The sequence below is a fragment of the Panthera leo genome, chromosome C2, assembly GCF_018350215.1.
Source record: "Panthera leo isolate Ple1 chromosome C2, P.leo_Ple1_pat1.1, whole genome shotgun sequence".
In the NCBI taxonomy this organism is placed as follows: Eukaryota; Metazoa; Chordata; class Mammalia; order Carnivora; family Felidae; genus Panthera; species Panthera leo.
This window is the reverse complement of record NC_056687.1, coordinates 85,160,016-85,232,104: the sequence shown is the minus strand read 5'-3', so window position 1 is coordinate 85,232,104 and position 72,089 is coordinate 85,160,016. Positions and strand designations below refer to the sequence as shown.

The following is a 72,089-nucleotide window of genomic DNA, read 5'->3' as shown; positions in this document are numbered from 1 at the left end:
CTTTTCTAAGCAGCATGAATAAGCATGATGGGGACTTATACTTAAAACTGATTTATGCCACTTGTTGCCAGAAAGAAGGAGTCAATTCTGAAAATTTTCATGTGGCTCAGCAGATGGGGTATTGAGCCAAATCAGAACCAGGTTGGCTGGTTTTGTTTTCGTTTTCTTCAATGCACAATGGCCCTTTGGAAACCTGGTTATAGGGGAAAATGATGCTTCTTGTATCGGAATAATTGCAAACTAGACATGCAAAGTGCTCATCTGCTGGGTGGGTGTTTGGATTACTTCAGCCCTGCTATTGTTTGAGAGGAAACAAGTGGTTTGCTTTCTTTGTTCCTTGACTTCATAAACTTTCTCCTCTACATTCTCCTGTTTAGGGGAGAGGGAAAGCAAAGAGCATCTTACAACCCCCCCCCCCCGACTTATCACGGCTATTTATTATCATTATTATTATTATTTATTTTCTTTTTTCCTCTCTCTCCCTCCACGAATTCCATTTCTTAAATTGGCAGCGCGGGTCCAAGCCTGTAGTCCCAAATCGGATATCTCTGCAGCTGATAACAAGCAAAAGAGAAGCCAGGCAACAGCCATATTAAAGAAGAAAACAATCAACTCTGAGGTAGATATTTTACTTTGTCCGGGCTAATCACAGTTGGAGATGATTATGCTTTTGATCTGTTAACCATGTTTTACTACGGTAGTAGAGAAGTAGGGGGAGGGGAAAGGGGTGGGGAAACAAGATTGGATTTGTTGTTTTCTTTTGCCCTAGGAAAGGTAAAGAGAGACTCTAGTTGTCCACAGTGGGAGCGAAAAAGTTGGGGGGATCGCCACGGTCTTTGAATTAACGATGTTTCTACATCACAACCGACCCGCGCTTTGGCGCAGCCGGAGAATCTGTAAGACCGACTCAGAGACTTTTCTTCCTTATTTACTGCTTACCTCGCTCATCTTCCCCCACCACAAGGGACCAGGAAACTGGAGTCAGGCATACTTAAGAGCGTGGGTTTGCTACCCACATTTCAAGGGCTTGTTGTGTCAACTTGCTACAACTTTGGAGAAGTTGGAATCCGGCAGCGCCTTCCACCCTTGAGTAAAATACCGGCTGCAGCCACTAAGTTAGCTCAACCCGTTGGTGTGCACTTTCGCCTTTTCCAAGAAAGTATTCCTTTCTCGTGGTGTTGCTAATATTAGTTCTGGGCTCAGCTGGAAATATCCTCATACTTTCTGTATTTTTATTTCATATGGATTGCTTTATTTTAGGCGTGTATTGGTTTTTATTTATTTCTTTTCTTAAAATCCTCATTTTAGGGTAAAGGACAATTATTATGCCAGTTCCCAATTCTAAGCGAGGCATTTCCCCCCCTAATTAATGCAGAGACTCTAAAAGAATTTCCCCCGGCCTGGCCAGCCATTGTAATGCATATACGGATTATTCACGTGGTAATGAGCACATTCGCCAGTTCTTGCTCACACATACGAATAAAAGAAACTTTGAATAAAGATCCAAATGATCTTGCTGGGGGGTGGGGAGGATATTCTCGGAATTTGAGCCAATCAACTATATGGAGTGTATATATTTGAAAAATTAGAGATATATTAGAAATATGTATTGCATTCGGAGTAATTGCACTGCACCAGGCTCCCTTAAAAAAAAAAAAATTAAAGTAAATAAATAAATAAAAGAACCCACAGGATCAGACTAAAAAAAGCAACAACTTTTTGGCCAAATGCTCAGGTTCAAATATTTTGCAAGAGGGAAGAGAGCAATTTCAGGAAGTTGAACTAGTTTTGAGTGATTGTCACTTTCTGCCTAAAACAAGAGAACTCCCATTTTCCCTCCTATTCCTCCATATCCCCTAACTAACTGAAAGCCAAATTATTTTCTTCTTAAATACATTCTTTTTATAAACTGCATTTGAGGAAAGTGGTATATATTTCATCATTTATTTGATTGGATTAAAAGATTCCCCAAGATGTGTACTTTCATGACTAGATTAATAGTGAACATACAGTATTTTAATTATAATGTGATTTCCAAGAAGGGGATAAACCCATAAACTTTCCCAGAGATGGTTATCTCTCAGTGCTGAAGTTAGTTGTTGAATGTTCAGTTTCTTCCTTGGGATATTATTCTATTCACTAAAACCATTCAATTTCCAGTCAAAGGGGGTGAATTTAATGTTTTGTTAAACTTATACGTGGAATGGAAATGTGTAGAGGGATGAGATTATAGTTTGTTCCCTCTGCAATTTTTTTTCTCTCCCCGTGCTCCCCGCCCCCACTTTAAATAAAGAGCGTTAAAATATTTTGCTGAGCTGTAGTAGATTAGCAAGGTTTCTTGCCAATGCTGGGAAGCTGGTATTACAGACGGTCCCAGGGGAAAATGGCTCACATTAACCACTAAATGAATATTTGACAAGGGCTCATTCGGAGGTATTATTACTATAAACGTGTCCCTACTGGACTTTTCCAGGGTCAAAGAGCAACGCTTCAATTAATTATTTAGTCTGCTAGTAGATTTGGTTGTAATAGCTGTACTTATTTCTAGAACCGACACATTCTTAGAGTAGGAAATCTCAGGAGAATCTTCTCCATCAGCCATGCCTTGGATTGAAATACACACAGAGCCCTGGCATTCTGAAGCTGACTTTGTCATAAAACCTTTTCCTGGGCTGAGAGTTGGGGGGGGATTATAGTTTCTTTTTCTATTTCATTTGCTGGTTTTGATTTAAAAGAAAGAAACAAGAACATAGTAAGTTATCTTAGATTATACATCACGTCTGGCAAGGTCTTTTAGGGCCTTGCAGTTTAGGGAGAGAGGGGAGGGAAATTATTTATAACCTTTGCCTTTTCTAAGTGGAGATGTCACAGGATTTCAGAGACTCAGGCAGGTTCTGAATTTAGAAAGGGCACACACTGCTGTTTGCCAATAAAATTCGGGTTTTAAAATGGAAGTCTCCATAGGCTGAGTACGCGGAGTTCTAGTACACTCAGTAAATTGGGGTAAGAGATAGTCCCTCCTTCCCTCCCCACCTATTGGCTTGAACACCTCCAGGTGTAGTGGGGTGAGGGGGGACCTGGTGAGTGTTCCATTTCTGCTCTGTCATAAGTTCCTCCGTGGCCCTGGGTAAAATGGTAAGGGAATGATTTTGAGAGTAAGATTCCTTGACAATAATATAAGGTGAATGAATAAGAGATAAGCTGCAAGGGGTGGGGGAACGGGATGCAGTAATTACAAACCCAATTCATTCAGCTTTTCAGAACTTTTGTTGTGGGAGCTCCATTGACGGGTTTTGAGTCGCCAGTTTTCTCACATTAAAAAGAACTGATCAGCGCCTCAGGGGGACAAGAAATACCGCTTAACTGCATAGTGATTGGGTCTTCATTTAGAACCCTTACAAGAAGAAAATTAAACAGTGCCTTTGTGTGCACAGGTTTACTTTTCAACTGCTAACAGTTTATAGCTAACTGCTTTGGGATTGAAGTTTGACTGTGGTTTGGTCGTCTGCTAGTTGGCACTGCTTATTTATTTATTTATTGTAATGAAAGAGTTTTTTATATCCTCTTCCCTTTATTTCTGGTTCTTGGAGAATTTTGTAAAACAGGTCCTCATATTTTGATTCATGGAAGGAGTTTCCTTTGCCATGAGCTTTAGCAGAGACTTGAATTAACACTTCTCCAACACTTTCCACACACACCCCCCCCCCCCATTATTGCCTTAAAATAATTTGCATCTCACTCCGTTTTTTATGCTGCCTTTTCCTGCTTTCAGAGTAAAGACTGCCTTGGACAGCCACAAGTGAGATTGAGGATGAGGGTTGATTTATTTCTTTCCTTTGCTTTTTTTTTTTTTTTTTTTTTTTTTTTTTTTTTTGACTGAAGTTGGAAGATGGTTGGTGTATTTCTTTAGGGACCTCGTCTATGAGGTAGATCCCATAAAGACAGAAGAAGGGGGAGAAACACTTGAACTTTACTGTGAAAGTGTGCATAAAATTCAAAGGGACACAGCCTCTGGAGTTTTAGAGTAAGCAGCTGTGGAAGGAGCTTTCCAAAGACAGAGAAATTGCCCAAACCAGAGAATTAGTTTGGTGTCTTTCATAGTTATTTTCTATTAAAAACTTCCTGGGAAACCTGCCTCTGATATCACCCAGGGAGACTTGTAACCACTCTTCCTTCTCATAATGCTGTCCAGTTTTACAATTCTTGTTTTCAGTGGTTCTATTTTGCTTCTGTAGCTTTTAGGAAATAATGGACTTGACTTTCTTTTTTTAACCTATGAGACATCTCTGGGAGAATGGATTTCTAAGACAAGGCCAAGATTTCCCATGGCAGAGAACTCTTTCTGCATGCAGGTCTAGATGGATTTTATTTTATATTTTGGTGTAATAGTGATATTTCTGTTTCCTTGAGTGGTGTATTCAGTTTCTCTTCAAAAGCAAACAGAACGTCCTCTCATTTCAGGACGCAAAGATATTTGCTGCTTCTGGGCTTTTGGACTTGAGATGCTTGCTCTACTTTGCAAAGAAGTGTCAGGTGATTTAAAACCTTCAAGGAGTCGTTCATTTCATTACCCTCGTCTATCTGCACTCACAGAAAGAAGTGTGCGCTGTTAGTAAAGATTTCGGCGCTTTGAACTATCTTCTGCCTTCCTCTCTGGGCTTTGGTGCGGGGCGCGCCGCAGGGCCGGGAGCGCTCGGGCCTCCCACCCGCCTGCCCTGGGGAGCCCGCCGCAGCCCGCGCCGGAGCGGCTGCGCGGGCAGATGGAAGCTGAGGCGGGCCAGCGCCGACCGGGGACCTGACGTCACCGTGGCCCTAGCCGAGGCTCCCATGGGGCTCCCTGGGAAGGTGCTGCGTAGGGCTCAAGTTTTCTCCGACCGGACCCTGCCAAAACGGCCCGATTCCCTCTCTTAGCTCTGGACGGTCGCGCGTCGCCCAAGTCTGGAATGTCTCCGGAGGTGTTGTGGGCCCTCTCGCTTACTCCGGAGTTCTCTACCTCCCTCACCTCAGCGCTAGCAGGCTCCATGTTGACCCCGTGACCCCAAGGATGGTTCTAGGCCCCAAACCTCCCAAATCAGAGATTGTGTTACTTGAGTCCTGCCTTCCTCTCCCCTCTCCCCCTCAGTCCTTTACTTTTAAAAGGTTGTGTGCCCCTGATTGGTGCCAAAGCTCACCATTAGTAATCAAGCTCTTAGTACTTGCCGATGCCAGAGGCTACGAATTGAAATTGACGTGGCTGTGGGTAACCACAGGAGTGGTTTGGGCTCCCCGGAGCCCCCGAGTATTGGGCCCCTCCAGGATCAGAGTAGATAGGGATGGAGGATACATCCATGTCCTATTTGTAAAATAGGGATAATGCATCTTTACCCGGGAGAAAAGGAGTACAAGGCCACTGACACAAAATGGGATTAATTGATTGCTGTTACTTTTCTTACAGTCCAACGGAGTTAGGTGGTAGGGAAGGCAAGAGGTTCCCATTTTAGACTCTAGAGATCAATCCAGAAATTAGGCCCTCCTCTCTGGCCTTAGCAGGTGAAATTCGCCTTCTTCAGAGGACCCTGCTTCCTTTGCCAGTTCTCTTTTTGGCTTCGGGTTGGCCTAGGAAGTTATCCTGCAAACTTGCCATCCCTGGGCATCTTCTTGAAGGGAGGGATGCCGGCATTCTGGGCAGGAGCCGCCCCCACCCGCAGAAGGCAGAAAAATAATTACTGTATTAAAAGAAGCGGTGAATTCTTCCCAAGGGTTCTTATCGCTGGCGGCCAGGCCAGAAGCGGGACTGCGCCCCCACCCCCACCTCGTGACGTCAGGGTCTGCGGGGCCTCAGGGATGAAATGATTCGTTTGAGTGTTCCAGAAAGGGCAATCCGTACACTTGCAGGGTGAGGCCAGTGGAGCCGGTCTCCATCCCCACCAGTCAGCCCCAGCTTTTGAGACTGACGCTCTTGCCCCCCAGAGTATAAGCAAACACGAATAGCCAGTCTTAGGCACGTAAACAGTCACACAGGCAACACCACCCACCACACCACCGAAGCTCACAGGCAAACCCTTGTGTGTGTGTGTGTGTGTGTGTGTGTGTGTGTGTGTGAGATTTGATTTGCTAACTAGAGTTTGCTGTGAGATCTGAATGAGTTGGGTTTTTGTTGCTGTTTTGTTTTATGCTTGTTTTATTTTGAGACACTGGACAAATCACACCAAAGCCTTTACAAAGTACACTGCAGCTTTATTTTATTTGGCCTTACATGAATTTCAGCAGTGGATTAATAATTGGACTTCCAAAAGTTTTCTGGTTCTGATACTGAGTCAGGTCAGGACAGCTGCTTCTGGCTCGCTATGGCCATGCCACCTCCATTTTCTCTGTCCCCCCACCGCTCCTCCTAACTATTTGTATAGCTGTTTATAACCATTTTAGAATTGAGAAAATATTGCTGAGAGAAGAATGATTTAAACTGTAGACAAGAAGAAAGACATTTGATCCCTGACTCTGTAAAATGGATAAAAATTATTTGTTGGTGGAAAGCACCTGAGCATTTCCAGAAGAAGGTACACTTCCCAAGTTTTCTTTACAAATCAATTTAATTCATTGAATGTCCTTCCAAAGGGAAGGGTCCTAGAAACTAGACCTTGTTTTGATATTGGTCCAGGATCTCACAAACTACTGATTTGCTGAGAATTAGCCGATACTTCACATGCAGTCAATTCAGTATCAACTCACATCCAGGTCGATTTGACTATCACACTTAACAGTTCAAATCTCAGTTATTGCATAACATTACGGTTTGATCAGTCTGAAATAACTAAGTGGCAAACCTGTCTTCTCCTGCTCAAAGTCTGCTTCCCTTTGTTTGTTTCCCCCTTCTTCCCACCTCCAGGGAAAGTATCTTACAATCAAGTTTTCCTTGTGAGAGTTTGTTTACCCCAACTTCTGTGAAACTAGATGAACACTCCTCAGCTTTCTAAACACTCGCTCATCAGCTTTGTGAAATGGTGCAAAAACATCTTGGAATCTAAGATGGCAAAATAAACCTGAGCATATGGGGGGAAGACTTCGTTGTTAGGAAATAGATTTAAATGTTTAGCTCACACTTCAGCCTTGATGCCTCCCTTACTACCCTCTCTCGCTTCTCTCACTGCCTGCCCCTGGCTCTTGGGTACCTCACCTCTATTAGCAAGCTGGTTCACCGGCATAAATTATGAATGCATTTCGAGCCGGCCCTTTTGATAAGATAAATCAGGGCTTTTCTCTTTTGCATGTTTCTGCTTTCATTCCTATTGAAACTTCCTGCGCTGTGCTGCAGGGTCTTTCTACAAACTTACTATCCCCACATAAACTATGGAGGTATGTTTTTAATAGGAAAAATCAGGTAACCTTTTTTTCCACGAAGCCTTACAAGTTGAGGATACAAAATATTTCATGGTTAGTTGTGTGAGCTTCCAAATTAGCTGCATATAAAGTATTTTAAGATTTTTTTTTTTTTTTTTTTTTTTTTTTTTTTGGCTGTCACTGGCTGGCAATACTCATTTTGTGTGTGTGTGTTGGTTTGAAAAGCAGGAAGAAATGTAATGAATTGAGTGCTGTCAGAGATGTCTTCTGTTTGAACAATCTGCGATGGGCTGAATGGCAGGGACTCCCTCATCCAGTGCAGGTGCAGTAGAGCTGGGGAAGGGGGGAGGGGGGCTCCCTCTGTTCAGTCAAAAAGCACCATTCTCCACAATAGACCACACACTGACAGCCAGCGTGACATCAACTCACACTTTCATACTTTTCCCCCCATCCATAGTTCTGAGTTCACAAAGTGGCCATACAGTAGCCTTGGTTAGGTTCCTTTAATGAACATTTTGTGGCTCCTATGACCAACATTGAAATCTGCTTAGCCTGGGAGGAACAAATAGATTTTTAATCATGAGTTCCAAATCAAAATGTAAAGCTATAGGTATTTCAAGTTAGCTGGTCTCCCTACTCTCTCCCAATGCTAATGCCTACAACAGCCCCCAGATGATCTGAAAACTCGGAGTTAAAAGTTCTTCTAAGACTGACTTAGGTTCTGAGACACTGTTTTCTGATGTCCCAAGAGAGACTAACCAGGAAAAGAGAGAAGGCACGGATTTCATGTATTTATTTAAATTTAAAAGGACCTCTAGTATTTTATTATGCTGCGTGAGAGGGTTAATCCTGCAAATGAACGGACATTAATCTTGTGGAGTGGAGTCTGTCCTCTTTGAATTGGTTTTACTGGGGAGAGGGGTGGGAGATAGAGCAGGGAGTTAGGAAAGGCAGCAACTGTTTCAAAACTCTGGACAAAGATGCGACCACCCTTTGGCTGTCCCACCGCTGCAAGGGCTGGACCTTCCGAAGATTTCATTTCACATTTGTTTAAACTCAGGCCTTGGTGCCTCGAGTTTTAAGGGGAATTGTCCAAGGAGGGAACGCTACTAGGGAAACTATTCCAGTCAATCCGTTCTTCCCGCCACCCCCGCCCGGTTCCTACTCCTCTCCGCCCCCACCCGCTTCGCCAACTCACTGTCTGGTATCCGAACATTTAGCAGAAGGAGGGAGGGGCGAGGAAAGGGCTGTGCGGCCAGAACAGATCCCCCGGCGCCGCCGCCGCGCGGGGCGAGAACCCAGCCGCCCGGCCACTGCCCGATTTCCCTCTGTGCCGGGACTGAAGCATCGCGCCGAGGAAAATTGATCCCTGTTGCTTATTTAAAAACAAAACAAAACAACAACAACAACAACATGTAGCCGTACATATTTTTCATCGCGGCAACAACAGCAAAAAATCAACTTTCTAGCTCTCGGAGCAAAATCTTTTTTATCATTCACCTAAACGCTGTTTAGTAGGTTGGGGTGGGAGCAGGCAGACCTCCCAGGGCGGCGGTCACAGCATTTCCCGCACTCCTACCTCGCGCGTGGAGGCAAAGAGTCCGGGGTCCGGCGGGGCGGGGCGCAGGGCAAGGGGATTTGGTGTGCAGGGCGAATAAAGGCCAAGTTCTTTAGAACCTCCACTAACACAGCAAGAGATGGGTCTTACCATCTCTGTAGAGTCCTTCGCTTGTGACCGCAAGGAGTTGTCGGGTGCCCTGCATTAAGTATGCCTGCGGCGCCAACTAAAGTCTGGGCCTAGAAGAAGAGGCATCTCCCTCCCCTCGACCCCACTGCCCGCCGCTACTTGATAGCTGCCGCGTCTTCTGGCAGGTTACACACCCACAATTAATCTTTCTTATTAAAGCCTCCATTCTGTACCCAAGGGGCGACTCAAACCTATTTAGATTTCCTTGGTTGGCTGCACAAATTTAAGTGGGCAAAGAGTTATAAACCTAATAACAGAGGGCGAGAGAGAGTGATTTGAGTAGAGAAGACGCAAGATTGACTAGGGGTGTAAGGACGCTGCGGGCCTTGCCCGCCCCAGACACCTGCCTCGGGGTGCACGCCAGGCTGTGGGAAAGGCAGCGAACCCCAGCGCACCCACCGCATGCAACGTCGGCACACACACCTCCATCCCTACCCTTTTCGCTCACAGGTATACTTGCAATGAGATTGCCTCTTCCGGATTTCTTATAAACCCCTCCCAGCAAGGCAGCATTCTCGCAACATCCCAAACCAGGGAACTTCCGGAGAACCGGGGAAGGTTTGCACTGTTTGGGATTAATTGAGAATAATTAACACTGGAGACCGTTAATCACCACTTTGCTGCTCTCTCCCTCCTTTCGGGTCTGCGGCGACTGCCTCTCGCTCCGGCTGTCGGCGCGGGTGGGTTCGCTGGTGAAAGTGAAGACGTCGCGGTAGCTGTCACCCAGTTCGGCTGTACTTTTTTAAACGCTCGCATATTGTTTGATTACTAATTCGAGTTAATATGATCTTTATGGCAACATAACAGTGGATAATTGGCCTTTTTTTCTGAACAACAATGTAAATCACAATCGCTTTATTATTTAATAACGTCAAACGCTTCGTTGGATTGGCCCCGACCGAGAAGACCTTTTCTTTCTAGACAGTGTTGTGGAGGAAGAACAATGAAGATCTAATTGTGGAGATTTCATAAGTTGGCTCCCGTAAATGAACAGCTTAGATATGGAAGTTCCAGCAGATGTGGGCACTATTCGCCGTAGAAACTCTACCCCCACCCCCCATACACACAGCCCAAACACTCTATTGGAGGTTTTTTTTTTTTGTGGTGATGGTGGTCCTCAGATCCTAGCAACCACCTAAATCTTCCAGTAGCAATTAGAGCTTTTTATCGGGCTTGCTCTTCAGCCCTTTATATTGCCGATTTAGCATTAAGGCATTGAGTCCACTCACCAAATTAGCGCAACTCCCAAAGAGCCACAACTACTAAGGCTCCCTTTCGGTCACTTTGGTTGTTGGACATCTAGAGTACCTGCCCGAGGCTTTCTTTAAAGTCTTTTTTTGTTCTTATTTGATTTTTAAAACGGATTCACCAATGCAGTGTCTTGGAATATGTTTCAGGCAGAGTTTTGCAAGGGACACGAGCCATTATTTTGCAAATGCCTGGAAGAGCGGACGAAACCTACAGACCCCTCAAATGCAGACGGCAACGCTCGGAAGGAATGGGTCCCCGCTGCTCCAATGAAAGATTAATCACATTTGCCCCCAAAGCCTCCATTCTAACGGTCTCTATCACAGCTTTTGCCGTCGCTGGAGGACCGCTGTCTCTGGGGTCTTAAGACTTCGGAGTCTTTTGCAACTGGAGAGCCCCCATCACTCGGAATTCGGGTCAAAGAGAGAAACTCCGAGTCTACAGCAGGTTTTGTTTTTGCGTTTGTCCGCCTCTCCATTTTATTCAACTTCCACTGCCTGTCGGGAGGCAGAACAATTCGCTCCCCCCCCCACCCGTCCCCGCCTCGCTTCTAAGATAAACAGGAGGTGCGAAATGCTTCGCCTGCACACGCGCCCTCGGGGCCCCTCTCCCCTCACCACCACCCCCACCCTCCCCACCCCCGCCCCGCGCGCACGGTGCAGCTGTCCTCGGCCCGGACCTGGATGGAGACATCCCCCTTTTCTCTTCCCACCCTCATTTTAAAACCATCACATGGACGGTTCTAGAGTCATGGCCACATTTTCGGCTACCTTCCAATTTCTTTCCGGCTCACTCTCCCCCTTTCTGAGAACCTAAAAAGTGACAAGGGGAAGAAGAGTCGAGGAATTGAGAAAAGGCAGTGGATTTTCAAAACTTATCCTCACCGCACCCCCGCCCCGTTAAAAGTGTATTTTACCACAAGGAGTGCATTAGGAAACTTTCCCTAACAGGAGTTGGGCGCACTGTTATTCTTCTCCAGGGGCCCGCTGGCCTCCCCGCCCCCGCTGGACAATGCGCGCTTTGAGGCTCGGTGGCCTGCAGGCAGCGGGAGACAAGGGGACTGGGCGGCCTTCCTCCAAGGAGCCCGCAGCTGGGGGAGCGCTGGGGAGGGAGCAGGGCCGGGGGAGGCGGGCCACGCAGGAAGAAAAACCATAAAAGTACAATTTTTCTTCCTCCAGCCTTCCACAGAGACAAGCTTTGAGGACTTGGGAGGCAGGGTGGCTGGGAGGGGGGATATGAGAGGTTTTGTTTCTTTCTTAGGTCTCCCCTCCCCCCCATCTAAACATTTTATTTGGACACAAAATTATACATCCTAGGTTTTCTAACCCGATCGTTCTCATTCTTGGGCACCTGGTCTTTGCTTAGTAATAGCTCAACCCGGGACTTTAACGCTCAAATCGACCCCGGCGCTCACCCCTGCCTACAAGCAGTCTAAACATCACCCTACCCTCCCCCCGCACTCAGGGTGCCGCGCCCTGGGAAAAGCTCCCTGCAAGGCACTCTGGGACACTTCTTTCTAGTTTGGGCTTTTTCACCCAAAGGGAACACCACCATCCTCCCCTCCGAGCACCTTCTAGAAGAGGACCTCTGAGATCAGCAGAGGCCCTCAGAGGGTTACCATATTGATGGAAGCGTTCGGCTGATGTTTTAAAACGTGTACCAAACGGGGCGTCAGGGCCACGTGCTGTGCCTTCGAAACGCCGCGCGGGGCCCTGGCTTTCAGAGGCGCAGAAGCCGGGGCTGGCGTGGAGGGGAAGCTGAAGCTACTGGCGGGTGTTAGGGGCCGGCGCTGCGCCGCAGGTCGGGCCGCAGCGCTCAGAAAAGCGAATTATCTGGAGCGTGTTTGATCTGGGACTGCGTAGTCAGCTTCTGCTTTATTTGTTTGTTTGTAATCTCATATTTAGCAAGCTGGGACGGTGGCAGCAAGGGAGAAAGGAAGAGATGGAGGAGGGGGCTACGCGGTAACCACACCCCTTCCTAATGAGTTAATTTCCATATTTGCGCCTCCCGCATCTAGCGCCCTCTTTTTCCGGACGCTACCGTGCTGTTGCGTCTTGCGCAGCGCAGACGCCGCTAGTCTGGATTGAAATGAAAAAGCTCGCGGTGGGAGCAGAAAATTGGTCTATTGATACATTCACTCCGAGTGTTGATCTTGGCATCACCGGCAGCCGGTTATTCCCCCTCCCCGCCCCAAATGGGGCGCACACGGATTGCCGAGGGCTTGCAGACACCCAGGCAGGCAGCAGACAGAAATCGACATTCCTCCCGTTTCCCCGCCTCCAGCTGTCCGACCCCTATGTCCCTTTCTTTTAACCCAACTCCAGATTTTTTTTTTTTCTCTGTCTCTCAAAGTTAGGGCAGTGAAGGCCGGTTGGCATTGAAAGGGGGCATATAATCACAAATGAATGAATCAAAAGTGAAAGTTTCAAACTAGTCCCCGGTCCTGGTCGAGAAAAATGTGATCCCGCCCTCGATCCTGTGCTGGCCCCAGTGTGTGTATTTAAGGGAAAGCAGAGAGACTGAGGCTGCGAGGTTGTGACTGTGGGCTGAGTGGGCTCAAAGTTGTGTCAAGGACAGTGAAGAAGTTTTGGAAGAGCCCTCAGTAGAAAACTCGAGGCGGGTTTCAGCTGCTTCAAACCTGGATTCCTATACATTCTTGCGGTGATTCTGCTCAGGAAATTGGAGAAACAGACTTTTACAATTGCTCACCTCCCCCCACCCGACCACACCACCCTCCTGACTTTGCCCGGCTCACTAGGGTGTGGGCTCGGGCTTGAGCTCCAAAATAGCTTGCTTGTCAATTGCGAGCTGTAGCAATATCAAAGTGAACTGTCCCAAGTAACTCTTGTCTAGAAGCTGGGAAGAAGCTTAAGCAGCTCGCTTTAATGATGATTTGTAGCTCGGCGAGGGGCACGGACAGCAAACACCCCGCAGGTGTGTGCCGTAACACCACCATCCGGACTTGAATGTAGATTACTCTGGTGATCGTTTGATCGGCCCTTTGAAACCCTTTACAATTGCCTGTGACGAACGGCCAGTCTCAGTTTTTCTCTGAATAATGCCTTGAGGGTAAGTCCTCCGGGCTTTTAAAGAGCTCTAGTATTTTTTTTTTTTTTTTAAGAAGAAAAAGAAAAACGTTCGATTTTAGTTTAGACATCGTCAACTTTTAGTCGCTAACAGGCATCACTCAAACCATTCAATACTTAATGACCGTTACTTCTGCTGTCTTCCCAGGAGCCATATACATAATATATACATATGAGATATATACACACACGCACATATACATGAAGTTAATAAAAAGGAGAATGAATGTATTAACTTTGTTGTCTTTACTTCAGACTACCCTGTCTGTTTATAAATGTTTGTGTGGGTGTTTATTATAAACATGCATTATTATTATTAAGGCCATTGTTAATATTGTCTTAATGCTTTCTCTGTTCTCTGTGAATTGTATCTGTTCGGACAAGTGGGAGTTTAACCTAAACATTAAGACTTTCCAAAGTACAACTCCGGAGTTTAACCCAGGGCAACACCTTTGCAAAAACCCCCATCACCAAAATGAAAAAAGGTGGTGCTGTTCAACCTTTAATATTTACTTAGAATGCTTACATAAGGGGAGGAAAAGGAACTTTTGTCTGAAACGTGCAACCAGCGGCACTTTGATTTCATAAAATAAATGTCAACAATTGCAAGAACTTATCAAACTAGGGTAGGGGTGGAAGGTCGGAGTGCAGTTGAATTAAAGACCCATTCCTGCCACTTCAGACTACAAAGGGTTACACATAAATAAGTGCCACATTTGCCTATTGCAAAAGTTTTCTCGGTGTTTTCTAAGTCACAACAGGGGAGGGGGAAAGCTGTCGTTTATTATCCAGCTCTGGGCAGGAGCAGACCCCAGTACCAAGAGGCTCTCAGCTTTGGCCCGCAGAAGAGGGGTAGCCTTTCAACAGCAGCCCCCTTTGTTCTCCCGATCTCTTTCCCAATTTCAAGCTTCACTTGCACATCCCAAGTTTGTGTGTTAATGACGCTATTACCATCTGGCTCGCCCTACTTTCCAAAAGATATAAATCTCCTAGCTCCATTGCCCGCATTATCATTTAAGTGCCACCATAGCCAGAAGAAAAAGATGCTTTCAAGACTCCAGATTCTCTTGCACTGACTACCCCTGGCATGACTATTCCACTATATTTATAGACTATACATTGGGTGTGGGAGAGCTCCTTGAGAGACCTGATTTCCCAAGAGCTGTCCCTCCAAGCCAATGAAGACCTGCTTCTGGGTGAAAGGAAGGCTTCAAGATGAATTTCCCCTTAAAATATTTTTGTTTTGTTTGTATCAGGCAGATAGTATGTTCCAATGCACTTTTACGTGGTTGTGCCTTCCTTTCTTCCTCTCAGGTTGGTAAAAGTTACAGTGCATTTCCCAGACATTCAAGATGTGCCACTCTTCAAACCCTATTTTGAGTGGGAGGATAGATTGGTCTCTCTATAGGATGGGGGCAGGGGTGGAAGGAGATAAAAAGAGCCCCATGTGGCAACTTTTGGGAACTGGGCCAACTGCATCCTTCTCTTAAACCCTTACTTTTACAATGCCTGCAAAGATGTGTAGATGTTGTGGGATTACACACTCCTACCTGTAGATCGAGATCCACCCTTCTTTCCTGGATAATCGGCGATTTGTGTGTTTTGAGCACAAAAGCTAAGAAACTACAACAAAAAGAGTTAGGCTGGCTTGTGCACAGCTTCACAATGACTTCATTTATCTGGCCAGGTCCAAGTGAATAGAGCACAGCAGAGTCTGCCTCTAAACGCGTGGGCTCTTGGTTCGGGCCCCTAGCAGATCTGAACAGCTAATTTCCCTGCGAGGGCTCCTGTTTGTGGCCCTAGACTTCCATGTCCGGGTGCATCTCTTTCCTTGTGAGGCTTTCTCTCTTCTTCCCAGTGCTGTCTTCACAAAGGCGAGTTTCAGTAAGATGAGCCAAACCTACAGGTTGGAAGAAGAATCGGAAAGGTAAACTTCCCAGGTTCCTAAGAAAAGCTCTTAAAATCAGCAGGATTTCAGATTTTAAAAATAATCCTGTTGGACAGAGAAAGCATCTTTAATGAAATACATTCTTTTTGAGTAATGAAAGAAAATCACTTGTTATATATTCCTAATACTTTGACCTGAGCACAGAGATGCCTAAAACAGTGATTAATTTATATCACACTGGTGGAGCTGTTTGCATGCAAAAGCTGCTTTTTCTCCCCCCCCCTTTCCGTTCACTTTCCTGCTTTTCCCCCCAAACTCAAAAAAGATCTTGTTTAGGAATTTGTATCCCTACTTTTTCCTTTTGAGAATATTATCGAGTTGATACGAACAAATTGCAGAGGATATACCATTTAAGTAAGATGCACTTTTAATCACTGATCATTAAAATGGTTATGTTAAATATACTCAATTACATGCATGACTTAACTCTAACAGTACTTTCTATTCTCCCAGCTGCTCACGTATTCCTTAACGATAGTCTGTGGTAGAAACTTGATTATGCTGAATTCATACATTTCGATGGATTTCATCAGCCTAATTAATGCCTCAGTGTGGTCCTGGGGTCTTGAATGAACCCTTTACTATGTTTGAGGTTAGAGGCAGTGTTGGAATGCAGAAGGTTTTTCTTTCTTAGTTACTCAGAGGTACTTTGGGAATCCACTAAGCAAGGTAGGCAGCAGTTGTTCAACAGAAAGACTATGCAAAACAAGGAAAGCCATCCGTATGGCAGAGGGGAAAAAATGAGGCTAATTCCTCATTCTTACTTCCATGTAAATATTTTTGGATTCAGTAGACAATCTCCAAATATTGAGGAAAGAGGAAATTACCACCTCTCTGTTGTACCTTAAAACGACCCTAGAAAGGGAACGTTGAAAATAGATTTACAACTGGTGGCTAAGTAAACTTCCTTTAACTCATCAAGGCTGTCCCTGCTCCCTCTCTTCTTGCTGCTCCCAGAACTTTGAGGCTGCTTTTTCTCCTCCATTTCAACTTTCATCTTTCCCAAGGAAACACTCAAGGCCAGGATTCCTGAGAAACTCCAGTCACCCCCCATGTGGGTGACTGCCAGTCTTTTCAGGTGTAAATTAACATTTGAATACATCTCAACCCTGCTGACCCTTACCGCCACCACACTGCCATCCGGGCCTCAGCAGAGCGGCCGCTAATCTGCAGCTCCACTACTGGCCCGGCAGACTGAGGTCGAATTTCCCAAAGCCCACCCCCAACCAAAGGACCAAAAAGTGCTTGTATTGCCCACAAGTGAAATCCTGATATTTGTCCATATCCAATGAGACACCTGTGGAAGAATATCATTTAAGACATACTTTTCTTGGTCAAAGAGGAAGAAAAAAAAAAAGAGAGATAGAGAGAGAGAGAGGCCTCTTGGTTCTTTAAGAAATGTCCCAACTTGGGCAGGTGGAACTTGAAACTTTTACCCCACTCTGAGTTCCCAGACACACTGTTCACCCAGCAGAACTTTCTTCTTCAAGCGGTGAGGGGGGGTGGAGGGGCTGGGGTGGGGGGGGGGGGTTGTCCACCGACCCAGACTGTAGTCGCAGCAAGGCAACATCTACCTCAACATCTATCTGATGGAGCAGGAAGGATTTCAGATCTATAACCAAATTACCATCTTGGAACTTTGTGCTTGTTATGCTAATGTAATGACTTCTGTAGTATGAGTATATTTGCAGGGTTGGAAATAGCTTTTTAGAATGCTTTGTGTAATGACAGACAAAATGTGCCAGCGACGGTGGCACAATACTCCTGGCAGACACCCTGGGCCATTTTAACAGATAAATGGAGACCCAGATATGTTTGTGAAATGAAGCTGAGAGGGAGCTTGGTGAACTGGGTAAGAAAGCAGGTGCTGGCGCAAGGCTGCTGCTATGGTAAAGATGCTCTTGAAACCCCCAGCTTTGCTCTCAGACCTAGTTGAGTAGCAACAACATAGTGCATTGCTTAGTCCCTTGGGGTGGATGCCTAGGGAGAAAAAAAAGAGAAGTGTGTCATAAATAGCACTGCAAAGAAGCAGTTACCTCCAGCTCATGGTTTGTGCACTCTTAAGTTTAGATTGCAGAGAGTAAGGGAAAGAAATATTTTCCGTGTGGTTTGGTGGGGGGAGGGAGGGGTGTATGCAAGTATAGACAGAAATGAACAACTTAGACTTTTTGAGCCATATACGCTGGGGCTGTCCGGGTCCTGTATCCAGCATACCATATCTCTGCACTGTGTGATTAAGAATTTAGACAAATTCTCGGGGTGCCTGGGTGACTCAGTCGGTTAAGTGTCTGACTTCAGCTCAGGTCACAATCTCGCGGTTTGTGAGTTCGAGCCCCTACATCCGGCTCTGTGCTAACGAACAGCTCACAGCCTGGAGGCTGCTTCAGATTCTGTGTCTCCTCCTCTCTCTGCCCCTCCCATGCTCATGCTCTTTCTCTCTCTGTCTCTCAATAATAATAAATAAATGTTAAACAAATTAAAAAAAAGAATTTAGACAAATTCTCAAATTTTTGGTGTTGACCTCATGTGGTTTATGTCTTGGGAATCAAGGACAAGATAGTTTAATATACCCTATTTCTAAAAATAAATAAATAAGACTCTTCAGTGTACAGGGCGGAGATGCGATCGGTCATTTCCCGCAATTATAATAAGGTAAATTCACACACTCAAGTATCCAAGAAGGGAACTCTTTTCGTCAGTTACCTGCACTTGATGGGCACCAGCTAAGTCACTCACAGCCTGGTTATTGTGTACCCAGTTCTTTCCTGTTCCCTGCTACCTCTTTCTCTCCTTCACCCATGACATTTACTTTGGAAGTAAGTGACTTGGTTCCTAGATGGATTTTTAGCCCTTCTGCAAGTTCCAGATGTCAACTTGCAGCTATGGAGAATCCTGTGAACTATGATAATGGATAAACTCTACTGTGTTACAGTCCTGTTTGGGGCTAGAGCAAGGTTGCCAAGACATAGTCTGAATGAGTTGGGGGCTTCTGAGATCTTGTCAAATGAGGCCAGTTTGAAATGTTGGCACTGAACGCTGGGCTTTTTATAATAGCACATGTTGTCCCGTTTTCTTCTAGAGTTGAATAGGAGCAAAATACCTGGCTTGATGCGGTGGTTCTCTGATGACAAATGAACTAATTAGAAGTGGTGTTTTTTAGTTTATCCCAAAGATCTTAGTGATGGTATGTGTGGGAAATGCAGGCTCCAACAGCTTTAGTTTTAGAAAAGAGAAGTTTTACATATCTATGCTTTGACATTACAAACTGAATTTGTCTCACCCGCTTGCTACTGTTTGATCCCCTCTAGTACTTTTCTTTGTATAGATGGGTCCAGGTAGGCTAAGGGTAACTAATATTTACTACGTCAGCTCACTGATGGAGCAAATTCATGGGTCAGATTATCTTTCACCTTTGGTGTGTAAGTAATTTGTAGTATGCCAAGGTCATGAGGCTTCTTAGCAAGGTTCTTCTTGAAATGAATGAACATGTTTATCACATAATCTAATCTACCAAGTGGGCTAGATTCTGCAGTAGGGCTGCCCCATACCACTTTTTAAAAAAAAAATGCCTGAGGTAAAATAAGTCATTGAGTCAAAAGTACAGACTAGTATATCATAGTTAAAGGGAGAAGATACAGATAAGGAAGGATTACATGTTCTTCGTGATCCCATATGATATGGCAGCATTCGTAGGTGGCAGATTGTAGAGAGAAGGCTGAGAGAGAAACAAAAGCCAGTGACATTGAGGCAGAGAAACATCTTGCCAGAGATTTATGGGTTCCTGTCTACTTATAATCAGATGCCATTCAGTTACTACTGTTGAGCTGAAGGATTTATATACTGTAGAACTCCTGATCACATTGATGGGAATGATCCAGGACTTCAAAGGATAGGTTTTGAAATTGCTGGACATTTAGTTTCAGAATTTAACTCCAAAATTCAAATCTGAATTGTTCATTGGTTTTGGCGGGGGGAACACCTAATTTCAAATTCTGATATAAACTCTACAAGCAAACATACTTAGATGAACTTAAAAATAGCTTTGAATCCTAGATCCCAATACTCATACTTCCTGTTTATGGAAGAAAAAAGGAAGCACTTGGTCTCTAACCAAGAGAGAAGCCTGTTCCCAAATCCCCTTGGTCTCTGCAGATCAATCCTCAGCCACTCATAGAGACTGCAACATCTAAGCTGTCTGGGTAATAGTTTTGGTCTCATGTCATCCAAACAGCACATTTTTCAAACTCAGAAATAGCAGATCATGGGGTTCCTGGCTGGCTCAGTTGGTAGAGCTTGTGACTCTTGATCTTGGGGTTGTAAGTTCGAGCCCCACGTTGGATATAGAGATTACTTAAAAATAAAATCTTAAAAAAAAAAAAAAAAAAAAGGAAAGAAAGAAATGCCCAGATCTTGTTATTTCTGTGGCAAGGGGTTGCTTAGGGCCTATGACAGCTGAGTTTTTCCTATCGATTATATGACAATGTAGTTCATTTATAGAGTTCAGGGAAATGAGAAAAGCCTCCAGTTTAGCAAGAAGACCCTTAATTTAAGCGCTGTATTGTATTTAAAAGCAGAAATCTAAATTCAAGTTGGAGAAAGAAGAGTGAATTAAATTGTGAACCCAAACTTTTGTAGCTAAATCAACCTTCTGGGAGGGCTGTGACTGATAATTTAATCTGAAATCTTATGATTAGGTAACTGGATTTATAAACTTTGCAGGAAATCACATCTTACATAGAAAATTCATGTTTAGATCAGTGCATGTGTTTAAAGTTGCTTCTAAATTTAAAAGACAGAATCCAAAATGTATTAAAAAAAAAAAAAGGCCAAGGGCACTTTGGTGAATGTGTGTGTGTTGGGTAGAAGGATTTTGTAGAAGTGATAATGTGTAAACACTTTGAAAGATCTTTTTCAGATATATCTTAAGTTCTGAAAATGCTTAACTTGCACACATTCTTCCAATTCCTAATAATTTTCTCTGTCTCAGGGTACAGACAAGCATGCAGGAGTAACTAAACGTCCAACACGTGGCAACTCCTACGGGCCCAGCATTTCAAACCAAAGAAAACTTGGGTAACATGACTGTAAATCAAGGGCGCTTGAGACCACAGACACAGGCACCCAGAAGGGTTAATTGGAGGAAAGGTTAGAGAGAGCTCCAGGGGAGCAGTCTATGTGAGCAACAGGAAGAAAGAGAGCAAGGGCCTGAGCCGCTGAGGGGCGCCCCGCAGTCCCACACTGAACCACTGAACACAGTCCCTTGCTGGGGGGCAGAGTGCAGCTTGGTGTGGAGGGCAGACCTGGAAAATTGCACACGGGGCTGCACCCTGCACCCTGCATGCACCCTGGCCACCCCTTCGTGCACCTGCTTCTTTATTGCCTGAAAGCCATCCAGTGTATCGAAGGCGTGATTATTGACAATTTGTCAGTCCGAATTTGTCATTGGCTGGCAATAACTTTTCTCAAAGTTTCACTCTCAGGTCCTTGAGTTTGGGAGTTAGGAAACTGGTGGTGGGAACGCATTAAGCTGTGGCCTGCTTCCCACCTAGAAATGGCAGGCAGAAGGAGGAAAAGCGACATGAACCTGACCATAGTCAACTCCAGAGCACAAGCCAGGAGGATCCAGGCTCCAAACTGGTTCCACCTCCCATAAAACTCTGCCCTTCTCCCGAGGTCCCTCCTCTCTCACAAAAACCTGTGTGCGTGGGCCCACAGTTCATTTGAACAACCTGGGACCGAGACCCGAAGTTACACTTGCTCTTTTTGTTGGTTTCGGTAGCACCGTTTTGTTTCTTTTGTATTTGTGGATGGGGATGACTCAAATGCCAAGCGCTGTGCCGGGGCCTTACTCTAAAGTTGAAACCTTCACCTTTTTGCCCCTCCTTTTCCGTTCCTCTTGTTGGATGGGGAGGGTGTGGTGGCCCAGGGGCCAGCATGGCCTGCGGACGGAGCAGCTGGGGCAGCTGCCAAGCCTCACCCTTCTTTTCCGAGGATCGATCGTTAAAATTCAATTTCAAAATTTCTGTCTTTAACAATTTCCCAAGCGGCCTATGAAGGCTGCCAAAAGAGTGGGCCTTTTCTCAAGTGGTGCTGTCTTGGGAGCGGGTGGGTACCTGTTGAGTTGCCTCAGACTGTGCCCTTCTAGCAGCGGTCGGGTGGATAGTGTCCAGAATGGAGTGCTGTGCCCATAGGACTGAAGGAACAGTTCTGGGAGAGTGTCAAGGCGCTGAGAAGCTGGGGGCGGGGGGGGGGGGGGGTAGGCAACTAGCTTTTTTGCCATCCACCTAGCCCCTGGAGTACAGCCAGTCTGGTCCTGGGGCTGGAGCTCAGAACCAAGTGCAAAGTTCTCCCTCTTTTTTAAAATTGTTTTTAAGTGTATTTATTTCAAGAGACAGAGTGAGCAGAGGAGGGGCAGAGAGAAAGGGAGAGAGAATCCCAGGCAGGCTCCGTGCTGTCAGTGCGGAGCTCCACGTGGGGCTCGAACTCAGGAGCCGTGAGATATGACCTGAGCCAAAACCAAGAGTCTGATGCTCAACCAACTGAGCCACCCAGGCGCCCTGAAAGTTCTCCCTCTTTAATCTCACAATTCCTCACTTACTTTCTTCTCCCTGCTTAGCTCACTCACCCCTCAGCCTTGATTTCAAAAGGAAAAAATATTTCTATATCAGCAAGTTCTCTTCTGTCAAAAAGCTTCCCGTAAGAGCTCTTTCTCCATTGGGTGGAGAAGTCGGCTTCTGGGTCAACAGGAGGCTTTCTAAAGTGTTTTGAGAAACAGAACAATAGATGCACCTGGGCAAAGTGTGGTGCCTGAGCTCCATCGGGGTTCTTTGACTGAGAGTGACCAAGCAAACGCTCTTCAGACCCCACTTCAGAGTGGTTTTCATTCCTGGCTCCCAAACTTTAACATGTGATTAGTACCAAAAATGGTGCCCCCCTTGGAATCTATGGAAAAGATACAGCATTTCTTTGAAATTCTAGGTGGGAGTAGGGCACCTGACACCTATTGCCATCACCTCTTAATCCCATGTAACTGTCTTCCTAAATACCAGCTCTCTTCCTTATGAAACCATTGCCTCCTTGGCATACCCAGTAGTTTTTCTCCTCACCTTAAATTTTTATCCCTTACTCTTTTTTCCTCTGGGGCCCTGAGCCAAATTCTCAGAATGAAATCATGACCTCACAAATGCCATGATCACTTAAAAGGAGAACTTGGGGGCTGTGCTGAAAATACATGATACAACTGAATGCAGAGAGTTAATGTTACAACTGAACGCAGTTGCAAAGTGGCAGTTTGGGGTATCAGCAATGAATTCCACATTTTTCTATAGGCTTCTATTTGTTTAATTTTCAGGATCCACTGATCCTAATGGATACAAGTTAAAAGTAAATTAGAGAAATGTTAAAGAAGACCAGATTAAGCCCTTTCCAGACTGACAGCCATGGTATTTATCTAGCCTGTGATTGTTTGGACGGACTCTTTCATACCACCAGAAACCTAGATGGGCTAACACCAAATGCCCCGCTCGTTGGTATTGATTAATTACAAACCTGGCAGAGTGGAGCTCTGTACCAATTCAAAGAAAATCAATCAGTGCTTATTAGCCATAACAAATCAATGAAAACAATCAGCTAGAGGAATAATATTAACAACATGCCCCTGTTACCATCAGACTTAAGTTCCTAAGAACTTTGAAGCTTCCTACAGTACATACTCTTTTATTGTTTTACTCCTGATTTTGTAGCATTTATGATCACGTGGTCCCTTAAGGTGTTTCCTGAAAGTGCAACGTTGATGAGTTTTGCAAATATTTTATACCATGGCCTCAGAATAACTATGTCTCCAAGTCTTTGAATATGTCTACTGGTGGGGACTTGAAATATTCCTCCTGTGAAGAGGCCACTTACTGTCACAGAGAACACACCAGGCTAGAAATGCCAAGCAAGATCTAGGTTCCCTTCTGGGCATGTAACTAATACTCTGTATGGAAGGCAGTTCATGTTTCTGCACTTCAGATTTCACACATATAAAGTAAAAAGCTGGGACTAGGTCATCTCTTAGGGCCCTCACAGTCCCTAAACTCTATCGCTCTCTAAAATATTTGTGACTTTTCAACGTCAGAAAACATCCAGGTCTATGAGTTACTGAATAAAATACCCATTTCATCGTTCTTTTAGTAAAAGTTTACGCAGAAGACTGACAAATGGTTTTTGTTTCTTTTTTTTTCCCCCCTAAAAGATCCTAAATTTGACTGGAGGAAATCAAGCTGAGATTTGGCATTGTTTTCTTGCATACAAATGAATCATTGTCTTACACTTAAACTTCGTTTCCTTTTCAGATCCAACTTAGAAATAATGTTTCACTCAAGATAAGGCTTGTGGTTTAGGAGATTCTGGTCTGGCTTGCTTCATTTTAAGACTTCTATCATCTCTTTTCAAAACCTGAGGAGGACCTCATTTCCTGTTTGATAGTTCCTCATGCTTTGCCAGCCTCCGGGTCTTTAGGGAAGCTTGCCAAGAGTTCCCGACTGGGAAGGACAAGCTGAGTTCATCACAGAGAATGAGCTGGCACCACAGTTGTAGTGACTCACCAACCTGGTTGCCCACTTTGCAATGGCAAGAACCACACCATTTAGTTGAAAGACCTGTGCTTTAGTGAAGTGCATTTGGATCACATGGCAAAATCATCTCCGATCTTCCCTTTCACTGGCTGTTTTGAGAACAAGACAAAAAAGGAAATTACACCCTGAGTTATATTTTGTTTCTTAAAAATTAAGATTAATTAACAGATACTTGGCTTTTATGTCCATTCTGTTCTAAGAATTTGGTGGTGATTACAAAACGGTGAAAATAGGTCACAGCAAAATGAACATTCAAGATTAGGTTAAAACACACCTCTGAAATTTGAAATGAATCAGTATTCATTTTTGGAGTGTCAGTTACTACATTTCTGTAATTCATCATTTTTTTTTTCTTGGCTTAGAGTCAGGATGAGAAATAATATTTAGACCAAAGACATCGTTTTGTTATATAGTCACTGCTTTTTAAAATGCAAATCCACTCTCCCCTCACCCATGCTTGATCATTTATGCGTTCTTATGCTCTCGTGCTCCCCCCCCCCCCCCCCCCCCCCCCACACACACAGCACCCAGATGCTGGAGAAAGCCCTTTCAAGACATCTAGGACCTGGGTCATGTAAAAGGTAGATGGGAAAATTAAAGGAGTTCCAGAGTGGTAGCAACACTAAGAATCATTGATTTCATTTTATGTAAAGTCATTGTATGGTATATAGGTATTTTTTTCTAAGAAATATTGTTATGATTAATGGATATTACACTTATAAATGATTACAATTGTCATCTAATTTCAAGACACAGGAGGAGCCATTGAAAGTATTTTGTATTACAATCTGTCACCAAAAATCAACCAGTAAAGTCTTAAAATGTGCATAGGTTTGCCTCATGGGGAATTAAATTTTAATTTACAAGTCTTTCTATTGTGGAAACTTAGGACAAGATAGCATTTGATATTAACATAGAAGAATATTCTATGGCTTTTTTAGCTTAAATGGCATTGCTCTAAAATTAAGTACACATTGCATTTTTTCCTCCCTGTGTTCTTTCGTTACACGTAGAATATTTTTACAATGTTGTTTTTAATGTACACATTATTTCTATTAAGTCATTTGGTAAAGGATAAAATATACAATAATGATAACAGTCCCTTGCTTTTCTCCTAATTTTATTATTTCAAGTTAAACAAAAATGGACACTTTTCTCTCAGGGAAAAAAAATACTGAGTTTATTTTTGATGCAAAAATGAGTACTTAGTTACAGTATTTTTCCCTAGTAGATTAGCATTTATGATGGATCTTATTTCAAAGCTGATTATTCTCAAAGAAAAGCAGAGTGATATTAAATATTCCAAGTAAATTACATTGTTTAAAAAGTATTTTAATGCATTATTCAAATTGTTGTCAGCTATTGGAAAGAAAAAAAAAAAAAAAACAGTATCTGTTCCAAATGTGAAATTTTGGTGTTTGGAAGACTTTATAAATTCCAATTTCTTTAGGGGAGCAGTAGAAATCAATATCAAAGGCATATGCAATTTAGAACTCCCTCAATTTTTTTTTTAACTTTAACTGTGATAAGCATCTCTGCAAGGTAGGTTTTAACATATTTTTTCCTAATTTTTTCCCCTCCTTTCAGTAAGAAGGATAAGCTTTTAGAGTACCCAGTCACCGTGGTAACTGCCAAAAAAATTCTCCTGAAGTTTGAAGAGGTCAGCTAGCAGGGTCAACAGCTCTGGCCTCTCTCTGAGCTCGGTCTAGCATGCCCCAGCCTGTGGTTGGAGTGTCAGACCAGATCTGACCCTGGGAGGTGGACTATTCCGGCTCTGATATAAATTTTTTGAGTCAGTTCATGGCCTGGACTCTCCAGGTGGCCTCCAAAATCTATTTTGACCCCCTGACCCTGTCTCACGGAGGCATAGCATCCACCCTAAGTAAGGATTTAGCCAGGAATGACAGCTTTCCACTGAGTGTTATTGGGGACAGTATAAACAGTTTGGAAAGCAAGTAAGGAGGTGTGAGCGCTAGAAATCATTAAAAGCACATTAAAAAACAACTTAAGAAATCTTTCTTTGTAAAGCAAAGTTTAAAACATATATTGTTACATAATTTCTATATGATTTGAAGGATTTTTTAAAGGAAGAAAATTTTTGAATATAAATAATAAACCACACATCTTAAATACTTTGTTACAAATATGCAGATAAGAGGGACTGACTTGCAACAAAATAAGCACAGCAGAGATGCAACATATACAGAACGGGAAGCTAGTTATTAAAATACATGAGGAGATAGAGAGTTTCTAGGATTGTAAATACAAAATTATGTGCGTGCACCTTGATATGTTTAAAATGGGAAAATTAGGAATCCTACAAAACAACAACCATCTGGAATGAAGACACACGGGCACTGCGGCACTGCGGGCCAAGAGCCTTGCAACTTTGTAAAACAAATAGCCAGTATAACCATTTGGATACAAAGGAGATTAAAAATTTTAACTATGGAAGGTGAGATGCGAAAGCACAAAAGAAGAAAAAACAATACGTTAATAGTGTCTCTGAATTAACTATGATGTTTAAGTTTAAGATATTAAAAGCTTGGAAAATAAAAATAATGTATATAAATCATCAGTGATTCTTTCTTTCTCCTTTTTTTTTTTTTTTTTTTTTTTTTCAGGATGCCACCCTGAAAGTTTTATTTTCTCCAGGAAAGTAGAGTTCTCTTTGAGAGTTCTAGCCCGTGAACTCAGTATGTAAATGTGGTCATCAAGCAAGACGGAGCTGCCAAGAGGGGAAGATTTTGAATGTTTCTCTTTCCTAAAACCCTTCCCAGTGTTCCTTCTTTCGGGGGTGCTTCACTCAAAGTTTCCCCCTTCCCCCAGCCCTGTTGAAAAAGGCCCCAAAGCAACATTGCGGGAGCTAAACCAATTGTACTGTGAAGTTGACGAGCTGGCATTTCGTCTGAATCCTTTGTAAAAATTAGATTTTAAGTAGGGGTGAGTGTCCTTTTGGGAGAAGGGACAAGGGAGAGTGGAAGAAGAGGGGGAGGGCATGAGCAGTTTATATACATACATACTCTTTGTGTTTGCGGGCCTCTGTGTCTTGCCTTCTCACTATGTTAAATCCCTATTATAAAACTTATCTTCACAAAGCCTATTATAGTATTCTGAGAACAAATTGGACCATGAATAACTTAGTTGGAAGTGTAGATTATTTTCTACTCGGGGAAAGTTAGAGATGACAACAGCTTAACTAAAAGAATAGTGATTACTCTTAAATAGATGGATTTCAAAGTTTCACTCTTGATAAAGAGTGCCTTTGATATTTCCCCTCTTCAGACTCATGTTTCCACTTTCTTTGTATTAAGAATTGTCCCGGTGATTACACTGTCCACCTAATGCAGCCTGACTCTAACTGTAGATCTTTTTCTTACAGGTTGCTAATCTGTCAGAGAGGTGAGCAGAAAGACACTCTACTTCCCATTGATTAAATATATGGTTCCAAAGTGGCACCTGTGTTTAGATGGTGAACTCACTATTAGAAATAACATCTTGCATAAATCAACATTTCTCAACTGGATAAAATTATTGTTCAAAAACATCTTAAATTTGTTTAATGCCCTACAGCTGACAGAACACTTCTCAATTCATAATTTTGTTTGATCCTTAGAACGATGTGATGAAATAAATAACATTAATCTCACTTTACCAAGGAGGATGCTGAGTCACTTGCACACTGTGATCCAGCTGATAAATGACAGAACTGGGATACCAACTCAGATTTTATGGCTTCAAAATGTTTTAACTGATTAGCCTGTAGCAATAGGTATTTAAATAGTTTTTGTCTTCTGTATCCCTGAAAATCAAGATTTTTGTATTAAAGAGCAAAGCTCTGTATTTCACAGATACAGAAGTTAAAAGACCTGATTTAAAAAAAAATTCTATCCACTTACAAGTAAATGTCATGAATTATTGTGTGTACTTCAATAGTCTTTCAGAGTTGCAAGTCTTATTTTCTAAAGATCAAAGCCCTATATGAATTAAATAACTGCCTGCAATTCTTAAAATGTACTTGAAAACCATACATTGTTTCAAAATAGAATATAACAACAAATAAACCTCTAGAAACAGGTTCTGCCTGTAAAGTATTTGAGAGCATGGCATTGATTAAGTTCTAGAGTGCTGTAAGGGAGGTTTCCCTACAAGTGTTTTACTGTTTTTCAGCTTCATTGAGATAAATTGACAAAATTGTAAGATATTTAAAGTATATATTATGATGATTTGATAAAACATAAACATGAAATTTATTCCTCCTATCTAGTTAATTAACACATTACATCACATCTCTCTTTCTCTTTCTCTCTTTTTGGTGAGAACATTTAAGTTCTACTCTGTTAACAAATTTCAATTATTCATTATAGTGTCATCAATTACAGTCACCGTGTTAAGCATTAGATCCTCAGACCTTATTCTATAGCTGCAAGTTTCTACCCTTTTACCAACCGATTGCTAATTCCCTGACTCCCCAGTCCCTGCCGTTCTAGTTTTTCTAGACTGGCAATTTGTAACATCTTAGCAAGTTGGATAAACAACGTTGTATAGGGCTACTTTTATTTTTCTTTGGTTTTTTCTCTTCATTAAAAAACAAAAAGTTTGCAAAAACTCTAGAAATAATAAATATTTATTATTTAATAAATAAAATAGTGTTTACTAAGTAAAATATTTAGTTAACTTGCTATTGATGTAATCTATCTAAATCTATTTAATCTATCTATGTAATCTATCTAATCTATTTAATAAATAAAATATTTAGTATTTAATAAATAAAATATTTAGTTAACTTGCTATTGATGTAATCTATCTAGACAAACAGAAATCAAGAAATACAAAAGGATAATGCCCTGGTGATTCTTCTTAGGTTTTTAATTACATTGTTTTAATTAGGTAATGAAGTCAGTGTGGATGTTAATGTGGAAATTATTTGTTTATTTCTTAAATTGTATGCACTTAAATTAGTCATTTTATATATACTTAAGTTAAGGTTTTTGTCCTTGAATTATGTTGGCAGCTAGACAAATCCAGTCAGACTTTTGGGGATTAGATAAAATGAAAAAGTGTCCAGAAAAGGAAAGGCAACTGTTCTGGTTGGATGTTACATTTGTGAGTTTGTATCAATAATGACATATATTATCACCTCTCTTATGCTAAGGTTCCTCAATTAAAACACGACGTTAGACTGAAGATTGCTCATTTTGATTTGGAGATAGATGTTCAGGCCCCCAAATTCAAACTTGTCTACTAATCTGCAAATTAAGAAATGAAAAAAATAACTCTCATATTAACACTAATATGTTTGTTTAGATGCCTTTTGCAATTTTTAAGTTTCTTATTATATTACCAATTTCATTTATTTTAGTCACGTGTGTCTTGATAATGTCTACCACTGTCCAAAACATGTTTCCTTCCTTCCTTCTTTCCTCCTTCCCCCCTTCCTCCCTTCCTTCTTGTCTTCTCTCTTCTCCTTCCTTCCCTCTCTTCCTTCCTCCCCTTATGTTACTCATCAGTTTTCAGGTAGTTTTGTTTTAAAATGTAGAGCAGCTTGGGCCTTAAGGGGCTTATCTAACACAATCTCACGACAAAACCAGTATGCTTGCACAAGAAAACATTTACTTCAGTTAAACTTATAACAAATCAGAGAACCCCAAAGTGTAATATCAACACTTCTCTGACAACCAAAATTCAATCCTGAGGGATTAACTTTTAATGTTATAGATTCCGGTAATTTTCCTCCTGTGCTGTCTTCATAGTCTTTTTAAGTCATTTAAGCTATCAAATAGTTTTCGTGTAAGCTTCTCATGTTGCAAAAGGAAAAGATGAAGGAGGAGGTGAATTATTTTAGTAATCTGAAAAGAAATGTTGTCATGTTTATATGTGAGTACATAGAAGCACCATGGAAAACATTGGAAAGCATAAATAAAGATCAGAGATTACTCATTTTTCTTTTAAGTCATCCTTGCCCAATATACTGCGGTAGCAAAAATGTGTATCCTTCCTACCTTCCTTCCTTCTTTCCTTTTTCTTTCTTTCTCTCTTTCCTTCTGTCTTCCTTCCTCCCTCTTTCTTTCTTTCTTTCTTTCTTTCTTTCTTTCTCTCTCTCTCTCTCTCTCTCTTACTCCCCTGAAGCTGTTATTGGTCTGGACAGGTTAATATCATTTTGGCAAAATAAGACTTTACTTTAAAAGGGACAAGAATTTTTTTCTAGTGACATTTTTAAGTAAGTCAACCAGGCATAAAAATATTCTATATTCTTGTGAATGGAAAAGTATATATGCATATAGTAGAAAATCACAATGTATAGTGAAAAATTTGGTCAACTGTTTGAGTGTTAGTTTCTATAATGTCAGATTTGTCTCTACTTCTCAGTATTGTGAATATATCTCATTTATTTGAGTGCTGATAGATACAATTGATAATCGTGAGGCTTAATTTACTAGAGAAGCCAAGAGTTGTCCCCTTTGCGTTGAATATTGTTAGGTGTCTACTATCCATTGAATAATCATAACTGACTACCTCTGTGAAAAGTATGAGGCATTCTTCCAAGTTTTTTAAGATGAAAAGACTAAATCCCTGCCATCATGGAATTTTGTGTTAGGTTTTGGGAAAAAGTAGGGATTGGTGGGGCGCCTGGCTGGCTCAGTTGGTGGAGCATACAACTCTCGATGTTAGGGCTGTAAGTTCAAGCCCCACATTGAGTGTTGGGAGTGCTTAAAAATAAAATCTTAAAAAAAAAAAAAAAAAAAAAAGGAAGTAGGGATTGGAACCAGAAAGTACCAAAAAGCTCAAGATTTGGACCCAACTATCCAAGAAAGACGAATTGCCATGTACACAAATGTGTCTTCAGAATAAGCTATGGTAAAGGTATGAACAAACAACTATGAAAATATAGAATAGCCCGGAAAAGCTTATTGGAGAAAATAGAGATTGAGGAATGGGTAGGATTATGGCAGACAGACATGGGGCCGTATTCCAGGTGGAAGGAAAAGGTAGACATATGAGATTGTACAGGGTACCATAAAAAATTATTTAGTGAATTTAAAATAAAGTTTCTAGAATAACACAAAATGAGGCTGAATATCATCTATTTTAATAAGGTGATTTATAGCCTTGCTCATCCAGGAAATAATGTCCTTGCAAGTGCCATGAAAACATTTTACCAGTTATAAAACCATTTCTTTTAAAGAGAGTTAAGGGATGCCTCCGTGGCTTTGTTGGTTAGGTGTCCAACTTTGGCTCGGGTCATGATTTCACAGTTTGCAAGGTTCGAGCCCTGCATCGGGCTCTGTGCTGACAGCTTAGAGCCTGGAGCCTGCTTTAGATTCTGTGTCTCCTTGTCTCTCTGTCCCTCCCCCACTCATGCTCTGTCTCTCTCAAAAATAAAAACATTAAAAAAACAATAAAATAAAGAGAGTTAAAATTCAGTGAAAAGGAATAAGTATGAGAAATCCAGTGCTTCTTACCCTGGGTTATTCCTGGGCCTGGGTACCTCTGTGTTCCTCAGTATCCTCATCTAGGTATCTATTTCTCATATTTGCAAAGTAACATCAAACATTAAGACGAAAACTCTTATGGAAAATCAATCATCATTTTTCAAAGATATTTCATGGGTCACTTATATGTCACTTGCTCCCAGAGTTCCAATGTAGAGTTACAAATAAACACTGCATCTTAAAATGTATTTTTAAGTGAATGACTCTTCAGGCTAAGAGAAGAAAAAAAATCGCTTTTAAATTCTGCATTCAGAAGCTGTACATTCATGCTTATGCAAGTGAATGAAAGTTTAGAAATATATTTAAATATGTTTAAAAGCCCACAGAGATATCTTGCAATCAGGAAGTATCATCAATTGTATGAACAACCTCAGAATCTTCAATAAAAAAATACTAAAAGGCAAAGAAGCAGGGAATAAAGGCATACTACATACACTCTAGAAATGTCAGAATCATCCAGCAATGATCAAAATAGTAAACTAATAAAACGTTTTTGGTGATTTAACATGCAAGAGTCTAGGAATAGAATATTTTAAGTGTCAAACTTCTGGATATGAATCCTCAAGCCAAGTGGAGAGTGAATCCTAGATCTAAAGCTTTGAAATCAGGCTCAAGGAATATTTCACAGGGGAAATGAGTTGAAATGTATACAACATCAACTTAGACTGAAATATGAGGCAAATATAGATGGATGCAAGGGTTTTCAAGGGTGAAAGAAACACTCATTCTTACCTGTAGCTGGTTATACAAGTCGGATAAAGCACCGGTTAGTTGTCCAGAACCATATACTTAATTTCCACTTAACTTTGCTCTACTACCTAGCCTCAAACTGTAGCCGCATCCAAACAGAAGTCTTTCACTGACAGTCTCCTTTCAGTCAGTAAACAAAGCTTTTGAGTGCTCAAAAGGGACAGGGCATTATACAGGTGCTATGGAAAGGAAAAAGTTGTTAAAATGAAAAGGAAAAGGTGTTATATCTCCTGCCTTCATAGATACAAATATTCATATTTAAAGCTCTGCCTAAAGTAAATTATTGACATCTCAGTGCCCACTTAAGGACCACTTGTTTGTAAAGCTTTTCCTTTATAGTTACTATCACTGTATGTCAGATATCCCCGGTACCATAATTCTAAACTCGATTATGGCACTGCCAACAATACAAAAGTTTCTAGAAGAAGAAGTGAAAGTGGTGTGTGGAATAAGTGAAAGTGCCCATTGTCACTTCTCCGGAAGCATGTGTCCTTCCAGGTCTCAGATAGAAAGATGTATGTGTGAACGTATGTATGGAAAGAGGTGGAGAGATGGTAGCTAGATGATAGGTAGATAGATGATGATAGATGATAGATAGATAGATAAACAGATAGATGGTAGCAGTTAAGAACACAGACTCTGGATCCAGACAGTTAAGGTTTGAGTCCCAGCTCTATAACCTACTACATATATGACCTCAGTTTTCTCATCTGTAAAAGTGGGACGACAACAGTACTATCTTACCGGGTTTTTGTAAGGATTAAGTGGATTTATATGTGGACTGCTTAGAGCAGTGCTTGGTACGTAGCGTTTTATAAGGGTTAGCTACTCTTAGTATTATGAATATACACATATACTAATATTTTTTAACAAATGGAATTTTATTATGTGTATTTTCTCACTTCATAATATGTCAAGGGGAACGTACGTGTAACACAGACACCCGTTTCACTCTTTGTAACTGCTGCCTAATATCCCATAGTAGGGTTGGGTCAGAATTTCTTTCACTGTTCTCCTATTAATGGTCATTTAGGCTAGTTCCAGATGTTTCTGCTTCAAAGCAACTGCTAACACCTTATCCTTGAATATAAAACGAGGAATGCAGAAGGGGCGGGCATGTAATCCATCACCATTTGATAAATGACCAAACTGAGGCTCAGAGAAGTTTGGGAAATCACATAAGGCCGTGTAACTAGTAAGTAACAGAGTTCAGAGGAGAACTTTGTTTAACACAGTTGCACCTCAGCTTTTCCCATGTTATGTAGAATAGCTTCACAAACACAGTGGTCCTTATGTTATAAGAAGACATTTCAAAAATAAAGACATAAGTACATACATACATACGTAAATAAGACATTTCTTTCTGAAATAAGAACCAGGCAACCACAACTTAATGTGGTGCCAAAATGGGTGCGATAGAGACGTATAAAGAAATGTACGAAAAGATCGAATAAAATCGTAAGCCTGGCAATGTCCTAGGTACTAAAGAGAATACTAAAATTATGACACCAATCTTAAATATTTCCATGGCTTGAAGTCAGGATAAATAAAACATGATTGTGGGAGCAGAGTAGAGAAGAGAACTTGCTATTTGACTACCTGGGAGAATACTATTTGAATAACTGCCACATTTGACTTCTCGTCTTCCCAGATGGTCTATCTCCATGAACTCTGACTCCATTAAGACCGATACCTGTGCCCCATACCCAAATTCCGTAACCTATGGTATTCTCCAAGCCATATTAAGATAATCCAGCTTCATGAATACAAATGCATAGAAAAGCCAATTAAATTGATTTTAAGTTATTGTGATCTTAGAACATGCAGCCCAGTTATAATACAATGAAGCCTCAGCCAAGTACAGTCCTCTCTCTTTCAAACAAGATCCTGTGGTACAGTGACTTGAAAATGTGCAGGGCTCATTGTGAGAATACTCTTTTGATAACTCATGTTTCTGGAATACCTGGCTGGCTCAGACAGGACAGCCTGCAACTCTTAATCTCAGGGTTGTGAGTTCGAGACCCACATTGTCTGTAGAGATTACTTACAAATAAAATCTTAAAAAACAAAAAAACCCACTCTTCTAATTCCAGCAATATTTGGTATCTAAGAAAAGAGGACAGATTTTTCTAATCTCATTGATAGTGCATATATATATATGTGTTGCTGGTCTTGCTAGGCTCCCAGCGTTGGGAGAGTATGATGCAAAGACTAGAAGATTTAGCTTCAGACTTTCTTTCTCTGCTAGATCCTTCCATGACATTAGGCCTGGGGCAAAGCACTTGCCCAACTTGAAATCTCCTCTTTATATAAAAGGGTCGGAATAAAATAGGTAGATTCATTTTGTTGCTATTTATGAGAAAGTGTGAAGAAGCCCAGGAGATGCAAATTGTCATATTTTACTGCAGTGAGACAAATGCTAAAATTTAGACACGCGACTGACATAATGTAACGTTAAAGCAGAGAATGGGGAGAAAAAATGAAGTGCCATGGCTTTTTCCAGATCTATTTCTTATATAGCACTGCCAGTGTATTTATCAGTCTGTTTACCTTCCCTGCCTCTGTTTCTGAGTTATGATAACATGTAAGGAGCTTACAAAAATACTTATCAAAATCAGTTGGACACAGTGCAGCAACTTAACTCCTAATGACAACCACCTCTAACTATGAATGACATATAATAAATTATGTTTGAACTGGATTTTCAGCTGCAGATCTGTATTCTGCCACCCAGACAGGCCTATAAAGTTGCACTTGTGGCCTTAATCCCACTTGGATGTGTGCCCTACTGCCTCTACTTTCCATCATTCTGGTGCTTTAGTCTTCTTGAATAAGTGAACAATCTTTGTTTCTGTACCTTATTAGGCCAAAGACCATAACAGCTAGTGATGGCATCGGCCAGCCCTGCGGGCAGGATTCTCTGCAGACCCAGCCAACCTTCAACAAACCCCTTTTTATACTCCTGTTTCTAGGAAGAATTATGATGGCAGTGCCCTGCTGTTGATCAGTCAAATCTGTGGTAGGCCTAGAGATAAGTCCTGTAAGTGTGGTGTACTGTAAAACAGCGGCTCCCATTCATTAGTAGCTTGTGTGTAATAAACCACCAAAAGAGGGGGGTGGGGTGGGGCGGCAGCTGCAGTGTGCAAGAGCAAACAACGCATCTCATTCTTGGGAGCCAAAACTTTGTCATTTGCTACTGGGCAGCCTGCTCGTGCTGACATTCTTTCTGATAACATAGTAGTGCCCTATCTATATTTATAGTTTGTGAACCCAAGAGAGTCGATTTGGTAACTCTGTATATATATTATAACAGATTGCAAGTAAGGAAGACGTGAAAATAATATCAAACGGACTCTGGCACGCAAAATTGCCGGGTTAAAGGGACATTGTCCTCTACCAACTGATAACCTTAAAAGCATTTATGTTAGCCATTGTTTTATGGCACTGGCTTTATAAGGATGAAACTCCAAAAGATAACCAGCTAACATGCACACAGTAGGAATATTCCCTAGGAATGAATTACATCTCTTTGGTGACACTTTTTTTAGACATAAAAATGTTCATTGAATAGAAGGGTATTTAGGAGTGTGTGTGTGTGGGGGGGGGGAATGCTTGTTTTTGTTTGTTTGTTTTTAATTAAAAATAATCTGTAAAAGTGTAAGCTAAGTTTTATTTTTTGGCTACGAAGTATCTAAGAAACACTAACTTTGCAATATCACTACGAATTACTTGTCGGCCTAAACCAAAATGTAGGAAGCAATTTGTGAAAGGAAGACAATATACCTGTTGCAGAAAAAAAGAAAAAAGTCTCAATACAGCCTTTTCATTCAGGATGGGTTAACCTAATAAAAGGGAAGCACACTTGAATTTGCTCACCACTACTTAATGAGAAGATGGAAAACATGCTGCCGTTTCTGCGATAAACTCTTTCTTTTTACATCCAAAGCAGGTGCGTGGCATTGTGATATCAACACTGTACTTGTTCCTCATCAGCCCCCCACCGCGCTTCCAAATGGGAATGGAATACTGTACATTCTAGGCATTTTTTTCTTTACTAGTCGGGACTCAGGGTCAGAAGAGTGGCCATGGCAGAGTGGAAGGCCTGCCAGTTGTTTGGAATACTCTTGCAGGTGTTTAAAAAGCAAAGGATTCCTTTCAGAGGCACATCTGCATTTGTCATATGTCATTTGCGCTAAAGCCTGTGGTGTTTTTGTTTGTTGGTTTGACAGATTGACATATAATGGCCAGGACCATCAGAGGCTGCTCCCAACAAAGTCATTCTGGTAGCTGGAGTTCTCTAGAAATCAACGGGCCTGAATTACCCATGATTTTTCTCTGCCCTTCAAGGGAAAATGTGTTGTTCTAATATTCTTTTGGCTTTTGTGAAACGATTTTTTTTTTGGTTACATTGTTTTAAATTCTAAGTTTAGATGAAATAGGGACTTCTATAGGATAATCATACCTACAAAGAGTTTTCAAAGCCAACCAGTCCTTAAAATTTACTTAGAAATTGTTAAAAAGATTTGTGGCATTTAAATAAATATTGGGATGTCATAAGATTTAAAAAATTGAGAACACTTCAGCGTCAGTGATGAACAAGGGAACTTAATAGAGGCAAGAACACAACTTTCTATACTTTTTCATGTTTTTAAACACTAAAACAAAATTCTCATTTTAAGTTATTTTTGAAACCTCTTTTCCTTTTTCTTATCAGTGAATAATATACCTGAATTTATATATAAGCATGTGACTTATCGATCATGTTACCACCAAGCCAAGTAAATATGTGTGAAAGTAAACTTTAGTATGGTGTCTTTTGTTGACAGTGCTAAATCAGAAATCCTTATTAACATTCCCCATACATAGGTAGTGGCTGACAGAATTAAGAGTTCAAAGCTCACGCTTCATGTATTAACTTCACTGTTGAAGTAAGTTTCTGAATTTTATTGTGCTGTGATAGGCCTTTACTCTGTCACCACAGAAGACAGAAAAATAACAAAGGAATACCAAGCAAGTGTTAATTAAGCACATGCTAATGTCACACACATGTCCCTAATACCACTTTACAGTTACTCCATTGACCTAAACATTTCCTGAACATAATTTCCCCTCACCTACAGAACACCATTTTACTGGAAAGAACCATTCCTTTTGACAAAGAATCTCAATGTGGGTGTCGTTGGTGCCACAGGCCTGTGTGCAAACTCCAGTTTCCATGGTGCCCTGCACTGGAGAGAGAGGAAAGACAAAACAAAACAAACCTGTTCCAGGCCTGGGTAGTAGCTGGTTCCGAACTGGCCAAGGGAACCTAGAAACAGTACATTGCCATGGTTTGGGTGGAAGGTTATTAAAAACCAAAGCCACTTGGTTAATATGAAATGGAAACATGGAAATATTTTTTAAACATTTTTTATATACACAGGTTATGTTCTGGATATTTGAACACTTTGAGTAATATTAATTTCATTTATTAATTTTTAAAAAAACCTTCTGAAATAAGGATTCCTTTCCTATTACCTCCATAGGAACGTGGGCTAAAAGAACTAGGAATTAAACATACTTGGGTTTTTACTGTTTGCAGTTAGGTTGCCAGATTTATTTAAAAAGAAGAAAAGAAGAAGAAGAAGAAGAAGAAGAAGAAGAAGAAGAAGAAGAAAAAGAAAGGACTGATCAGTTACACTCAAATTTTAGATAAACAACAAACAATTGTTCAGTATAGTATTGCATGGGACATACTTATACTAAAAAAATATTTGTTATTCATCTGATATTCAGATGAACCTGAACCCTGTTTGTAGCAATTCATTTAATAAAATCATGACCAGAAGCCTCATGGTTTGAAGGGCTTAAGGTGTGGCTTTTTGTTTTTTTAATGAGTTTTTATTTTCCTGGGGTTTATAATTTTCTTAAGAGTTTCTGTTACCTATTGGGATGTCTGGGTGGCTCAGTTGATTAAGTGTCTGAACCTTGATTTCAGCTCAGGTCATGATCTCACAGTTGGTGGGATCAAGTCCTGTGTCAGGTGCTGTGCTGACAAGCCCAGAGTCTGCTTGGGATTTTCTCTCTGCTCCTCCTCTGTTCGCGCTGTCTCTGTCTCTCTCAAAATAAATAAACTTTTTAAAAAGGCATATGAAAAGCTTATACCCACTAGCAAATATTAAATGAAAGATTTTATTTTTTATTTTATAAATTTTTAAAAATGTTTATTTATTTTTGAGAGAGAGACAGAGTGTGAGTGGGGGAGAGGCAGAGAGAGAGAGGGAGACACAGAATCCAAACCAGGCTCCAGGCTCTGATCTGTCCGCACAGAGCCTGACCCGGAGCTGGAACTCGGGAACGGTGAGATCATGACCTGAGTTGAAGTCGGACGCTCAACCGACTGAGCCATCCAGGCACCTCTTATTTATTTATTTTTTAAAAATTTGATAGAGATAGAAAGAGCAAGCAGGGAAGGAGTAGAGAGGGAGGGAGAAAACCCCAAGCAGGCTCTGCACTGTCAGCACAGAGACCGATGTGGGTCTTGAACTCATGAAGCGTGAGATCATGACCTGGGCCAAAGTCAAGAGTCAGATGCTTAACTGACCGAACCACCCAGGTGCCCCTAAATGAAAGCCTTAAGAAAGAAAGAAAGAAAGAAAGAAAGGGAAAGAAAGAGAAAGAAAGAAAGAATTTCTGTTACCTATTTAGAATGATCGGATTCACCATAACAGCTGTTATGATTGGGCACCTGCCCAAATACAACCAGGTGCTTTCCATTTATTATCTTATTTAATCCTCACAGCAACCAGAGGAGGCAGATGATGATAACCTCATTTTGCAGACGAGAAAACTGAGGCCCACGTGTATTACATAATTTTCCCTGAGCTAGAGAACTAACAAGGGGAAGAACTAGGATTGGAAACCAGGTCTGTGAACGTCCAGAGTTGGCACTCTTCCTTTTACCTGCAGTAACTTGTCAAATGTGCAACTTCCTTAAAAATCACAAATAGTGGTGCAATCAGCTAACTACAACAGCGTATTAAACAACGTCATATTGCTTGTCATCTTTGTTATATGTGTCCTCGCTGTCTTGCTAGTTTCCAAGACAGAGTCAGGGTCTCGTGTTTCTTCGTACCTTCCCTTAGACAAGCGGCCACATAATTTTATAATGTCACATTAAAGTGTCATTTTTTTAAAAAGATAGTTTGTCTTTGGATTGAACCAAGTGTGTTTTCGTTATTATTCAAAATGTAAAGTAACCCTCACTTGGTCAACAGCCTCTGACTCTGTTTGTCCATTGTCTGTATATTCTGTGTTGTTGCACTTCCAAAGTTTTACTTGCTTTAGAAACTACTCACAGACCTCCAACAGCATTTCCCTCACCCGTATTGCTTCAGCGCCTTACCCTTCCTTGCCTTAGGTGGGCCACGGCTATAAAGTATTGAATCGTAGGCTCTTCTCCCCCTAGAAATACTTCAGCCCCTCGTTTACCTTTGCCTGCGGTGCCCTGTATGATGTAAAGACTCTTTTACAATGACGCCCCTCCCCCTAGCCCTTCTGTGGTTCTTTGATATTACTTAGAAGGTGATTACATAGCTTCATTTATTTCTTTGAATGCATAGGTTTCATGGTCATTAAAACAATCACAGACTCATCAGCTCTCCCCATGCTTAAATAAGATCAATACAAACCAGAACAAGAGGCTTCTTCACTCCTCCGGTTCACCAAGATTTCTCCTTTCCTTCTTTCACTCCCCTTCTCCCTGCACTGTAATCCCTTCCCTTCTTCCCTGCCCTCAAACTTGGCAGAAAGGAGAATGCAATAATTTTTCATAGTTCTTTCTATAATGAGTCACAGCATTTATTCGCCTGTCTTCCAAGACATGGTGAAGTTTTGCCTTCATGCAGACTGCCAGAAGCAGCTGTAGCAATTTTGGTGTCTCCTAGAGAAAAAAGAGCCTGCTGGCCCTGCCTTAAAAACCAATGCAGCAATGAAATGGTTAATAGGATGAGTAAAGGCTATTTTTAAGTCTGGCTCCCCTCTCTGATGCACTCTTGAAAATTCACCCTGTACTGCAGAAATCCTAAATTGCAGTGCCCTGCACCCCACTGAAACTCTTCAGTCTGCTGTAAGTAAGCCTCAGCATGGGCAAGATTGGGGGTGAACAGCTGGAGGAGGGGCTCAAGCCCTGGGCCTTTGTAATGGAGGGGCGAAACACTGAGATCCTGCAGAGAAGGAACACAGAAACCCTCAAGGCACAGAGAAATAGACCCAGACAAAAGCCCCGTTACATGGTTGCAAATCACCCCACTGCTGTTATTTTATTTATTGTGGTCTGCAGGAGGATTGTTTTCTCTGCAAAATTTTTAAGCTTCATGGGCTTTTCTCCTCCACAACAGCGGTCACTTATACCACAGTGCCACATAGAGACAGTCTTCACCTTCAGTTTTCTTAAGGAAGGGGGGGGGGGGGGGGGGGAGGAATCTTGCCTAGTCAGGATGCAACAGATGTAGAATGAAATTGATGAATTACCAGTTCTTTTCCAGGGATAAAAGATGGAAATACTGTGTATTTAAAATATTGACGTATATTGGTTCTTTTGGTGTAGATTTTGTTCCATGTATTTCTGGCTTTATTTGATTATTTTTCCTAAAGATGACACCTGCATTCATGCTTTTGGATTTAGGTTTATTTAGATGTGGGAAGGAAAGACAAGGCAACAAAAAATTTTGTATGGCACCAATTAGAGATACATAAATGATTAAACATTTTTCCCCAGGAAAAAAGATTTTTTTTTTTTTCAGTTTCAAAATGGATAGAAAGAAATACCATCCTGTCACTATGGCCAGGCATATTCTGAGTTTGAGGTTTTTTTTTTTTTCATCGGAGGGTTACTAGAGGAGGAAGTCTGACAGAAACAATTATTTTAAAATCTGAAGGGAAGAAAAGGAGTGCGATTCTCTTTTGTACAAGTTTCTTCGGGTATTTGTAAAGAGTCTCTTGCCTCAGTGCAGAGGAGGGGAGAGAGAGGCCCTGGAAGAAAAAGCAGCTTACTTCTCTGTATAGAAAGATGTGGCTGACTTCGGTAAACATTTCTCTACAATTGAGGCAGAGCTGCAAGCTACGCCTTGGGGAAGCTGGGGAGGAGTGAGCGTCACTTCTCAGTAACCAGAGCAGCAGAAGGCTCTGCTCCCTCAGATGGCCTTTATTGTCACGACTGGGAAGTTAAAAGAGGCCCTTGCAATAAGTGTGCTCAATTTAAGAAAAATAAAAAAGTGAAATTTTCCTATGACAAATCCACGGAGGTATTTCCAAGGTGTTTGAGCAGGTAATTAGCACCCAAACCAGGTTTCAGGAAATGGTTCTGGTCACCTCAAATGAAGAATATATAATGAGCTGAAGGGCTTGATTTTCAATGGATGATTTACCCAGGACAATAGGCCAAACAGAACCGGGTAAAGGGTTTACAAATGGTAACTTGAGAAGCAGTAGGCTTCCTTCCCCGGGGAGTTTAATTCTGTCCTCTTCTTCTACTCCCTCGTCCCTTCTCTTCAACCTCTCTTCTTCCATCACTTCCACAAAATACACACCATAACTTTTCCTGAAAACTTGAATGTAGACCGTAAAAAAAAAAAAAAAAATCTGTCAAAGAAACATGGGGAGGATAAGAAAAAAAAAAATACAGAGTGAAATTTGCCTGTTGGCCTCTAGGCCTGACTAGTTCTGGGTTATTTCAGGCTGAAACTTTTGAGACTACATTTTAGCCGACTTGCTGAGGGACTTTGTAGAGTCTTTCCCCATTGGTTTCTTGCACCGGTTAACAAGCAATGCTGAAAAGATAACTTATTCTCTTCCAAGGCTGTTCCAGAAGATTGACGACACTGACACCTGAAGATGACCACATGAAAAATAGTTCAACATTTCTTAACTGACAATGTTACATGATTTTGTTGATTTCAGAAAGGCTCCTTTTACCCATAGGCACTATGGTTTGCTATGCTGCAAGCATGAATAGTTCTAGGAAAATAATATGCTCTGCCATAGGAACTCTGGGAACAACATGAATAATAGGAGTTACCTTTCACTACTGAGCCTCTTGTATGTTGAAAGATGGATTTTACTTTACCATAATGTTTGCATGATTCTTATTCTACCCATTTACACTTAAGCTCTCCCTGACCCCCCAGTTGCCTGGGGTACACATTTGAAGCTAAAAGAAGGAATTTAGACATCATCTTATAAACTAGGAAATAGGTTCAGAAAGTTCAAATTACTGCCCAAGGTCACCTAGTGTCGCAGCATGGACCAAAATCAAGATTTCCTAATTTCTAATTTTGACTGTTTTTTTCCAGGGCATTCGACCATCTTCCCTATGCAGTTAATAATATATGAGAGCTGCCTAAGAGTACCAATTTCTACTGAGGCATGCTCTCTGTCATTAAGTGCTCCAGCAAACTGTTAATTAAGATTGTTTTGAGCTGTTTACCAATTTAGGTGATGTCAGATACTTCTCTTGGATTCTGTTAGCCTCTTGGGATGGCAGAAAATTCTGTTGATTCTGTTGCCTGAGGTTTGGCCATCTGTTCTAAATCATGATTGTGGCTGCCATTTGAAAATCCATAATCTGACACCGTTACCAGAACTGTACATTTAAAACGCTTTAAGCTCTTTGTGAGTCACAAGCCCTTCATGAGCTCCCCTTAATTTTACAGGATATCCACAGAGAGTGCTAACATTTAAAGTTGAAGGGTATAGTGAAGAAGCTCCACTCCTGTTCTTTTCCCCAGGCATTTTGTTAAAGAGGTTCGAGATAGAAAACAAAACCCTGGAAGGTGCAAGGTGATGGCCCAGCACAGAACGGTCAGGAAAGGTCAGACATAGCAATGAAATCATAGGTACTTCAGTCAGACTTACAAAGTTCTCCAGGAAGGCACATTGGGTACTCATTTGGGGAAAGGATCAACATGATTCAATGTACGTAGAAGACTTTCAAGAAGTATTCTGTCTTAAAATAAATGTTTCCCGGGGCAACTGGGTGGCTCAGTCGGTTAAACGTCTCTGACTTCGGCCGGATCATCATTTCACCGTGTGAGTATGAGCCCCCGGGTCGGCCGCTTCCATGGTGACACCTCTGAGTCTGCTTAAGATTCTCTCTCTTTCTCTCTCTCTCTGCTCCTCCCCACTCACACTCTCTCAAAAATAAATAAACATTAAAAAAAGGTTTGTGAAAAAAATGTTTACTTAAAAAAAATTTATATATCACACCTTGCACTTTCTAGAGTTAATTCTTAGTACCTTAATGTTCCTAATATCCTTTATCTTACAAGTTAATGATTATGCCCTTAAGGGCTAAAATATCTTCTGAAATAATGAGTTAATACACAAAAAAACCACATAGGACAGTGCCTGGCACGTGATAAGTGTTACTGTAAATGTTTGCCGTTATTATTCATTTCTTCATGTATCATTTACGGAGTGCTGATTCTAGTCAGTGGAGACTCACTGAAGGTGAGGGCCATGGCTCGTGCCCACAAGGAGTTTATAGACACCTGAAGGAAACAGATAAGTAGCTTACAACAGAGAGGTACCTGGAACAGTATACAGAAGATATTGTGGGAACAGTTGCGGGGGGGGGGGGGCAAGCAGATTTCCTGGGTCCCACGCCAGACTTGCTGAATCCCAACATGAGGTGGAGGGGCCCAGAAAGCTGTATTTTCAAAAAGCTCCTCAAGCAATTCCAAAGCAGCCTGGGGTGTTTGCCTAATCTAAATTAGGCTGGAGGAAAATTTCTGGGAGAGCCTTTCTAGAGGGGTTGATACTAGAGTTGGAATCTGGAAGAATGAAAGGTATCCTAGGCTGAGGAAAAATTGCTCAAAGAAAGGTACAAAAGAGTCTTTCTTGTTTGGAGACCTGCTGGTGGATGGGTCTGGTTAGAGTGAAGGCCTTGTGGAAAAGGGTGAAACAAGTAGGATGACCATATATATCATGACTGAAATCGGGACACTTGTGAGAATGAAAAGAGGTGTTGCTAATATCAAGTGGGGGAATAGGTGCCCTCTATAGGAGATGATGCAAGGGGACACACAAGAGCTCTGAAGAGATCTCAAGGGTCCTTCAGAGCAGAGTTTTTGAAGATTGCCCAGAATGATGGCAGCCACTGAAGAGTGGGGCAGACAGGTGATAAGATCAGGTCTATGCTTTAGAATTCTTCCTGCCATCTCGCCTTTGGCATCATTCTAAGTGAAATTGCCAATTTTAGAGAATAGTTCATGTTTATACAATTTCTTGGAATATGTCATTTACAATTGCTCTTTTAAAAAAAAAATTTTTTTTTTAAGTTTATTTATTTATTTTGAGAGAGACAGAGACAATGTGAGTCAGGGAGGGGCAGAGAGAGAGGGAGAGAGAGAATCCCAAGCAGGCTCTGTGCTGGCAGCACAGAGTCCGACCCGGGGCTCGAACTCACAAAACTGTGAGATCATGACCTGAGCCGAAACCAAGAGTCCGATGCTTAACCAACTGGGCCACCCAGGTAGCCCTATAAGTTATTCTTTATAAGGATCCTAATGTAATGCTGAAAATGCACTTAGCAGTTAAAATCAGATATAAAGGTGGCAGTCTGAGAAATCCACAGTGCTAACTAATAACTGGTCCTAGAATACATTATTTCATTTATATAACAATATCCACATTCACTCATTCATTATTTATTAAACACCTACTATTTACCATTCATTCCTTTAGGTTTTGGGGAAATAGAGTGACAAGGCAGATGAGGTCCCTGTCTTTATGAAGCTTACATTCTAGCAGAAGAGATAGACAATAACTAAGTAAATATGTAGTATAATTTCAGGTATTAGTAAGTGTTGAGGAAAAAAATCCAATCAAGATAAAAGGCTAAGGGATTGAAGAGTGACTAGTAGTCAGGGCGATGGTATTTTAATTAATTTGGATAGAGACAGCCTCCTTGAATGGCACAGTATGCAGTCAGGGAGTGAGCCATGTGACCACCTAAGGTTCATGTGTTTCTTTTTTTTTTTTAAACATTTATTTATTATTGAGAGACAGAGAGACACAGAGCATGAGCAGGGGAGGGGCCGAGAGATGGAGAGACACAGAATCTGAAGCAGGCTTCAGGCTCTGAGCTGTCAGCAAGCAGAGTCCGACGCAGGGCTTGAACTCACAAACCATGAGATCATGACCTGAGCCGAAGTCAGACACTCAACTGACTGAGCCACCCAGGCACCCCGGTTCATGGGTTTTTAAGCAGAGGAATGAGGAAGTGCAAAGGCCCCGATGTAGGAACAAGCTTGGTGAGTTGGAGGAACAGAAAAAAGAACCTCAAATTGCTTTCTGATCAGGTTACTCCGAAGTCCATGCCATGGCCTACCAGGGTTCCTGTGATCTGACCTTTACCTACCTATCCCTACCTCCTATCTGAGTCTTACAGTTTGGGAGGGGGCTATGGCCTGCAGGTGGAGGGTCCTTGAGAAGGGAGAGGGAATCCTGGTACCTCAGCCTTCCTTAACCTTAGTCTCCTGACTCTCTAATTCTGGCAGCACTTTTTCTTTCAAGAGAAGGAAAAGAATTCTAACACCAAGCATCTACAATCTACTAACAGAGTGGTTTGCGAATGTCGTTTAAGCCTTATACCAGCCCTGTGGGATTAGCAATATTGTCACCATTTTGTAGGTGAGGAAGCAAACTCAAAGAGGTCAAATAACTTTTCCGTGGTTATATTCTATTAAATGGTGATTTCAGGTCTTTTTGCCACAAAATATCTTTCAATCCTGTGAAGCCATAAGTCATATTAAGTAGGGTATACCGCTGGTACACTACCTGAAAGTCTGTTCCTGACATCGGCTCCAAGACATTGCTTGTAGAATAGTACTTTTCTCCCCCCATGAGGAAATCTCGAAGACTAGGATATAAACCTTGTATAGAGAGTAGTACCCCATTTCCCCCCACAAAAGAAGCTCATAATAAATAAGAAAGCCAGATTTTAATTCTGGTGCGGTGACTAATTCATTAGGTCTGCGACCTTGGCATGCCCCTTTGTCCCTCTGAGTCCAGTTTCCAGATCTGCAAAATGGGTGCTATAATTTAAGTCTAGCTGTTGTGCATGTGAAAGTGCTTTGAAATGGAAAATGATACACACATAAAAGGAATGACAACCTTATTGTAAATATACTTGGCCAATAAAAAAATATGTCCTGGTGAATGATGGGTTCAATTTCCGAGTTTTGGAATATTAAAACACACATAAACGCACACAACTACTGGAGTGATAAATAACTAAACTTCTTTCTGGTTGCTAGTTATTTTCATCCTTCATTCTTTTTCATCCTTGAACTTTAAAGTCTATACAGAAAGGCAGATGTCTTGCCTGGAGCATGAGTTGCTGCAAGGGTATGGAAGACAATGGCCAAGAACAAACTAAGAGGGCAGAAGTCCAGGAATGTATTCCATATAGCCAGGCAAAAGAACTGTAAGACGAAAAACAAAGCAAAACCAGTTCCCACCAATCTTATGAAGATAAACATTGTGAGTGATGAAAAAGTTAACAGTGAAATAAAGCTTTTGTAGATATACAAAAGAAACTTCCACATTTCTCAAAAGGCCTTTCCCCTGAACCTCTGCAGCAACAGCTGATTCCTCAGCAGTGACATGAAAATGAACCAATTAGGGACACCTGGGTGGCTCAGTCAGTTGGGCATCCGACTTTGGTTCGGGTCATGCTCTTGTGGTTCATGGGTTCCAGTTCCGCCTGAGGCTGTCTGCTCTCAGAGCACTTCGGATCCTCTGTCCACCTTTCTCTCTGCCCCTCCCCTGCTCATGCACTCCCCTTTCAAAAATAAATAAACATTAACAGGAAGGAATGAAAGAAAAGAAGAAAATGAACCAGTTAATGGTGATGAAGCAACAAGATTAACGGCTCAAGTGTAATACAGTGTGGATATACCAAGTACAGCAAAAAGAGCAATAAATTCAGTATTTTGTATGTTTTTTAAAAAGTAAATAAAGTCTATATAGAAAGGATAAGGAGCTGTTTAGGCTACTGCCAAGTGAGATGAACTGTGGGGTGCCTTTATGTAGGCAGTCGAAAAAGGATAATTATTTCTAGAACTAAAAAAGAGACAAAGAGAAGGAAAGGAAGGAGAATGGGGGGCAGGTAAGAATGAAAAATTTCTATTTATCTAGGGCCATTTGGCCTTCTACGGAGTGACTCAATTTTAATTAGCTGGTTTTGACCAATTGTGGTCTTCCTCATCTATAGTCAGGGGTAGGCGCAGAAGAGAACTCAACTCCCTAAACACTGTTAGTATCCTAAGGAGCTATCCATCAGCCCTGCCCAGCAAACATGTCTTTAGCCTCAGTAGGCACTTGGACTCCTGGTTGGACTTACACAAGCTATCACCATCGTTCCTGTAGTCCAGGGAGGGAGGTTGAACTAGGAGCAGGAAAGTTTCACTTAGGAGGAGTGGAGTTTGGGGAAGGCTATAAAATGTAGAGGTGCAAAGAGATCAGCTAATACCAGGGATGGCTGCAGGCTTTCAAAACAAGGTTTGTACAGTGGGACCTTCTTTCCTAACTTTTTGATTCACAGTTTTAAATTTTTGTGTGATTTCCTTTCCCAGAAAAGCATAAGCACTATTAAAGGGAAGGAGAATCCAAGCCCTCAAAAATGTCCGTGTCAACAGTGATCTTTTAGAACTGAAAAAGGAAGGTTCTACCTGGAAGACTTTAAGTGGAAAGGAAGGAATCCCACTATTATTCTGCTGTTCAGAAGATTAAGCAAGAAATTAATAGTTGCAATATTTTTCTTCTAAAAAATGTCCCCTCTACTTGAAGAAGATCTCATGTAACTCTTGTCTTTTCAGATGAGGATTACAGATCTCCTTCCATCGGATGTAACAGGGTGAAGGGGGCAGCTGGCAATGCTGGACAAGAGCATGGACTCTGAAACCACATACCATGGTTTGAATCCCATCCTCTCCACTTCCTAGCCCTGTGATGATGGGGAGGTTACTGACTCTCCTTGAGCCTCGGTGTCCCCATCTAGGACATAAGACTATTTATGCCTATCTATTAATTAGGATTTAATAAGACAGTGGGAAAAATAAGATGCAAAATCACTGAGATACATTTAGTGAGTTAACATGTGTTAATTCCTTTTCTTTTTTTTCCTTATTTGGTAAAGCACCCACATGTTCTTAGTAAATCTTTCTAAAGGGCAATCAATAGGAAAGTATTTTGATCTGAGATTTGCATAGCTAAAACTTTGAAGCTTTTCAAATTTTAGGGTCAAATGCAAAAGGCAGAGGTTTTAGAATAAGAATTCATTAGGCTGTAAATCCCTTTGCATTTGGGGATACTTCTTTCATATTTGTATATAAAGCTATTCACTCAGTATTTATTATGTGCCAAGAACTGATTTTAAGTGATTTACATTTATTCTTCCACTTGATTCTCACACACGCTGAAATAAAGGGTCTCTATTCCCATTTTAGAGGAGAGAAAATGAAGGTTCAAGCTCACAAACACTGTACAGCTTCCTTGGACCCTGATGCATAGTAGATAATAACTAATCAATGGTTGAATTAATAAACTGCCCTGTTATACTTATAGAGCACTTTGAATGTATACATCTTTTTCACATAGCAGATCTTGTTTTATCCTTTTTTAGGCAATCAAATCATTCTTTCCTTCTTCTTTCCCAGATTGGGAGGAAACTTATTACTCTTAGATACAAGTAAGCGCCTAGAAATATTAATGGTTTTGAATAGAGTAAGACAGGTTTTCCAGTTCGGTCCTTCTGATTGGTAAAGTCTTCCAAAGGGAGGAGGGAGAAATTGGCAGGAGTGTGTCCGATTCTGAATAGCCCAAACCTGCTTATATGCTCTATTCCTTGCTAAGAGTGGGAAGCCAAATGACAAGACAAAAGATGAAAGTCAGTTTTGATGTTAAAGTCTGCTTTGGTGTCCTTATAATATTGTCATAGATCATTTATATTAACTTATAATTACTTTAATAGTGATGCGTATTATAAATAGATGAATCATCTTGAATGCAAACCATAGAAATTAAACAAATTAAGTGTTTAGCTCAAAGGTTTTTTTTTTTTTCTTCCTTCTCTTCTTCTTCTTCTTCTTCTTCTTCGTCTCCTTCTGTGTCTCTTCCTGAACACAGGCAGCCAGAGATTCAGGCCCCCAGATTTCTCTCTGCAGAGTGTACTTTACCTTTTGGATGGGACTTTAAAGACTTTAAACAGCTTGAGACTTATAGTTTGCCACAGGAGCATGTAGCAAATTCCTGTTTCTACTTTTTGAACCAGGAGCTGGAGTATAAGAGCCCTGCGCAGGAAGTCGCAGGTGGTGGGAAAGGGGAAACAAGGTCATTTTCAACCATGTACATTGAGGTTGTACCTTTAAAGTCAATTCTAAATTTAATTGAAAGCTGAGGGCAGAGAAGCCAAGATCGGAGCAATGTGGTGATTTATTCTGAAGCCTGTAAGAAGTCATGCGGCTGAATGTGGGATGAGCTGGGGCTTTAATAAAAATGGCACTGGGGAAGCCAGCGGGAAGAGGCACAAGAATGGAACTGGGTTAGATGAAGGATCTCCAGGCCTGAAAGGGAGCGGAGGTCTGAGAGCAGTGTTTGCCCAAACTCTGCTGTTTTTACCATGATGGATGCACATAAGTAATCCGCATCAAAAGCAAAAACCAAGATCAGACAGAAGCCACCAAGACTCTTTAGACAGAGAATTTTGCATGAAATCATTAAGGTGTCCAAATTACAGAAAGGCTATGAAATGAAGGGCAATGAAAACTCACCTAATATTATTTCTAGCTGAAATTTAGCTGAAGAAAAATGACAGGTTCCTTTATTAAAACACTACAGGACTTGACAGCAAAGCTCCCACACATTTCTATGGGTGTTATTGTCTACTAAATTATATTGGACCATTGCAATAGAAAATCCATAACATGTTCTCAGAATCAAATCTTCTCTGTTGACAAATGGTTTAGGAACAATCTTTGTAAGCTAAAAAAAAAAAAGGAAACAAAAACTTGTTAGCATATATTATATTACAAAGGAACTGAGCTAGAAATTGTACTTCCTGGGTTCTAGGCTCTCTGACCTGAGGGAGGGGTTTTTGTCCCTCCAGTGGTGAAGACTGCATTATCTATCCCCATGACTCTAATTTTTATAGGCCCTTTTTTTTTTTTTTAGATCAACCTCACATCCTATTCAGCATGACGATTATTATTGATTTTAATCTTATGACAAAAATATTACATGTTCATTGCAGAAAACTCAGACAATGCAAGAGAGAATCAGGAAGAAAATAAACATCCCTTATAATCTTACCATCCAGAGATAACCACTGCTAACATTTTGGTCAGTATCACTCTGATTAAGATAAAAGTCAAAGGACCGGGAAAGTTTCACTTCGGAGAACCAGGCACTGCTTCTTATTGAGGAGGAGTTGTCACATTCGGAATTTGGATGTAGTGGTGGCTTTTGTCAAAATCTTTAGCTAAGCAATCACTGACTTTGGGTCAGCCTTTCCCTCATTGCTCTCTTCTTTCTAGTTGGCTGATTCACGCCGGGAAGATATAGGTCACTACAGAGGAAACCACGCAAGGGTCAGTCTGGATTCTGTGAATCACGTGCTTGTCACTAGTCACCACCAAGTTCCAAATAACTCCCTAGGGGAGTGTAAGTGTTTGGTGTGTATGTGTGTATGTGTATGTGTGTGTGTGTGTGTGTGTGTGTGTGTGCATGCTCATGCGTGCTTTTTGGGTAATATTTGGACAAGGACTAGATAGTAATTACAGACACCTGAAAGTGATTGATATGTTGGGGTATAGGAATTATGAGTGAAATTTCTTTTAATTATTTCCTTTATTCTTGTTACAATATTTGTGTAGCAAATGAAAATAGTAAGAAAAAGAGATGGCAAGGAGAGGGGCAGATGAGGACAAGGGAGTGGGCACGAACCAATTCTTTAGAAACAAGCAGTAGTGTATATGGCAGACTTTCTGCCTTCTAGGTTAAAAAAAATTCACAATAATGATGCTTTTGCATTTCAGTTTACTAGATCTGAAAGCGAAAGACCTGGGTTCAAATCCCACTGCTACCTGCTGCTTAGTTTCTCTGAGCTTCAGTTTCTTCATCTATAAACGAGATCATAACACTGCTCTTACCTAATTTACAAAGATGTAAAAGGAAAGTTTAAATGAGGTCATAATGTGAAGAAAAATGTTACTTTAGGATACTGAGACCTTGTGTTTTACAATTATATTTGACAGTTAGAATTATTTTGATTAGCCATAAAATTTCTACATTACTAGATGTCCCTCATGATGATACTGGTTCTGTTATAGTTGATGGTGTTTAATTTCTTTGTTTCAGGGAATCAGGGTAAAGCCATGAAAATCTGGGCATGAATTTTGAGAGGCCTTGGACAGGAAACTTAGGCTCACTGAACCTCAGTTTCCTGTCCTGTAAAATGGGGAGAGTAAGACTTACCTTGCAGAGCTGCTAAAGAAATTAGGAATAATATATGTAAAACACCAATTGGTCACACAATAAGTATCCTATATGTATGATGGCTGTTATTGTTATAACAGGATCAATTTTTAAAATATTGTCTCTCAGCTCCCTACTCTCACGGTTCATATGTAAAAACACAAGGACATGTTGCTCAGAAGCTCCTAATACACTATCCTTCCATTCCTTGGGAAATATTTCTTCTTTTCTTTTCTTTTTTTTTTTTTTCCTTAGGAAAAATTTTTAACTCAGTACTCTGGGAGCACGACCAATACCTTAGTCTTCTAAGGGATTCTGTTTGCTGATGATTCTGTTTGAAAAGGCAACTAATAAACACAGTCAAGGCAAAGTTTAGTTTTGTTAGCAAATTGGGACTTTGCTATAAACTATCAGGATGGAGATAAGACTAAAGAAAGTCACGGCCTTGGACTAACCTATACTAAGGGAAATAGACACATAGTCAAGAGATTTCTGTCAGTATGTTATGCTTCTGGTGGTTTATTCAAACACACGTCTTGGACACTAATTATGGATTATCTAGAGCTGGCTCAACTCTGGGGATGCAAATCTGAGACAGGCAGTATTCACCATGGTTACTTTCTTTTTTTTAGTTTTTATTCAAATTCCAGTGTGTTAACAAATAGTGTAGTATTAGTTTCAGGTGTACAATATAGTAATTCCGCACTTCCATATAACACCCCATGCTCCTCACAAGTGCCTTCCTTAATTCCCGTTGCCTATTTTACCCATCCCCCCACCCACCTCCCTTCTGGTAACCATCAGTGTGTTCTCTACAGCTAGGAGTCTCTTTCTTGGTTTGCCTCTCCCTTTTTTTCTCCTATGTTTGCTTTGTTTTATTTCTTAAATTCACTGTGGTTACTTTCAGTTTCACCATTCAGGTTGGGAGTTAGAAGGACATGGGTTTGAATCCAAGTTTAGCTGCTTTAAGCAACCACTGCTCCACTGGTTACTAGCTGAGTGACGTTATGCACGCTGGTCCATCTCTCCAAAAATCAGTTTTTACATCAGTGCGTTGGATAAAAACAAGGTGTCTGCCTCATAGACAAAAGAATGAATTAAAGGGCCCAGGTCTACCACATAATTAGTAGTCGGAAAATGATAATAGTGGTTGTTAATAGTAATGATGAGATGGAATCTTCATCTGTGAGCAATGCTTGCATAGCAGCAGGGAAAATGTACATGAATAAAGTCCTGAATAAAAGTATATGCTCACGGTGCTTCAGTATTATGTAGGCAGAAGCGATGAAGCCTGTGTGAAAAGGGTATGATAGATCAGGAGAGGCTCCAAAGAGAAATGGAGTCTCACCTTGAAAGATGGGTAGAAATTTTCCAAGAGGAAAGGGAGAGAGGGTGGTCCAGACAGAAGAGGAAACACAATGTGGGCATAAGTATACAAAGGATGAAGCCTGGGCAGGGACACTGTCCTGTGTCTTAAGCGGAGCATGGTCACGTGGTTAAGAATGGTGGGAGAGGAGGTGGAAGGCGCGGCTGCTCCAGACTGGAGATGGCTTTGTATATGCAATGTCGCTGTTCTTGCTTTCTTGAGCAAGAGACGGACATTGCACAATCAGAGAAAGACAAATACCATATGATTTCTCTCATGTGTGGAATTTAAGAAACAAAACAGATGAACATATAAGAAGGTGGGGGGGGGGAGACCAGAGAGGGAAAAATAACCAAAGTTATTTATCTATTTTGAGCGAGACAGAGACAAAGACAGCAAGATTGGGGCAGGGGCAGGAAGAGAGAGAGAGAGAGAGAGAGAGAGAATTCTAAGCAGGCCCTGTGCTGTTAGCACAGAGCCCAACGTGGGGCTCAAACTCATGAAACTGTGAGATCATAACCTGAGCTGAAACCAAGAGTCTGATGCTTAACCGACTGGGCCACCCAGGCTCCCCCACAAGAGACTCAATGATAGGGAACAAAGTATAGGTTGACGGAGAGAAGTGGGTGGGAAATGGGCTAGATTTGTGATGAGTACTAAGGAGGGCACTTGGGATGAGCAAGTGATGAATCACTGAATTCTAAGTGATGAATCACTGAATTCTACTCCTGAAACCAATATTGCACTGTATGTTAACTAAAATTTAAATATAAAAAGAGGCAGAGAGAGACAGACAGACATGGCAGTTGTGCTAGACAGCCTCTACTTGCTCCTCCAGATTCATCCTTCCCTTGCTTATGACCTAGGGAGCTGAATGCCATGCACTTCATCAATGGGCTCCCTTGACCTGTGGCTTCCAGTAGGATTTGGCCAATGGGACACAGGGAAGAAATCAAAAGGAAGAAGACTGAGATTAGGGCATTTATTCCCTTAATGGAAATCACAGCACCTGGCAGGTGGCTTTCCCACATAGCTTTCTACAATTACTCCTTTTATTACCCCTCCCTAAATTACCCAGTTTGAGATACCAAATGTTCTGTGCCAGGACCCTGACTGACACATAACTTAAATAAGTAATAAAAATCAATGTGTTTGTGGAGAGGACTAGGGCAGAGAGACCATAGTGCTAATGCCAAGAGACATGAAGTTTCATGGCATAGGATTTCTATAAAGAACAATGGTTCGTCCATTCCTTTGTGGCTGCTGGTCTGGAACAACATGAAGACATGGCGTGGCTTCTTGGGGAATGTCTTCTTACCTCTAACCGAGACACTCTTGACATGACTGAAGGGTAACACTGTGAAACTCTGTTCCCCATCTCTGTGGGTGGACTGACTTTAAGAGGAAGACCTTGAGATAAGCTGTCTCATGTCAAGATTGTTCTTGTTAGGCTAGCTACAAAGGATAGACAAAAGGTGGAAGTGGTTGTGGTGACTGGGGTGACAGATTATGAAGAAAAGCTCCCTCTTCTAGGCCTGCCTTTCCTTTGCAAGGAGCCAACAGAGCTTCTATTCTCCACATCTGCTCTTCATCTAACCCCAGGTATGTAGGAACAATCTATTCCCTCTCCCCAATTCCTGTCCATCTTGTGCTCTGGGAAGGATGGGATGCAACCATTTGCTTTTTATGGCTCTCCCTAGGGCTTTGGATTTTGAGCCTTAGCTCTAATTATGTAATAAAAACATATGTTTTCCATTGTAAGAATTTTAGACAGCAGTGAGGAGGAGGGGGAGATGGGGTGAGGATGTGAGGGTAGACAGGACTAAGTGACTTCCACTGAGCAGTAATTGCAGTGGAGAGTAGAAGACCATTCTCAGACCTCTGAGGCATAGCTGGAAGCATTTCATTCAATAATCATTTCAGATTGAGAGCTGTGTATGCAGGGCACTGCTGGGCTTTGGGGAAATGCAAAGTGGAATGGAAGGGGGGATGATGTGGTGAGAGGATGAGACCTGTATACACAGATGTAAGCAGATGAAAGGGATGGGATGGGGTTTAGAAGACAAAGAGATGAAATCAGGTTGTGGGAACTGGACCATAGAGATGGTATTCAAAGTGGGTCTTGAAAGGTGAGCAGACGTGGAAATATCAGGGGATTTCTGGGCCCTTCTTCATTCTTGCCGCCTCTCTTGCCACATCCCCCCAAGCAATGAACTGCTTCATTTGGTGTAGAGCACAGTTTCATATATTTGATGCATGAATATGATGCAGATAAAATTTATCCAGGATATGCTTCTAGGTATTTGTGGTTCAGCACAAGCTGTGTTTTGCACAGGCTACCTTCATCATCACCTCAACCACACCCGCAGTAAATAAATAAATATCTGCTTCTAATTACAGAATTAATGCACAAATACTTTTTGATCTTAAAAAAATGAACCATTATAGTCATAACAGAAGTTCCCTTTGAAATCACCACCACCAAGCCCATATTTACTTCTAGAAATATATTGTTCTGTGTGGGTCTGTGGTTACATAATGGTATCACACTGTGTGTTCATTCTGCAGTCTGCATTTATCACTCAATATATCTTGGAGCTCATTCTGAGTTGCTTCACAGAGATTTACCCTCATTCTTTTTAATCCTGCCTAGCATTTGTTTGTTTCTAGAGATGGTTTTGGAAACACTTTTCATAAGTTTTTCAGAAACATTTCTGATGATAAAAAATCACCCAGACCTATTCACGGCCTGCCCCAAGAGAATCTGTTTCTGTAGGACTGGGAAGGGGGATGAAGAAATTATTTTCAACCAATATCCCGGGTGATTTTAATTTTCAGTAAGTCTGAAAACACTATCATGGTTTTTAAAAACTATTTCCCTAGCAAACTACATTTCAGTAGGTTGAATTGTGTGTGTGTGTGTGTGTGTGTGTGTGTGTGTGTGTGTGTGTGTGATTACCAGTAATGCTGCAATGCACCTCCTTGGACCTTCCTCCTAGGGCATGTGCTTTTTTCTGAGGTTGATACTGAGAAATGGCACTGTTGGGTCATATGGTGTGTACATTTTAATATTGTATTAGATACTGCCAAAATGCCTCCTAATGTGGCTATAGCAATGTTTGGTCCCATTGCTATCTCAACATTATTCTTCTTAGCATATTAAAAAGATGAATTACATCCAATCTTTCATCATGTCCTAAAATCAAGTTGTACCAGAACTTATCATCATAACTCTCCCAATCTGTTCTTCACTATTCCAGTGAAGAGAACTAAATCTCACCCAGATACTTGGGGGCACCTACCTGGCATAGTCATAAAGCATACGACTCTTGATCTCTGGGCCATGAGTTCGAACCTCATGATGGGTGTAGAGATTACTAAAAAAATAAAATAAAATAAACTTAAAAAAGCTCACCCAGATACTTAAGTCAGAAATCTGGGAGTCTTCTTAGATTCTTCTTACTTCTTCTCACTCCTCAGCACTAATTGGTCTCAAAGATTTAGCAAATTTTACCACTTTAATATCTGTAGACTCCTGCACGTTTACCATCATGACATAATTCAGTTGTACCCTTTATTTAACCTTAGAAAATGTAATAAACTCTTCATGGATCTCTCTGCTCCTCCTACCACTCCCTCCTAATATTCATACATATTAATTGTATCAGCACACTGATTGCAACTCTTTAATGCCTACCAATTACCACTAAAATCAATTTTAGACTTAAGAATTTGCAAAGAATATGGGGCGCCTGGGTGGCTCATTCAGTTGAGAGTCTGACTTCAGCTCAGGTCATGATCTCACAGTTCATGAGTTAAAGCCCCACATCGGGTTTTGAGCTGACAGCACTGAGTCTGCTTGGGATTCTCTGTCTCCCCCTCTCTGTCCCTGCCCCTCCTCCAATCACTCACTCTTTCAAAAATAAGTAAACATTAAAAAAACCCAAAAGAATCTGCAAAGAACACAAAATCAACCAACCACTTTTCTGTCCAAATCTTATCAATGTCCTGCTTGATAGAAATGTTATCTATGAAGAAATATTTGAAGGCCATGCAGCCTGTCTATTCTTCGAGCTATTCCAAATTTTATTCGTTGAAAAATCATAAGCAATACTTAGTCAATACTATTATAGTTCCCTGTAAAAGTGCTTTTTGTGAGTTATTATGTGCTTTGTGTATTCTTTTAAGAAGCACTGCAAAAAACTATATTCTCAAAATTTAGAACAATGTTTCATTTACATAAATATTGTCGTGTGTGTGCGTATGTGTGCATATATATATATATATATATATACACACACGCACACACACACACACACACACACCCATCAAATTGAAACCAATAGGAAAAACCCAAACTTAATCATCTACCCTAGGATGTCTTTTCTGGTTATTTTTACCTACTATACATTATGTAACCCCAGACCTACTTACTCTTCCCTGCGTGATCCAAGCTTTGTTATGCCTCTGTGCTATATCCTCTGCCTGGACTCCTCCCCCCCACCCTTCTTGTTAAGCTGAAGACTCTAATTCAGCCAAAAGATCAACTCAAAGTCACTCCAGGTAAGCGGAGTTGCTCCTTCCTCTGTGCTCCCATAGCACATTATCTATCAATCAGCAGTTCTCACACTGCTTTGCAGGCACTTGCTTTTATTTCTATCCCCTCCTCTAGAAAATGTGTTTCTCTAAGGCAGGGTATATGTCTTCTTCATCCCTTACACTGCCTAATAGACACATGGAACCTCACACGGTAGTTGTTTAATACGTATTTATGGAACAAATGAGTGTAGAGCCGTAAGCTTTTTTATATGAACAGAGACAACTTCTTTTAATCTTCCTTCCGTCCAGAGCAGCCACCTGGAGCCCTTGAAATAGCTATGATTGCCTAAACTGTCGTAACTTCTATGGACAGCTGTGACTGCAAAAAGAGATGTCTTGAACTATGAAGGACATTTCACCCCCTGGCCTTTAGCACAGAACCTATGTGACTTGTGGCCAGAGGACACAGCCTGCCATGTCTGAGATTATCTTCCTGTCAAACTGCCTGGCTTGGAGGGTAAGAGCAGAGGCTGGATTGGGGAAGTTTGGATGTACTATGTATTTTTTTCTTTTGATGGTACCTTCTTCCTATGGAAGGCTCAAAAACCTTGGAAATTAAGTTATTCCACAAAGGGACAGTTTGTTGAGTTTGTTTTTAATACATCAGAAGCATACATACTAAATTCCATTAAAATACACAGATATTTTTCTAGTATCAAAGAGGTCAGCAAATATTTTCCATTATAAGGTGACGTTGTGCCTTTTGACCAGTCTGATAACATGTCTTTGGTTTTTGTCTTGTGTATGCAAAAAAGATCATAATATGTATTTTGAAAAAGAAAGCAATTTTAAAAAAAGGAAGAAAGCAAACCAAGGAGCCACCACAAGTAGTATAATAGAATGAGGAACAGCTGGGTATAGAAAGAACATAATCTTCATTAATGCTTATTAGGTGTCCCATGGGTATATGGTAAAAACATAATAAAGCAGCAGTTTTGACTGGACACTGTGGAGGGGATGGGGAGACCAGGGGAGAGGAAGGTGGTCCTGCTGCCTGGAAAAGTCTTACTCTTGATTTTGGGTTAAAGCTTCCAGGAGGCCTTAATTAACCACCAAGTTGTTCCATTCACGGATTTATGGTTTTCCATGATGATTTTTAATTTAGTGGTTTTCTCCATTTTGAGCCTGAGTTTCTGTTATGATTAAATTTGAGCCAAATTGTATTATGTTCATCGTACCTGGCTAACAAGAAAAAAGTATTAGTAGACCTGATGTATAAGATACATGCTAGCACCATGCAAAGGCTCAGGAGTCCCACAGCCAGCTGTGGAAGGAGGATTCAAAGAAAAGCAGTGAGAAATTGGGTCACCAACTAGCACCCAGTGGCCTGGGCATGGGGACCCATGAGAACCTGCCATTGCCTATGCTCTCGAAGAGCCATGATTTGGTTTCAGCAAAATGTTACCAACTATCACATTAAATTAAGTGTTCACTTGGGAGCGCCTTGCTGACTCATTTGGAAGAGCATGTGACTGCTGATCTCTGGGTCATGAGTTTGAGCCCCACATTGGGTGTAGAAATTACTTCAATCAATCAATCAATCAATCAATAAACGAATTTAAAAAAAATTAGTGTTCACTTGAATTCCACTGGTTTTGTGATTTGGTTTTCATTTAAATTTATTTTTACTTTATTGTTGCTTAGGTTGTATGTACATAAGGAGTTAATGCATATAAAATAGTATTATAATATTTAAGTCATATTTTAATTAAAAAGTCTAAGTCAACCCTGGATCCCTAAGAGTTTGGTGTTTTATTTTGTTTCTCCTTTGAAAGGGATCTATAGCTTGTTGAAGATTGAGAAACATTGATTTCAAATCTCCTTCTTCAAACAATTGGACATTGCTGTAAGTAGAACTCTGCTCTCAGGGCAGAAAAACTCTGACTGCTAGTCTCCTACAGTGGTCACGTGAGGGGCTGAGAGCCTTGGCCATTTGACATAGGAGCTGATGTTAATTGTCCAATATGGACAAAGGACCTTACACATTAAACCTTATTTAATTTTCACAGCCACCATTGTCCTGATTTTACAGACAGAAACAAACAGGCTTGTAGAGGATAAGGAAGTTAAGCATGGTCAGATTTAGGTGAATGCCACAGTGGGATTCCAACCCAAATATGTATAGCTGTCAAAGCCAGCTCTAGCCTTCCGTTTTTAATTTCTCATTTTCTTTTATATTCTTGTATCAAAATTATATATTACTACAGCTTAAAGAATAAAATGGTTCCACAAGGTTTATAAAGAAAAGCAATAGTTCTCTACCGCTGTGTCCCCCATTTTCCCCACCCCAAAGGCAATCAGTTTCATACATCAGCTACTGCTTTTTATATTGACCTCCATGTTTCTATATGACTTGCTTATATTGCTGACCTCTTGAGCTTTCGGTTGTAGGTGCTAAGTAATAACTTTTCACTACAGAAGATGAAGGTTAGCTTTCTTCCTCCCTGCCCCCAGGATGCTCCACTACACATACCACCTTTCTCATCCCCTCTCTCCTCCCAATTTAATTATGCCATAACTTTTGATTGGTTTGCATGAAGGTTTACATTACAATGACCATTCATAGCTGAGTCATCTTGTAAACCATGATATTGCTTTTTCTTTCCTATAAACTCTTATTTACCATAATTATTATCTTACCTTTCCATTTACTTTGTTTTCTATGTGTTTTAGTCACTATTTTAATGTTTGAGGCTTTTCTTAGAAATCTGTCAGTCTTGTCTGTCTGCTCATATCTAAGTGACTGGGGGCTTGTAGATTGAAGTTCATTTGGGAAGGGGTGCCATGTGGCTAGTCCTTCTGGCCAGGGAAACTCTAGAGTCAGTATCTTTTAGATTTTCTTCCTTTTGGGTTGTCAGAGAAATGCTTCCATTTTTTGGTTGGAGGGTGAAGGCACGGCAGCTGATTGGCAGTGAGCATGCTGGTGTGGTGTGTGTGGGGGCATCTCAGCGTCTACACTCAGACCCCCTTTGATTCTGTATAGTACTTCTGTCTTCAGCTGTGCCTGGTCTCTCCCCCTTCTAGAGACTCTATGTTTTACTCTCAGAGAATAAATCTTCAGTCTTTGGCAGGTATGGGGAGAGGTTCTCACCCAGCTACACAGGGTGGGGGGCAGGATCTGAAGTCCCCTAGAGGAGGAAAAATAGCCTTAAATGTATTTCTTCTTTCTTTCTTTCTTTCTTTCTTTCATTCTTTCTTTCATTCAAAAAAAGACGTTTTTGATGTTTATTTTATTTTTGAGAGAGAAACAGAGACAGAGACAGAGAGTGAGCAGGGGAGGGGTACAGAGAGAGGCAGACACAGAATCTGAAGCAGGCTCCAGGTTCTGAGCTGTCAGCACAGAGCCCCACATGGGGCTTGAACCCACAAACTGCAAGATTATGACCTGAGCCGAAGTCAAGACATGTACCTCACTGAGCCACCCAGATGCCCCTCTTTCTTTTTTTAAAAACTGTTTATTTATTTTTGAGAGAGAGAGAGCGCATGCGTGCGCACACGCATAAGTGGGGGAAGGGGCAGAGAGAAAGGGGGACAGAGGATCCAAAGCAGGCTCTGTGCTGACAGTAGTATTCAGTCTGATATGGGGCTCGAACTCATGAACCGTGAGATCATGACCTGAGCTGAGCTGAAGTCGGACGCTTAACCACTGAGCTACCCAAGTGCCCCAAATGTATTTTTCTGAATAAAAGGCAAATAGTTGTTAAAAGTAGAAAAATTATAAGTAAACAAAGACAAAAAAAAAAAATGTAGAAAGTTAAAACCATTCCCAATCTCTATGTCCAAAGATAATTACTGCTAACCTTTATGGATATTTCCTCCTAATCTTTTTACCTATGTGTGCATTTGCATATGTTTGTTTTATTTCTTCAAGCAAAATTGTGGTAATGTAATGAATATTTCTTCTTTTTTTTTTTAATTTTTTTTTTAACATTTTTATTTATTTTTGAGACAGGGAGAGACAGAGCATGAACAGGGGAGGGTCAGAGAGAGGGAGACACAGAATCTGAAACAGGCTCCAGGCTCTGAGTTGTCAGCACAGAGCCCGACGCAGGGCTCGAACTCACGGACCGTGAGATCATGACCTGAGCCGAAGTCGGCCGCTTAACCGACTGAGCCACCCAGGCGCCCCTAATGAATATTTCTTCTTAATTGTTTTCTACTTGCCAATACATCATGGGAGATTTTTCAAGAATGGCTTTTAAAGACTTTTATCAGCTTTCTGTTGGGAATGCCTTTTGGAATCTAATCACAAACATGACTGAATTAGTAAGCTAGTCCCCAAATTTAGAGGTCAAATCCTACCCCTGTCCCCATATGTACATTTTATCCTTCTAAGTTAGTTAGTAGGGAAAGGGAAACATTTAGTGAAAAGAAGTAAAATGCCCTTAAACCCACCAAAGGTTTTTAGGAAATGCACTTAGTTGCATTTTAATTCATTCCTTTTCACTAGCAACACCAAAAGTTGAAAGTGTCAGGAACTCATTGAGAGAGAGAAAAAGGAATTAGTTTGTTATCAAAAGTAATAGGATGAAGCCTTGCTAACTCAATCCATTGTTTTGTAGAATTAACTTCAGCAGGTCACATGCTCCTTGCATTGACCTAAAGTCAAACAGGGGCAGCACAGACTGGGCATAAAAGAAATGCATGTTTCCTGATACAGGGGGTTGGGGGAGGCAGGGTTTGACTTCTTTCTTGGTTTGGGGAATTCCACCCCCTACATTTGCCCCCATTCCCCCAACCAAACACCTCCCTCCAAAACAACAAAACCCAGTCTTGCGAATGTGCCAGTGGAAGAACTCACTAAAATAGACATTGCAGATTAAATGTTCTTCTGGGCATCAGTCACATGAAGTATAACTACCTATTTAGGAGATGGGGGCAAATTGTATATTCTAACCAGGGCTACAGGGACCTGCTCCTCCCCGTGTCTTGCTTCCATTTTTTTTCTGCAGGGTGGTTTATTCTTTAAGTAATTGTGTCCAACTTTCTGCTTATAGATAATTTGTTAGGTATGTTCCCATCTAGGATGAAATTTATCATGAATATGTTTATTAATCACCAAGAATAAGGGGATAATTGTACTTATGAAGGGTCTCAAAAGCATACTGTTCAAAATACAAACTGTCCAAAACTATAGTCACAGTGGTTTGCATGGTGGATATCCATGTCTGGATAGTCACTGGGGCTTTGTCAGTCACCTCACCATAGATAATTCTTTGAGACCCTTGCCTTTCTCCTTTCCCACATTTTTCTTCCTCCCCCTTTTCATTCCTGAACAACTATGTTCTGGACCAGCCAATGGTACATCCTCAGTGCTGAAGCAATTGCTGATACTAAGTTGAGTATCTTTTTGAGGTATGACCTGCTCATGCATGGGAATTAAAACTGGTGTGATGCAGAGTGATTAGAAGAGGCCCAGGTTCTACTTTTGGCTCATCATTCCTGATCTTTTTTACCTTCTCACTTCGGGCAGGTCTCTTGTGCCTTTTGGACTTACTTGCTTGGTGATTTTTATTATCTTGGCACTACAATATCCTGAAATGCTTTCATTAGTTGGGAAGTTTTTCCTTTTTTTTTTTAAGTTTTATTTGTTTGTTTTTTGTTTGTTTGGTTTTTTTAAATGTAGGCTCCACACCCAACACGGGACTTGAACTCAAACCTGAGATCAAGAGTTGATGCTCTATTGACTGAGCCAGCCAGGTGTCCCAGAAAGTGTTTTTTATTCTTTATCACTTTTATGCCACGAAAGTCATGAATTCAGAACCCATGTTGTCTTAAGCAAGTTACTTAACTACTTTGAACCTCAGTTTCCTCATCTATACAATGGTGATGATAATAGAAACTACCTCATAGAGCTGTAGTGAAGAATCATTCATTCATTCATTCATCCATCCATCTGTCCATTAGTTATTGATCCCCTACTATGTTCCAGGCATTGTTCTCATTCAATGAGATGATTTATACACAGCGCTTAACAGAATGTCTGGCATGGAGGAATGCTCACTGCACGTCAGCTGACATTCGCACGGAGAAAGTACTTCATGCCATTGTTAATATTACCATAGATAGAAAATACAGGGGCTCCTGGGTGGCTCAGTTGGTTAAGTGTCCGATTCTTGGTTTTGGCTCAGGTGGTGATCTCGTGGTTTTTTTGTGGGTTCAAGCAGAGCCTGCTTGTGATTCTCTCTCTCTCTCTTTCTGCCCTACCCCCTCTCATGCTGTCTCTGTCTCTCAAAATAAGTAAATAAACTTTAAAAAACATGGGGCACCTGGGTGGCTCAGTCGGTTGAGCAGCCGACTTCGGCTTAGGTCATGATCTCGCGGTCTGTGAGTTCTAGCCCCGCGTCGGGCTCTGTGCTGACAGCTCGGAGCCTGGAGCCTGTTTTGGATTCTGTGTCTCCCTCTCTCTAACCCTCCCCCACTCATGCTCTGTCTCTCTCTGTCTCAAAAATAAATAAACATTACAAAAAAAATTAAAAAAAAATAATAAAAAATAAAAAACAAAAAAAGAGTGGTGCCTAGGTGGCTCAGTCGGTTAAGCCACCAACTTTGGCTGAGGTCATGATCTCACAGTCTGTGAGTATGAGCCCCATGTAGGTCTCTGTGCTGACAGCTCAGAGCCTGGAGCCGGCTTCGGATTCTGTGTCTCCCTCTCTCTGCCACCTGCCTACTCGCACTCTGTCCATCTCTCAAAAATATATAAATGTTAAAAAAAAACTATGCATACATCGAATAAAAATGTTTAAAAAAAAGAAATAATAAAAAAAGAAAATACAGGAATTTCTTCAACTAGGTATGAGTACTGTAATAGTCATGTACAAAAAGGAAATGAAAAATAAAACGACATATTTTGTCTGTCTCATCCATCTGGGAACTATTGAAAGCTGGCTAAAACCAATCTTATTAAGGTAACATTTCCCCAGTGCAGATTACAAGGCCTGGCCACAGTAGTGTCCTAATAAGTATTGAATAAATGAGTGAAATTGAATGTGACTTCCATTTTTCAGATTGAGTTTAGGAGAACTGAATTCAGTGTTAACTCAAAAGAAACCTGTGGGAGGGACTCATTGACAAGGAGGTAACCTGTGGGTGGTTTTCAATACAATGCAAACATTCTTTGCTTTGTCACCCTGCTCCTTCTTATAACGGGCCCATTCCCTCCCTCTTGTCTCCCTGTCAAGAAGGTAGAACTGGAGAAGCCCTTTGGCCCTTCTCCTGTCCTTATCATCCTCCATTTTCCTGGACTCTATGTCACATGCCATCGTGCACCATGGTCTCCCTTTACAACCCCTTGATCAGCATGGAAGCTTCCCAGATCCGTCACTGCTTTCCCCGTGGTCTGGGTAGGACCAAGCCCCCCTCTTACATTTGCATTCAGGCTTCCTCCTTTCAGTTTAAATGATTCCAGTGCTGCTTCTGGGGCAGTCATCTTGGCTCTGAAGGAAGGACCAAGTTGGAGGAATAGTCAAAGAGAAGACATGACAAAGTGGAAAAGCTGGAGATGACTAGGTAAGGAAGGACAAGGAGAAAATGGTGGCAGGGGGGCAGTGATGGAGACAAAGCTTCCACCAGTTCACATAGAAAAGTAAAAAAACAAAACAAAACAAACGCAAAAACAAAAAACCAAACAATGTCTGGAACGTTTTATAAAGTTAAATATATTTAATTATTTTACTCTGAGATTATGAGCTCTCAACAGTTTTTGTGTTAACATGTTCTTTCTTCTATGAGTAAATGGCAATGAAATAAAGAGTGGGTAAGTTGGTTAATAATTTTATTTTTTAAATGAAATTGTATTGGTCAGGGAGATCCCAGTGCCTGGCAGAGAGGTTAAGAACCTTTAATGGTTTTGGAGTCAGAGTCTAGGCTTAACCACTGCTTTATGTCCTTGGGCAAGTAACTTAACCTCCTGGGTTTCCTCATCTGAAAATAATAAGTGCCTCATAGAGGTTAAAGAACACAATGAAAGACACGTGCTTAGCAAAATGTAGAGAACGCACAACTCGATGATGTTAGCTTTTATTATTATTAATATAATGACAAAGGAATTTACTTGTATTTAGGTACTTGTCAAGGTGAATAGGACTATCTTAATGGGTAGGAGTTGGTTTTAAGCGTTGGCGGACTGGCACAAATTTGGGAGGACCAGGTTGATTTTTCCCTAGTGTAATTGGAAAGGCAGTGGACTTGGTGGCAGATCTGTGTTTACAGCCCAGTTTTGTGGATAGGGAAAAATTATGCTAGAAGATGGCCAACAGGACTAAGAGGGGCATTCCAGTCCCCAAAGACTCCCTTCCGGATTCTTCTTCCCGCCCCACTTGCCACATGAGCCAAATTACTACTGATGCGCAATGCGGAAGTAACAGACCATAGATTTCCCTCTGCTTGTGCTTGGGGGCTCAGACCTCTGGAGAGTGATGAGTGAAATAAACCTCCCGCCTTCCAAGATCCCCAAGTGCCGCTTGGTTCTTCCACCAGGTGATCCAGACCAGGTTCTGTAACATTGTAACTACCAACAGAGTGGCCTTGGATAGTTGACAATGGAGCCTCATTGTCCCCTCATCAATAAGGTGGGGGTAATAATGCTCACTAAGAAGGGTTCTTGGAAGGCACTGCGTTCAATTATGGGTGACAGCAATGGCCCAAGATAGTAAATAGTTACTAAGGCGTAATTAATCCTCACACAACCTTTAAGGCAGGTCTCATTACTACCTCCGATATAAATATAAGAAAACCAATGTAACGGTGTTGTATGGTGACAGATGGTAGCTACACGTGGGGTGAGCATAGCATAATGTATAGAGTTGTCCTTTCACTAAGTTGTACACCTAAAACGAATGTAACATTTGTGTGTCAACTATACTTCAGTTTAAAAAATAGGTAAGTGTAAGAAAACTGAGAATAAGGTCAAGTACTTTACCCAAGGTCACACAGGTGGCAGAGCCCAAATCTGAACCCAGGCTGTCTTTGAAGGCCACTTTCTTGGGGCTCCCGGATGTCTCAGTGGGTTAAGCGATGGACTTCGCTTCAGGTCATGATCTCGCAGTTCGTGGGTTCAAGCCCCGCCTCGGGCTCTGTGCTGACAGCTCAGAGCCTGGAGCCTGCTTCTGGATTCTGTGTCTCCCCCTCTCTCTGCCCGTCCCCTGCTTGTGCTCTGTCTCTCTGTCTCTCTCTGAAAAATAAATAAACATTAAAAAAAATTTTAAAGGCTACTGTCTTAACCATAAAGCAACACCCTGAGGATAAATGTGCCATGTGGAGATGTTCTGAGGATACTCACAAGTGAATTAGATCTGGGAGCAGAGATGTAAATCACAAAGGTAACAACATCTATTTGGAGAGGAAAGCCTTTTTTCCCTAGGGTGTATTTTCTTAATTTGTATTTCCGAGGGGCCATAACTTGTTAAATTTTTATGTATACACATGTAGTAAGCGTCTAATAAGTGTTTGTTGGCTGAATCAGAATCCAGTTTGGGATTAACATACACCCCTAAAATAAGGGGATTTAGGCACCATCCCTGCCCTCGGGAGTGGGCAGTTGTTAGGGGAGACAAATGCACAATCCCATTGCAGGGAGACAAGCTTTGGAGATGTGCTTGAGCGCCCAGGGTTGGAGCTGGAGGCTGGGGATAAGGGGAGGCGGACAGGGGCGACGGCAGGAGGCTTTCTCTAAAGAATTGTCTCTGGGGCACCTGGGTGGCTAAGTTGGCTGAGCATCCCACTTCGGTTCAGGTCATGCCTCGTGTGAGCTCTGTGCTGACAGCTCAGAACCTGGAGCCTGCTTCGGATTCTGTGTCTCCTTGTCTCTCTCTCAGCCCCTCCCCAACTTGTGCGCTCTCTCTCTCTCTCTCTCTCTCAAAAATAAATGAACATTAGAGAAAAAAAAAGGATGGTCTCCAGAAGTGAGTGAGTGTTGGAAGTTGAGCAGGAGTTAGCCACATGACAGTGAAATGAAGGGCCTTCCAGGCCAGAGGTGCAAACTGGCAGCACACTTTTGGTCCACAGATGTATTTTGATTATTCACAACTACTTGCCAACATTTAGAAATTGGGATATTTCACGTAAATAAGATGATTTCTGGCTTCTCTTGAAAAATTCGACGCTCCAGTGGCCACGGGCCCACCCTCCTGCCTGACCACAATGGCTGGCCCGGGGTAAGGGACACCCGCAGTGGGACAGCTCACTAGCATTGCATTGCACCTGGCAGCTGAGTTTCCTACCCTCTCTGACACGGGGCCCGAGAAGCAGGGAGACAACATGGTGTTTGTCCTGGCAGCTGTTTGTAGTTCCTCCGATATTAAAGTTTCTGACACAGAGCCTCTGAAGAGGGGACAAACAAACCGATTAAAAATCTTATAAATGGATTTATAAATGGCCTGTTGATTATATCAAATGACAACAGGAGGGATGGCAATAGTAAGAATTATTTCCTTTCTCTGATTAAATCTTTCAGCTCAGATGAGGGGGAATTTCTTTTACCTTAATTTAACTAAGGCATAAATGTGAATTTTGTATACTTTAAAATAACGGTCCTCAAGCTTGGTTGCTTTTAGAAATACCAAGGCCCAGGCCATATCCCAAGCCAACGATATCAAGTCCAAGCATTCAAACAGTTTTGTAAAACTCCCCAGGTGACTCCGTTGAGCAGCTAGTTTTGAGAACCAGAGATCTAGTGCCTTCTTTTTCCTCTCAGTGTCCACGAAGCACTGGCTCATCTCCAGCGACTTGCAAGTCAACGCCAATAATGTCCTTCAGAACATCAATTTCCAGACTGCCGGAAAGCTCCAGCTTAAAGTCCACACGTGTTTGTCCCTCTGATTCAGAGGAGAGCCCAGTTCTAAACTCTAGGGAAAAAAACAACTTCTCTGCACATTGAAGAGGACTGTTGCTTTTTGGCACCTGGAGCATTTTTACCTGAGGGTTCTGACAATTTAAATAATTGGTATGCTAGAACGATTCTGGCTGACACAAGTGCGGTTTTGCTGATGAGTTGTAAAAACATGTAACAAATTGGCTTTAGGCTAGAGATATCTGGAGAGAGAGAGAAAGAGGGAGAGAGAGAGAAGGATGTGGACAGAGGAGGGAAGTAAGAAAGGCAGGTAGGTAGACAAAACAAGTAACCTAGCTCTCTAATTTCATTCCACTGACTTGTTTAACACATTTTAATCAGATCTCTTCCTTTGGGATAGCAACTTAGTGAATATCGCCATATTTCCAGATGTCCAGGTTCTTTTGGATGACTGACTTGTATAAAACTCGGGGTGCACAGTAAATATTGTGGCAATTTCTCATAGGGGGTGACTGCATGGCTTGGTCGATTAAGTGTCAGACTCTTGGTTTTGGCTCAGGTCATGATCTCTTGGTTCACGAGTTCAAGCCCTGCATTGAGCCCCTGCATCAGGCTCCCTGCTGACAGTGTGGAGCCTGCTTAGGATTCTCTCTCTCTGCTCTTCCTGGACTCATGCTCTCTCTCTCTCTCTCTCAAAAATAGATAAATAAGTAAACTTAAATTTTTTTTCTCATAGAAGTATTTCTGTGAAAAACAATTGCTGAAAAATATCTCCAATTATCTAAACACAAGTTATACATTTGACCAAAGCACTGAATTCTCTAGTCCCCAAGAGGAAATATCAGTGAAAATTGTAGCCTCTGCCTTCATATAGTAAGTCATTTTTGGCCAACGTACAAATGGATCATTGACTAAAAATGATGAAAAGTGAAGACTTCCTGAGCTTTTTTTCCTCCCTCATAATCATTTCATGTCTTGGAGCTGAAGTATTTTTCTGTGAGATTTAAAACTGAAAATACATGAGTTACAGATTTAGCAGCTCTAACTTCTCTGAGAAGACAATGTTTGGAAGCAACTCTTATTTCTGGGGCAGATCACACACTTGATGCTTGAAGAAAATGAGTCAAGAGAATGTCTTCCATTGAGGAAACTTGGCAGTCATGGGTTGACTGAAGAACTTTTGGAGCTAATCAGAATGTTGAGTTGTCTTCAGCTTTAAAAATGATTTTGTTTTAACGTATGTTAGCTGAAGCAAAAAAAATAATACAGTAGGAGCTATGCGTCTATCAGAGTGACTGACAGATTGAAATTCTCTGGAAAAATAGATTATTTTCCCTCAAAGAGAGTAAAGTTTTGGTTTTCAAAGTCAATCAGAAAACTAACAATTTGGACAGGAGAGGAATCGGCTTCTCTTTTTGAGACAGTATATTTCTAATGATTTTTATGGAGACTATAATAAGGATCAAGAAACAAAAGCTTGATATGGACATGTTTTTAGCTAGCAGATTGAAAAGAAATAATGGCATGAAATAAAGTGGGGTTTTTTTATACTGACAAAGTTCTCATTTCTTTTATATTGTCTGAAATAAAATCGATAAATGAAAAAATCTGTTAACAGTTCAGTTCTCTGATACTAGCTATGTTTTTTTTTTGTGGTTCAAACTTTATCAGATATGTTCATGTGCATTTTAAAAATATTTTGGGGAAGATTCAAGTTTATATAGCAATCTTCCAAATACTAGGTATTTATTTATATGTATGTATAGTTTTCAAAATGAAATTTCAATGATAAGAAAATTTGCTGATACCCAGATGTCAACACAAAATTTAAAATGTGATAGTTTTATCTTATCAATTCTACTTCCAACACTACAGGGGCAAACATGTAAGAAGACATCTTAAACACTTGTATTTGTAAAAATATCAGCATTTTTTGATGAAGAAAGGGAAACTCCCTCACATATCTGCCTGCCTTATGGTCTTTAATTTCCTTTCCATAAAAAGGCTTTGATGGGCTTGAGTGAAAAGTAGGTCAGCATGTGGAAGAAAATTTCAGATGCAAACAGCAGTCTTTCTCATTTCTCCTCTAGGTGTGGCATCGCACCTGGATATTCTCTGAAACAGCAGCATACTTTTTGTGTAGTTTCTACAGCATCCTTCCTGAAAGTCTTTGGGGATATTGGCCCTCTCTGTCATTCCTAAGAGGAACGTGCGTTTTCTAAGCAATGAGGCCGTTATCCCCATTTTGTCTGGTCAGGTCCAGTCTCAAGCCCACCCCCGCTTCTCCAGCTGGCTAACTTCAGGCTCAATTTGGGTGTCATGGACTCCTTTTCAGGGAAGCCTGCCCTGACCACCCCTCCCTGGAAAAGTCTGGATCAGCGCTCCCTCTCCAGGCTCCCATGGCACCTGCGTCTGGTTGGTGTCACAGTCTGCACATGCCTATTATCATTCTTTATCACTCCCCTTTCTTCAGATTGTCCACGAAGGCTGTCTTCTTCACGACTATATTCACAGTGCCCAAAATGGTGCCTGGGAAATAACAGCCCTCAGTTCATATTAGTGGAATAAATAAATCAATAAAGGATAGATCTAAAGAAGAATTCTCAGATAGAGGTGGAACAGAACCACAGACTAGGAAAACTTCAGTGAAATCTGGTTAGCAGTCAGTTAGCAATGCCAGTTGACCACATAGCTTCCTTCCATGGGAAATGAGAAAGTAGACGTCAGTGGTCTGCATATTTAGCTTTGGAAGCTACTTCCTTTAAATCTGTCTCTCCCTTTCATCTGCATTAAAGAGCCTCCCTGGATCTATAATAGACAAGAATATAAAAGCATCATTCTCTTTCTCATCCCATCCTGTTTACTCAGCAACCCTAGCCCCCGCCTTCGCCTCAGCCCACATGTTCTCTATTAATAAGAGTTAGAGGAGGCCAACCTCACCCAGCACAGTTTTCCCCCTTTCTTTTCTCCTCAGGGAGGCCTCAGCCAACTGCCAGAACTCATGAGTGAAAGGTTTTGCCTGCTCTTGGGAGCTTCTGGGGGAGGGTGAGGACAAAGGTGATGTCTGGGCCTCCAGTGTCTCTGAGACCCAAATAACCTCAAGTGTTTTCAAACCAACAAGCAGCTTATTTAAAATTTGGTGATAAGCCATAGCCCTCATTTGGGGAAACTGAGAGGCACATTTTGAGGAGTAAACACATTTACTATAACTGGAAATGGGGCCAAATTCTGTGCCTTTGGAAAAGTCAGTAAAGCAGTCACACCCTGGTGCCTTCTAAGTGAATTAACGTACTGTATTCCATTTGAGAGTCATTTCTCTCTTCATCTTTAATTCCTGCCCCGAGGAGCCATCTGTACTTGGAGGGTATGTGCACAGGATAACTCACTGTGGACCAAGGACCTTCGTGCTCAGCCCTCAATGAATGACCCTTTCATACACTGGGGGCTCCTTCCGATTTTCTGACTAACCAGAACTTACTTACTTGGCGTAGAAATTTCTAACTGCAGAAAGGTTCACATGAATGTAAAAACAAAAGGCAATGAGTACACTTTCTATGTCCTTTTTGTTGTTGTGGTTGATGTGGTGGTTATTTTTTAACCCATAAATATCATA

At 41.3% G+C, this 72,089-nt stretch overlaps 1 pseudogene; it reads left to right on the top strand.

The window, feature by feature from the left end:
- Positions 1 to 46,607: 46,607 nt before the first annotated feature.
- Positions 46,608 to 47,132, top strand: LOC122198934 (annotated as a pseudogene).
- Positions 47,133 to 72,089: the final 24,957 nt, after the last annotated feature.